The sequence below is a fragment of the Monodelphis domestica genome, chromosome X (genome assembly GCF_027887165.1).
Source record: "Monodelphis domestica isolate mMonDom1 chromosome X, mMonDom1.pri, whole genome shotgun sequence".
Taxonomy (NCBI): Eukaryota; Metazoa; Chordata; class Mammalia; order Didelphimorphia; family Didelphidae; genus Monodelphis; species Monodelphis domestica.
Window position 1 is genome coordinate 32,191,306 of NC_077235.1, and position 72,089 is coordinate 32,263,394.

Here is a 72,089-nt window from a genome sequence, read left to right on the forward strand (position 1 = left end):
AACCTTAGCAAGAGAGGCCAAGAGAAGAATAAGCCACGAGAGAGTTCATCCTCCAGCTTCCCCAGCTGGATCTCCCCTTTCTCAGCCACAGGTGATTCAGGAGGAACCTGCCCACAGCTCCTCCCCACAAGCCAATTAGGTACAGAGGTAAGAAGGTGGAGATTGAGGGACTTTGGGGTTAATCAAGCTTGACTGGGTCAATTCTCCCCATGTGTTTTGAGTCTAGCATATCCCCTTCTCACCCCTAAACACCCATTTTATTTAGGGTCACCAAGCTTGGTGTTGCCAGTAGCATCTCTTCCCAAATTTCTTCAATATAAATGGACATCCCTAAAAAATACTGAGATAACAAAGCTCCAGGGGTTTTCCATGAGTTTTCTTTATTACTATTACTGTTTTTGCTTGAAAATTTCTCTTAATGGCACATGGGCAGAGGGGAATGGGGAAATGAGTTCTGTTTTTACTCCACTCTAACCTGTGGCTCCAAAAAAGGATTTCCTTTGCATCAGCTATGCCCCCAACATGTCTCTTTTGTTCTAAGGTGGGAGGTGGTTCTGAGAGGAACTTGGGCTGTTCTTACTCTCCAGAACACACAGATGTCAATCAGGAAAGCTCTATGTTCTGGAGTCCCAGAATAACTAATGGCCGCCCCAAATTTGAAATTACAGCATTCAAAATCACAGAATTGGTCCCATAAGACAAGGTTCTTCTTTACTCACTTGGTTAGAGGAGGATTGTTAGCTTAGTGAAATTTTAAATGCAATATTAACCTCATTAATATAATTAGTTTTCTTCATACTCCTGTGGATTTTAGTGAGTCTGGGGTGTCCTTTCAGGAGGGCAGCACCTCAAAAGGACTTCAAAGCTTTGATTTGGAGTCAGCATTGATAAAGATCATGAAGTCCAACCTCCATGTTTTATCCAACGATATGCCTTGGGTTACAAAGGGAAAGGAGTAATCCATTGCCTTTTCCTAAAGAAAGAAACCTTTGCCTCTCTTATGAGCATCAGATCTCATCAGGATGAATAACTTTTTACATTTAGATCTTTACTAAAAGCCCAATTCATCTTTCCATCATTGTTCATTACTGAGATTACCCTAGACTGTGTGTGTGTTTGCGCTATATTCTATTTGGGCCATTAGGATCATATTCCTGTAATCTAAGTAGTTTAGCAGATTCCATTATCAGCAATAATTTACATAGCATTGTAATCAACTGCTCTTCAAACACTGTACAGAAGTCACTTAAACCTGTGTGGATCATGTTTTGGTTCACAGGACTTTCTGGGGTGTCACAGCGTAGACTCTGTCATTTATGAAGCCGTTCATCTCCATGTCCAGAAGCCTATGGAGGACTGTACCCTCCCCACTTCCCTGGACATCTTGACTGAAGAGGATTCTTCTAATAATGGCCCTGAGACAAAGGAGAATAAAGGAAGAGCTTGCTTTTAGCTCTTCTTTGCTTGCCATCACCATCCTCCACGTTCCTTCTCCTTCTTCATTTGGATGCCCTTCATCTATGATTCCTCATTGCCAAAAGTATGCGTTTAACCTTCTCACCTACTTTTGACCTGTTTGGGGAGATTCTCTGATGAAATACTCCTTTTTTCAATGGCCCTCAAACAAAATGACTTTAAAATTGATTCGCCTCGTACCCAGAAGCATCTTCTCTGGCAATAAGGATTTATTCACTTAAGAATAAATGCTTTTTTTATTTGAGATCTCTGGGATAATGTGGAATGTTAATTTTGTACTGATACTAATCAGGCAAATCAATGATTGAAAAATATGTAGAGACTCCTCTGGAGGCTTTCTGAAAAAGAGAGACAAACTTCCAAGGTCTGACAGACACAAGGCCTTGTTAAAAATAAATTTTAAGTTATTCTACAATTCCACATTTACTCTACTGTTTTTGAGTATCAGCTCAGTATCCACCTGTAAAGATGATTTTAGAGTTGTGACTTAAATTTGGTCGCCAGGGGAAATCCCAAATAAATTACCCAAGTCAGTCTGGAATTTTATGGTCATTTAATTAATATAGAGAGAAGAAATTTAAGGAGAAGGAGGGAAGAGAATATAGGATTTCTCCTGCCTGGCCTGGGCCAGGGGGAGTTTAAAATCCCCGCTGCTAGGTCTCTGAAGAAGATTAGAGGCTTTTAAGAGGATAAAGTTGGAATGTAAAGGAGGAAACGCAGCCAGAAACTCACCACCGAAACGGACAATAGCTTGTAGCCATGCTAAGATGCCGAAAGCTCAGCATGCTACTCTCAGCTAACTATCCACCACTAATCGGGGAAAGAGTCCCAGACAGTAGAAAAATCCAAAATATATAGACCTTTCACCCTTGTGTCTCCTCCTCTAAATTTTCACATCTACCAATCACATGAAACGCTTTCTCCAGGACTGTGCATACTTTTAGTTCTCATCTTCTTTGATTAGATTATATCTTTTGAGTTACTTAAAACTTCTTTGTTAAGTTCACCTTTTGTTAGTTACTTAACCTTTTCGTGATTAATTAACCTTTATAATTACTTAACTTTTTATAAATAATAATTACTTATTAAGATCTAAAAATAGACTTAGCTTAAAGTTCTAGTTTCACTATAAGGTGATAACTAAGTAACTTCATTGTTCAATCAGGAGATTTCAACTTTATCTAAGTGGGGTGGAATAATTTAAAGTTCACACACCATGATGAAACTTGGATGATAAAGGAAAACAGTAGAGTCAGAGAATATATCAGAGAAGAAACAAATGGACTTAGTCACCACTGCCTTGATAAATCCAAATCCAGAAACTGTAAAGAAAGGAACTCCTTGTCCCACAAAAAAGAAGAAGCATCCTAGTATAAAATACAATTCTTCTGGGAGGAAGAAGGAGAGGGAAAGGATATAAATCATGTAACCATGGAAAAATATTCTAAATTAATTAATCAATAAATAAAATTTAAAAATATAATTCTCAAATCAACTTTCACATTAGACAAAAATGTATACCAACTGCTCATGGGATTCTAAAAATTTTCAGGAAAAGAAAGTTTATATTATTCATGGATATGGAAGAATAAGAGAAACATGCAGAATTTAGCAAGGTACTGATATGAAAGTGAAAAGCAATGCAAACAATCTTAATTAGATCAAGTTCAACATTATATCGAATGCACGTAGAAAAATGATGCTAAATTGTTGTATTTGTCAGCATCTGACTTCAAGGGTTTAAACCCGGGTATTCCTGACTTCTGGCCACAGCTTCTTACCATTGAACTATGATTTCCTTTACACTAGGAATCTATTTAGATCTCTACCTAAGGTGGAACTTCAAAAATTAAGAAGAGAAATCTCAGTTATTTTAATTTGCATCTGTCTGATAAATAATGACTTTGGGCATTTTTTCATATGTCTGTATAGCATTAAAAGGATTTTCTTTATCTATCTCTCTCTGTCTCATTAAGAGTCAGGAACAGAAAGATTTCTAAATGGGAATTGACAGATGTCTGTGAGAGAAAGCTTCAGATTCTGTTACCTAAGAGACAAGGAAGCTATATAAGGAAGGAATCAGTAGACAGTGGAGCTTTTACCTTTGGACCTGGAGGGAGCAGGAGGTCAGTCTTGGTCTCTCAGTGAAGAGACACAAAAGACAGTTTTTACTACTGACAGTTGGGATAGAGAAATGGATTTAAGGAGTTCATAGATGATGAATGTTTATTAATTAGTATAGGTTGGTGAATATAGAATAGGTGAATAAATTTCTATTTAGAGTAGGTTAGATTAGGCCTGGCCTGGCCAGGCAGAAGAACCTGTCTTTGAAGACTGTTAGAGTAGGTTTTTTAGAAATTTATCTTGGATTAGGAATTTAGGTATACTCATAAGGTATTAGAGTAATAATCTCTCTTTCCTCCTTTCTATTTTCTATCTGTACTTCTTCTCAAATTAAGCTAAGTGTTTTATGAAACTGTTTGCCTCACTTTTGTCAAACTCCTTTCAATTAACCCTTACAATACCTTGATTTATTTCTCTAAAAACTGCTTCTTCATATGCTGTGACCATTTATCAACTGAAGAATGACTCCCATTCTTATAAATTGACAGTTCCCTATTATATTTGAGAGGAGACCTTTCTCTGAGAAATTGTCTAAATTTCCCCCCTAATTTTCTTCTTTCCTTCTAATCTTGGCTACATTGGTTTTATTTGTATAAAACCTTTTTAATTTTGTGGAATCAAAATTGTCCATTTCATAATTCACAATACTCTCTGTCTCTTGATTATTCATAAATTCTCCTATCCATAAATCTGATAATAATATTAGAAGACCATTGAACATCTCCCTTTGTTTTTAGTTCATGTGTCCATTTTGATCTTATCTTAGAAAATAAAGCTATTGTTATATACCAATTTTCTGCCAGACTGCTCTCCAGTTTTCCCAACAGTTTTTGCCAAATAGTAGAGATCTAAATAGATTCCTAGTGTAAATTCTTATACCCCAAATTTAAATCTTTACATTTCACAAACTCATAGTTACTATAATCATTTAGTACTCTTTATCATATATCTACTTTGTTCCAAGGATCCACCTTTTTCTTAACCAGTAACAGATAGTTACTGGTTAACAGATAATTACTGCTTTATAATACCATTAAAGATCTGATACTACTAGACCTCTTTCTTTTATATTTCCTTTCATTAATTCCCTTAATATTCTTGACTTTGCTTCATCCCAATAAATATTATTATTTCTTCTAGCTCTATGAAATTTTTTTTTGAAATTTAATTGGAATGACATTAAATAAATTGATTACTTTAAGAACCATTTTCATTTTTACTATATTGGCTTTGCCAATCTACGAACAATGAACATTTCCCCAATTATTTATAGAGGACTTTATTTGTATAAAAAGCATTTAATCATGTTCATGTAGCACCTGGGTTTGTCTTGGCTGGTATACTCCCAGGCATTTTATGCTATTTATGTTCACTTTAAATTGGATATCTCTTAGTATCTTTTCTTACATGGCTTGGCTATTTGATTTATGTGAGGTTATTTTGTATCATCTACCTATCCATCTGTCCATTCATCATTCCATCCATCAATCCATCCGTCTATTAAATTGTCTATACATCTACCAATAAATCTATAACCTATCAATCTATTATGTATCTACTTTTCCATCTATCAATCAATCTATATATAATCTGTTCTTCAGTCTGTAAACCAATTACCAGTCTATCAATCCATCCAACTGGGTGTCTGATCTGTCTTTCTATTCAACCATGAATCTATCCATCCATCTACCTGTGTATCTATCCATCACTCTGTAACCTATCAATTTAATGATCTCTCTGTCTATCCATCTATCAATCATCTATCAAACAACATCAATCTATAATCTATCAGTCATCAGTCTATCTATTCCACCCATTGGTCTGTTTATATTTCTGTCTGTCTATATCTATTAATCTATTCATCCATCCATCTATAATCTGCCAATCTATCAATCTATAATTATTCAATCAATGTAATCATCTATTATATAACTATACATCTATCTGTCAATCAGTATAAAATCTATCATTTACTATATCAATCAATACTCCACCAATCAATCACAAATCTATAAAACCATACAACCTCCAGTCCATCTGTCTATTCTTCTATCCATCTATCAATCTGTCTATAATCTATCCTTCTATCCATTTCTTTCCATCAGTCTTTCTATCTATAATCTAACAATCTCTGCAAACATCTGCCAATGAATTTATAATCTATCAGTGAATCAATCTATCCATCTATCAATATATATCTATCTGTCCATCACTCAATTGATCAATCAATGTCATCTCTTATTCAATCAATAGTCTAGTAATCAATAATCATTCCATCAATCTGTCCAACCATCTGTCAGTTCTTCTGTCCAGCCATCTATCCATCAATATTTCTATCTATATTCAATCTGTTTGGCTATCTGTCAATATATCATCGTTCCATCTATTTATACTTCCATCTATCTGTCCATCGACCTGTCAGTCAATTTATGATCAATCTCTCAATTAACCTATAATCCTATCATCCATCAATTGGTTAATCTATCAATTTATCAATCAACATGTAATCTATCAATCAATCTATAATCTGTCAATTAGTCACCCATTTATCTGTCCATCTAACTGTATGTCTATCTACCCATCATTTATCTCTCCATCCACCTATTTATCCATTCGCCTATCCATGTACCTGTCTATCCAGCTATCTACTCATCAGTCTTTCTGTAATCTACCAATCTTTCTATGCATTTATGCATCTATAATATACCAATTTATTAATATCTCTATCCATCTATCAAGCAATCTATTACCTATTAATTCTTCAATTTATCTCTGTCCCTACATCCATCATCTATTTATCCATTTCCCTATAATCTATCAATCTGTCTACTCATCTATCAATCTATAATTTATGAACCTAGCAATCTAAAATATATCTATCCAGCTATCCATCAATATTGTCTCTGTTGTCTCCCCTTTTATTCCACTCCCTGATGTTATCGTTCTTCTCCTCCCTACAACTTATTTTCTATGGTTCCTTTCTGTTTCCTCCCCTCTCCCCGCATTGGTATCTTCCTTCTCCCCCTTACTCCATTCCTGTGGCATCTTCCTTATAATTCACCTTTTTCCCTCCTCCCTAATAGCAACATCCTTTTCCAAATCATTTTCATGTTTCCTTCCAGTTGTCTCAAGTTTTTCCACTCTCCCTAATGGTATCTTACTTCTCTCCCCACTTATTTTCCATGTTATCTATCCATCTATCAATTGATCAATCTCCCCTGCCTAATGGTAACTCCCTTCTCTCCCACTGATTCTCCAAAGTGCCTTCCTGTTGCCTCCCCTTTTCCTCTGCTGAGTAAAGCTACCTTCCTTTTCCCGCCAATATTTCCCTATGCTTCTTTCTTCTTGTCTCACCTTTTCCTCTCTTCTCTAATGGTATCTTCCTTCGCCCAAACTAATTCTCCATGGTTCCTTCCGGTTGTTTCACCTTTTCCTCCTCTCCCTAATGGTAACTTCCTTCACCTTCCACTAATTTATCATGGTTCTTTCCTGTTGTTTCCCCCTTTACCTCATTCGCTAATGGTATGGTCCTTCTCACCCAACTTATTCACCATGGTTTTTTCACTTGTCTCAGCTTTTTCTCCCCTCCATATTATCTTCTTTCTTCCCCCAATTAATCTCCATGTATTCTTTTTGTTGTATCACCTTTCTCTCCCCTCCCTAATAGTAGCTTCCTTCCCTTCTCCACTTATTCCCTAGGGCTCTTTCCTGTTGTCTCAACTTTTCCCCTACTCTCTAATGATATCTTCCCTCTCCCCCCTCTTATTCCCTATGGATCCATCCAGTTGTCTCACCTTTTCCTCTCCTGAGTAATGCTATCTTCCTTCCCACCCCCATTTACTCCATATAGTTTTTTCTTGTTGTCTCACCTTTTTCTCTCTTCTCTAATGATATTTTCCTCCTCACTCCACTCATTCTCCATGGTTCCTTTCAATTGTCTCACCTTTTCCTCCTTTGAGTAATGCTATCTTTCTTCTCCTCCCCCGCACTTATTTCCTATGGTTCCTCCCCCCCCCCATTGTATATTTCTTCTCCACTCATTCAATTCCCGTTTCCTTCTTTATGACTCTCCTTTCTTCCCCTCCCTAATGGTATCTTCCTCCTCCTCTCCACTCATTTCATATGGTTCTTGCTGGTTGTCTCACCATTTCATCTCTTCTCTAATGGTATGTTCCTTCTCCCACTGTTAATTCTCCATGTCCCATGCCTGTTGTCTCACCTTTTCCTCCCCTTGATAATGGTATCTTCCTCATCCCCACACTTCTTCCTCATGGTTTCTTCCAGTTGTCTCACCTTTTTCTCACCTCCCTCTTGGTATTTTTCTTCTTCCCTCATTCATTTTCCATTGTTCCTTCTTGTTATCTCCTTTTTTACTGCACTCCCTAATGGTATCTTCCTTTTGCCCTCCCTCCTCCCATTTATTCCATATGTTTCCTTCTGATTGTTTCCTGTATCTATCCATCCAACTGTCCATCTATCAGTCTATCCATCTGTCAGTCTGTTGATCAAGCTATCCCTTTTTTCCACCAATATTTTTATCTACAATTTAACCATCTGTCCCTCCACCTACCAGTATACATATAATCTATCATTCAACCTATATCCCTCAAACTATCAACCTATCACATATCTATGTATCCATCAGTCAATTGACCAATCAATATGCAATCTGTTAATTCAGTAGACTAGCAATCAATCATCAATCCATCCATCCATCTTTCTATTATCAATGTTTGTCTATCTGTCAATGCATCATCTTTCTATCTTTCCATCCTTCCATCTATCTCGTTCCTCCTGTTGATGAATTCATAATGCATCTATCAAATGACCTGTCATTCTATAATATATCTATTGGGCAATTATCTACCCATTAATCAATATGTAATCTATCAACCAATCTATAATCTATCTGTCTTTTCATCTGTTCATATAATTTATGTCTATCTACACCCCATTTATCTATCCATCCATTTATCCATTCCACTATATGTACCTGTCTATCCATCTATCTATTCATCAATCTATCATTAATCTACCAATCTGCCTTTATATCCATTTATGAATCTATAATATATCAATTTATTGATCTCTATCAATCTATGTATAACTATCATGCAATCCATTGATCAATCAGTCTATAATCTATTAATTCATCCATTTGTCCCTCTGTCTTTCTGGCTCCATCATCTATATATAATCTATGGATCTGTCTACTCATCTATCAATCTATAATTTATCAACCAAGCATTCTATAATATGTTTATCAGTCAATCAGTAAATAATCTATCATTTACTATCTTAATATTCTATCAAGCATAAATCTATCCATCCATCTGTCCAACTTTCTCTCTATTCATCCATCCAGCTTACTATCCACTCTCAATCTATCTATAATCTCTTTTTTATTCAATCTATTAATTTATAATCAATATCTTAATGGGCCCATCATTCTGCCATGTATCAATCTTTCCATGGATTTATCAGTCAATATATAATCTGTCAATTTATAATCTATCAATCAGTTCAGTCTCTCCCAATCAATCAATATGTAATCGATCATTCAATCTATAATCCATCAAACTGTAACATATCAATCATCTATCCATCCATCCAATCATCTGTCACTATTAATCTATCTCTAATACACCAAATTATCAATTTATAATCTATAAATCAACCTATAATTCTATCATATATCTGTCTGTCTATTCTTTTGTTGATCTCTCAGTCTTTCTGTGTATAAAATAACGATCTGTCCCAGCAATCTGACAATCTTATTCATAAATCCAGTCATCAATTTATAAATATATCATATATCTCTTTATCCATCTCTCATTCAGTATATAATTTATCATTTAAAAGATTATTCAATCTATCCACCTATCCATCTATTCAGCAGTCTTAGTCTGTCTATTCATCTATCAATACATCCATCAATCAACTTCTAATCTCTCATTCTACAATCTCTCAATTGGTCTTTTAATCCATCTGTCTCACCCTCTGACTTTCTGTCAATCCATCATCTATCTATACATCTATCTATTCATCAATCCATAATCTATCTATGTCCATTAATCAATCCATAATCTATCAATCAAACTAGAAATCATATAAATAAATTTACCCATCTCTCAATCTTTAATCTATCAAACAATCGATGTCATATCTATCCATCTAGCAATCAATATATAATCTATCAATCATTTGACAACAAATTCATCTATGCATTTGTCTCTATCTTTATATCTATTGATCCACACATAAATATAGATATCCATCCATCTATACTTCTGTCTATTCATAAAGCTATATATATCAGTTATCAGTATATCCATCTTTCCATTAGTCTATCCATCATGTATCTATCCATGTATACATCAACCTATCTATAAATCTGTCTATCCTTCTGTCCATCAAAACAAAGGAGAAAAGAGAAATAAAAGAGACTAGTCAGGAAAAGGAAGAGAGAGATAAAGAGGAGAGTAGAGGCAGAGATAGGAAAAAGGAGAAGAGAAAAGACAAGCAAAGAGAAGGGAAAGATAAACAAGAAAGTGAGTAGAGGAAGAGAGAGGAGAAAGAGATTGAGAAGAGATAAGCCAGGAAATGAGAGAGATAAATGGATAAACTAGAGAGTAGAGGCTGGGAGAGGAGAAAGATGATAGGAAAAAAAGCCAGAAGGGAGACAGAGAGATAGAGGAGTGATTTCATGCAGAGAGAAGTGAGAAAAGAGGGAGATAACAAACAAAGCCAGGAGAAGGAGAGATAAGAGAGAAAAGAGGCAGATATAGAGGAGAAAGACTAGAGAAGAGACTAGAAAGGGGAGACAGATAAAAAGAAGACTGGAGGAGGGGGTAGACAAAAGAGAGATAAAAGACAAGTCAAAAGAAGGGAGAGAGAGAGAGATAAAATGGAGAGAGTCAAGGCAGGGAAAAGAGAAATATGATAGAGAAGAGAGAGCAGAGAAGGGAGAGACAAAGAGGAGTGAGTAAAGTGAAATACTTAGGCTAAAGCTAACCTAATTAGTGTATGGAGCTGAAGAAGTGGATTAGTCCTTTCTATGAACCCAGTGACTACTCAATTTGGTTGGAGTGAGGATGTAGGCCACAGGTAGTCTTAACCTGTTATTGTTGGTATAATTCAATCTGACTGTTTCAAAGGTCATTATAAAACAGTAGATTTATTGTAATAATCAAACTCACAGGGTAGAATACTGGACCAGGGTTGAGGTGTCCCTAAATCTTATAATGACAATCGTGGAAATTTTCTATCTTTAAACTACATACACCAGAATTCCTTTTGTATTTCCCAGCATCCTTTTCCCTTCATTTATTTGTGTCTTTACGTTACTGTTTATAAGTTTCTGGAACTTGGCCCTCATTTTCTCTTCACTTGTGACCATGCCTTAGTTATCTCCATTTTACTCTACTTTTAGTAATTATAAATAAATCTTATAAATATAATACTTGGAGTATTGGATATTAATTTTTAAAATCTACATAATCTAAATTCTCCACCCAAAAATCGCAACTCAAAGTCCTCGCAGACTGTCTTCATAGATGTAGAGGCTACACTCTCAGCTCTGTCATCTACCTAATGAAATCTAACTAATTATGATTTAGCTGGTCAACTAACAAGTAGGGACTAGTGAATCTCTGTTGGAGGACTTGGCCCTGTTCCAATAAAACGTAAATAATTACCTGGCTTGGAGAATTTGACTTTATTTATCTAAAATGATTATTCCGAAGAAAAATGTAAAAGACCCCAAAGCTGAAGTATAGATACACACACTGACAGATGAACCTCTTGAGAAGTTTCTTTGAAGGAGATGTCCTTAATGGGCATGGCAAGCTCTGGATTTTGCCAGGCCCATTCTGGACCTTTGGGAACCTCAGGCCAATCAATGTTTTATGGTGAGTTCTAGGGTCAAGGACCCAGATAGCTGCCCAGGAATGATTGAAAAAGCTAGGTAGTTGGACTGCCATCTTCTTTACCCACAGCTCAGCACAATAATTTGTGTTCATGAAGAGATGAACAAAGACAAATTCATGAGAATGGAGAGTCTTGAAACCTCACCTTCATTAACTATAGACTCTTTATAGGCCTCTATCTGATTTCCATCTCCTTACATTCTGGTCTCCTTATCTTTGTCATTTTTCTTTCTTCTTTAGGGCAGATGTCCTACTGTTTGGAAAAAGGAACCACCTCTCCTGTAAGTAGTGATCTCAGGGCTATCCTGGACCCTGCTACTTTCCTGGTACTGTCCCAGGAATGGCTGTGATCGGACAAGGACATTCATTCCTGGAATCCGTGGTCTGTGCCAAGAGAACATATAGGAACACAGCAAGCTGTCTGTCCAATAAATACCATTCCATGGCTGACCCAGGAGGTTACAGAGTCTCAGTGCTTCCAATCTTGCCTTCTCATTTTACCCAAATGAGGACTTTCAGAAAAGAGACATTACTGTTAGGAGATAAAATAATAACCAAGAGATCTACATTGATCTCAAAGAATTTAAGGTAATACAAAAACATGGCTTCAATCATTACAATCAGCGCTACAAGAGTTATGAGATGGGAAAAATCAGTGGATGTACTTTAGTAGTCAACAAAAGCTTAGGAGAAAGTAAAACTCCAGGTGGATCTTTGGAAAGTATTCAAGAAATATGTAAGGGCCTTCAGGTCCTCTGCATGTTGATTCCACCTCACCTGTCCATCCTCATGTTTTTCCCCCTGTGTGAACTCTACATTCAAATCAGACTGGTCAACTTCTCCCTCAACTCAATATTCCATTTCCTCCTTCCATGCATTTGCACCATGCCTGGACTGCCTTTCACCTCATTCTCTCTCTCAGAGTTTAGCTTCCTTCATGTCTTGCATCCTTGATCCTATCTGATGATTGTACTCTCTCACAGTTAGGGACCTCTTCCTCCACTGACCTTATTTGTGCACATGTACTCTCACTCCCTTATTAGAACAGAAATTCTCTGAGGGCAGTACCTGTTTGAGGTTTTCAGCTTCATATTCTCTCCCAGTGCTTGACACAAAGTAGGTGCTTAATAAGTGCTTAATAATAAAACATGCATGCCTTAGAGTTGCCAGGGATTGAAGAATTGGTCCATAATTGCAATGCTGCTAAATGTTAGAGGCAGACCTTGATCCTACGTCTTGCTGACTCCAAATCCATCCCTCTATTGAAAAGGAATACAAATCAGACAGGGAAGCCAGACACAAAAAAGAGCAGGTAAGTATGGAAAAAATGACCCTGCTGCTCATGGAGCTAACATTTTATCTAGAAAAGTAACATAAATAACATTTAAGTGTAGATGCAAAAAAAAGCCATGTAGATACAGATGGTGAAAACCATTTGAAATGGAGATGACTTCAGCCTGTAAAAATGGTACTGCTGCTGACTGAAGGAGCTGAAGACACTGGGATGGAGCACATGGCCATAACGTTATTATCAGCTATTGGAGCATGTCAGGTTAGAGGTATAGAGATGAGAAGTGATAGCAAAAGGTCATGCCAAAGGGAACTGAAGGAAAAAGAATACGGATTTGGTCGAGAGAAGTGTCTCTTTCAACTATCCCTTCAATGCCATTTTGATGAATCAATGTGAAAACATATTTACTAGATACCAATCCAGAATTGCACTTACTTGCTGAACAAAACAAATCTGAGAAAAAGCTCTGCCTTTAAAGAATTTATAATCATTTATGGAGTCTGACCCTGCTTTTTTTTTCTCTGGGATCCAGCAAAACACTTCTGACAGTAGTTTCCCTGATATTTACTATACTAGGTTAAGCTCGGTGAATTTTTTTATGCTGAATGAGACTGGAGTTTTGATGGAAGGCTTTCTCACAATCACTACATTCACTGGGTTTCTCACCAGTATGAATTCTCCAATGTTTGGTGAGATGTGAGCACCCTCTGAAGATTTTCATACTTAATACATGAATAAGACTTCTCTCCAGTGCGAGCACTCTGATGGTAATTGAGGTTTGAATGCCACGTGAAGGCTTTCTCACAGTTTTCACATGTATAGGGTTTTGTTCCACTATGGATCCTCTGATGTCCAATAAGGCTTGACCTCACTGGAAAAGCTCTCCCAAATTCTTTATATTCATATGGCTTCTCTCACCTATGAATTCTCTGATGCTGACTAAAGCCTGAGCTGTATATGAAAGCTTTCCCACATTATTTGCATTCACAGGGCTTCTCTCCACTATGGATTCTATGATGCTGACTAAAGTCTGACCTAAATGTAAAGGCTTTCCCACATTGTTTGCATTCATAGGGCTTCTCACCACTGTGGATTCTCTGATGCCTAATAAGGCCTGAACTTCCCCTGAAAGTTTTCCCACATTCTTTGCATTCATAGGGCTTATCTCCACTATGGATTCTCCGATGCTTACTAAGACTTGAACTAAATGTGAAGTCTTTCCCACATTCTTTGCATTCATAGGGCTTCACTCCAGTATGGATTCTTTGATGCTTACTAAGGTATGAGCTGTGTATGAAGGCTTTTCCACATTCTTTGCATTCATAAGGCTTCTCTCCACTATGGATTCTCTGATGACTTCTAAGGTCTGACCTAAATGTAAAGGTTTTCCCACATTCTTTGCATTCATAGGGCTTCTCTCCACTGTGGATTCTCTGATGCTTACTAAGGCCTGAACTAAATGTGAAGGCTTTCCCACATTGTTTGCATTCATAGGGCTTCTCTCCACTATGGATTCTCTGATGCTGACTAAGAACTGAGCTGTGGATGAAGGCTTTCCCACATTGTTTGCATTCATAGGGCTTCTCTCCACTATGGATTCTCTGATGCCTAATAAGGCCTGAACTTCTCCTGAAGGTTTTCCCACATTCTTTGCATTCATAGGGCTTCTCTCCACTATGGATTCTCTGATGCCTAATAAGGCCTGAACTTCCCCTGAAGGTTTTCCCACATTCTTTGCATTCATAGGGCTTCTCTCCACTATGGATTCTCTGATGCTTACTAAGGTCTGAGCTCTGTATGAAGGATTTCCCACATTGTTTGCATTCATAGGGCTTCTCTCCACTATGGATTCTCTGATGCAGAATAAGGCCTGACCTAAATGTGAAGGCTTTTCCACATTCTTTGCATTGATAGTGCTTCTCTCCACTGTGGTGTCTCTGATGCTTACTAAGGCCTGACCTAAATGTGAAGGCTTTCCCACATTCTTCGCATTCATAGGGCTTCTCTACACTATGGATTCTCTGATGATTACTGAGGTTTGAGTGATGTATGAAGGCTTTTCCACATTCTTTGAATTCATGGGTCTTCTCTCCACTTTGGATTTCCTGATGCTTACTAAAGCCTGAACATCCCTTGAAGTATTTCCCACATACTCTACTTTCGCAGGGTTTTCCTTCACTATGTGTCCTCTGATGATTAATTAGATTTCCTCTCCCCCCAAACATTTTTCCACATTCTTTACACTTATAAGGTTTCTCTCCTGTATGAACTCTCCAATGCCTGGTAAGGGATGAACTCCTTCTGAAAGCTTTTCCACATTCATAACATTCAAAGGGCTTTTCCCCCGTATGGATTCTTTGATGTTTAGCTAGTGTAGAATTCTGATTAAAGGCTTTCCCACATTCTTTGCATTCATAGGGCCTCTCTCCACTATGAATTCTTTGGTGTCTAATGAAGCAGGATTTCCTTCCAAAGGTTTTCCCACACTCATCACATTTATATACCTTGCTCTTCCTTCCTCTACAATCAAAGCCTGAAGGCCAACTGCCAGCTTCCCCACCTATAGAGGGTTTCTCTTCATTATTAGGTAGGTGATATCTTAAAGGCACTGCATTTTGTCTGTGACTATGCTTATGAGAATCACATTGCTGAGCTCTTTCTCTTGAAAGATTTCCTGAGTGTGGAACCATCTTTAAGTTCAGATCTAGGATTCCTTTGTACTCATGGCCTCTCTCCTCTGAAGTGGCATTGGTGGGAAAAAGTGTCACATGCCAGAAAGATTTCTCCTGGGGAGATTTAGTGACTCTGTGGCCTGATGTGCTTCCTTGCTGCAGTTCTAACCTGCCTTCACAGTCATAACTTTCTTGAAACTCTGGGTCCTGGACAATAGCCCCCAAGATCCCTGTTGATAACATCCTCTGTGATCCTATATCTTCATTTTCATTTGGATAATGGTCCTTAGTTTTTGTCTTTTCCACATCACCTGAAATGACAGAGAAAATAATAGCTATTCCCTAGAATATATCACTTCTTCTTTCCACAATATTGTCTGTATTCAGAGTTTTTAGATAAGGGGAATCAGAGACCCTTTTCCTTGTGGGTTTCATCCCCTATTCAAGGTAAAAGTCTTAACTAAACTCTGCTAAAGCATGGTACCACCTCAGGTACCACTCCGCCCTCAGACAGGCGGAGTCAAGATGGCAGCTTAGGAGCAGCAATAGTTCACACCTCTGGAAATCCTTCCTTGCCGTAGACAGACTGGATGCTTCTAGGGGACTGAAGATAGGGCCTAGCAACAGGAAAAAGCTGGGGAAACCTCCTGCTGGACTCAATTCAGGAGTTATGCCCCCCAAAGCCTAGAACACTTGGGTTTGGGGAGAAGGCAGAGGAAAGGTCCCAGTACCCCTCCCTCCTTCACCTAGAGTGCTGGGCCTCCAGCGGCAGCCTGGTCGTAATGGCTGAGATCCTCCCTATTGCTCCAGTCCTCCAGGAGGTTTTGGCCTCAGAGCACATCCAGCCCAAGCCAGCTGAACTTAATCCCATCAACAGTCTTCAGACCTCAGAGAAGCCCAAAGTCCAACACCCCTCCCTCACTAACTGCTGGACTTTAATCCAATCAAAAGCCTTCAGAGGACAGGGAAGCTCAAACTCCAACACTCCTCCCCCAGAGACTGCATTGAGAGATCTTCTGTCAAAGCACCAAGAGGGAATTCTGAGAGAAAGTCCCAACACCAAAAAAATGAGAGAAGCAAGAGCACAGACAAATATGGGGAGCAAAGAAGGGGTAAATATGAGCAAAAAACAGAAAAAGAAGAAAGAACTTACAATTGACAGTTTCTGTACAGGCAACGAACCAAGAACAAACTGAACACAGGAGAAGGCAAGCAATGAAACAGAAATCCCAGCGAATTTGATACAGGCTTTGTAAGAACTCAAAATGCAATTCAAAACACGATTAAGAGAGACTGAAGACAATTGGGAAAAGAATTTTAAAACTAAGATACGTCATCCGGAAACAGAAAATAGTGTCTTGAAAGCCAAAATCAACCAGCTTGAAAATGAGGCAAAAGAGATGAAAGATGAGGCAAAGAAGATGAGAGATAAGGTAAATTGAATAAAAGATGACCTCCAAAGAAAATCAAATCAGAAGGGGATGACCAAAAAGCCAGGGATGAAATCCAGTCTTTAAGAACCAGAATACAACATCTAGAATTAAGTGACCTCACAAGGCAGCAGGACACTAAAAAACAAAACCAAAAGAATGAAAAAATTGAGTAAAATATGAAGCATCTCATTCACAAAACAGAAGATTTAGAAAATCGTTCTAGGAGAGACAATTTAAGAATCACTGGTCTACCAGAAGACCATGACAAAAGAAAAATCCTGGACATAAATACTACAGGAAATTATTCAAGAAAACTGCCCCAATATTCTAGAACAAGAGGGAAAAGTGGTGATTGAAAGAATCCACAGATCACCTCCTGTATTTAATCCCCAACTGACAACACCCAGGAATGTTATAGCCAAATTCGAGAACTATCAGACCAAAGAGAAGATATTACAAGCTGCCAAGAAGAAGCCATTCAGGTACCTCGGAAAGACAGTGAGGATAATGCAGGATCTGGCAGCATCCACACTGAAGGACCAAAAGGCATGGAATATGATATTCCGGAAAGCAAGGGAACTAGGTCTCCAACCAAGAATCAAATACCCAGCAAAACTGACTATATTCTTATGGGGGAAAGTATGGTAATTCAACAAAACAGAAGAATTCAAAGAATTTGTAAATAAAAGACCAGACCTGAACAGAAAATTTGATACCCAAGCACAGAAATCAAGAGAATCATCAAAAGGTAATTTAAAAAGAGGGGGAAAAAACAAAGAAAAACAAAACAAAATTAAAAAAAACACTTTTTAAGAGACTCAATAAGTTAAAATGATATGTATCCCTATAAGAAAAGAGGTCATTGGTAACTCTTAAAAATTGTTATTTTCAACTGGGCAGCTAGAAGAATTATACTGAGAGGGAACAGTGACAAACTGTATAGGATGAAATGACAAGATATAAATAGGTATATACATATATGTATGCATAAATGCATATACATGTATATATATATGTATATATAACTAGAGCTAAAAATAAGAGGTTAATACTAAAAGAAATGGGAAAAGAAACAAAAGGGGGTAAATTTATGTCACAAAGAAGCTCATGCCAGGAGGGGGGAGAACATCAATACACTGGAAGGGTAAAGATTTTGGAGATAGGAAATACTCAACTCTTACGTGCATTGAAATTGAACCAAAAAGGGAAGAACAATCCAATCCATTGGGGCAGAGAATAGATTTGCACCTTATAGGGGAGTAGAAGGGTTACAAATGGACTGGTGCAGAGGGAAGCAGTACAAGGGAGAGAGAGGATGGGGGGCAGTTTTAGAAAGACTGCAAGGCAAATAAGGGGGGAATAAGAAGGGAGGGGGGTAGAAAGGGAAGTAAAATAAGGGTGGGAACTAGAGGGGTTGACTAAAAACAAACATTGGTGTAGAAGGAAATTGTAATAGAAGAAAAGTCAGGACCAGGAGTAGAAATCAAAATGCTGGGAAATACACAGCTAGTAATCATAACTCTGAATGTGAATGGAATGAACTCACCCATAAAACGCAAGCGAATAGCAGAGTGGATTAGAATCCAAAACCCTACCATAGAAACATACATGAGGAACTTAGATATGCATAGGGTGAAAGCAAGAGTATGGAACGAAATCTATTCGGCATCAACTGATAAAAAGAAGGCAGGAGTCACAATCATGATATCTGACAAAGCCAAAGTAAAAATAAATCTAGTTAAAAGAGATAGAGAAGGTAATTGCATCCTGATAAAAGGCAGTATAGACAATTAGGAAATATCAGTACTCAACATGTATGCACTAAATGGCATAGCATCTAAATATCTAAAGGAGAAACTAGGGGACCTCAAGGATGAAAAAGACAGAAAAACTATACTAGTGGGAGACCTCAACCTTCCTCTATCTGAACTAGATAAATCAAACCAAAAAATAAATAAGAAACAGATAAGAGAAAAACAGTGGTCATCAAAACAATTTGGTACTGGCTAAGAGACAGAAAGGAGGATCAGTGGAATAGTCTTGGGGTGAATGACCTTAGCAAGACAGTCTATGATAAGCCCAAAGATTCCAGTTTTGGGGACCCAAACCTACTATTTGATAAAAAAAAAAACTGCTGGGAAAATTGGAAGACAGTATGGGAGAGATTAGGTTTGGATCAATATCTCATACTCTAACACCAAGATAAACTCAGAATGGGTGAATGACCTGAATATAAAGAAGGAAACTCTACGCAAATTAGGCGAACACAGAATAGTATACTTGTCAGATCTATGGCAAAGGAACGACTTTAAAACCAAGTAAGAGCTAGAAAAAATCACAAAATGTAAAATCAATAATTTTGTTAACATCAAATTAAAAGATTTTCTACAAACAAGACTAATGTATCCAAAATTAAAAGGGAAGCAACAAATTGGGAAACAATCTTCATTACAAAAAACTCTGACAAAGATCTAATTACTCAAATTTGTAAAGAGCTAAACCAATTTTACCAAAAAATCAAGCCATTCTCCAGTTAATAAATGGGCAAGGGACATGAAAAAGCAATTTTCAGCTAAAGAAACCAAAACTATTAAAAAGCACATGTAAAAGTGTTCTAAATCTCTTATAATCAGAAAGATGCAAATCAAAACAACTCTGAAATACCACCTCACACCTAGTAGATTGGCTAACATGACAGCAAAGGAAAGAAATGAATGCTGGAGGGGATGTGGCAATGTTGGGACATCAGCATTGCTGGTGGAGTTGTGAATTGATCCAAACATTCTGGAGGGCAATTTGGAACTATGCCCAAAGGGTGATAAAAGACTGTCTGCCCTTTGATCCAGCCATATCACTGCTGGGTTTGTAACCCAAAGAGATAATAAGGAAAAAGACTTGTACAAGAATATTCATACCTTCGCTCTTTGTGGTGGCAAAAAAATTGGAAAATGAGGGGATGCCCTTCAATTGGGGAATGGCTCAACAAATTGTGGTATATGTTGGTGATAGAATACTATTGTGCTCAAAGGAATAATAAAGTGGAGGAATTCCATGGAGACTGGAACAACCTCCAGGAATTAAGTGAGTGAAGCAGAGTGAGAGGAGCAGAACCAGGAAAACATTATACACAGAGACTGATACACTGTGGTACAATCAAATGTAATGGACTTTTTCACTAGTGGCAATGCAGTGATCCTGAACAACTAGGAGGAATCTATGAGAAAAACCAGTATCCACATTCAGAGGAAACACTGTGCGAGTAAAAACACTGAAGAAAAACAACTGCTTGATTACATGGGTCAAAGGGATATGGTTGAGGATGTAGACTCTGAATGAACATCCTAGTACAAACAACAACATGGAAATATGTTGTGATCAAGGACACAAGGAATACCCAAAGAAATTGTGGGTGGGCTGTGGGAAGGGTGGGTGGAGGCGAGAGAGGGAAATAATGTGATTATTGTAACCAAGGAATAATGTTCTAAATTGACTAAATAAACTAATTCAAATGAAAAAACATATGATAGAAAAAGAAATATAAATCCTGATGGGGATATAGAAAAATAAAGACATTAATATTCTGGTGAAAAAAAAAAAAAGAATGACCCTCAGATAGAAAAGATTTTAAATGTGAACGATTTGAGGGAAAGGATTTCTCCTTGGTAAAAAGGTGAGGTTACTTTGGATTCAATTCCTCTTCTTAGTTTATTCACTCCTTTAGTCATTGGTCTGGAACTGTGCTAAACTAGGAGGGAAACTGCCTCCACCCATGTAGATCACCAATGCATTCATGCCTTAACACTGGGACACTGAGAAATTAAGTGACTTGTCCATGGTGTTAGAGGCAGGCCTTCATCCCAGGTCTCTTGACTCCAACACTAGCCCTCTACCCAGGATGCCATCCCACACCCAGTATTTATTTTGTGAGTGATGAAATGGAGACACTGCTGCAAAAATTAAAGAATTCATCTCCCTGAGTGATAAAAAAAACTGCACAGTGAGAAGTCATAAGCTGTGTGACCCTGGGCAAGTTCCTTAGCTATGTTTGCCTCAGTTTCCTCATTTATAAAATGATCTGGAAATTACACTCTAGTGTCTTTGCCAAGAAAACCCCAAATAGCATCACACCACTAAAAATGACTGATAGTAACAACAGGAGAAGACTATGCTACAGAGGAGCTCCAGGGACAAATTCCAATCTAAAGTCCTAATGTTGTGCTACCAAGAACCAGTCATTTGCACCACATTACTCACTTGGAAAATGGACATAATAATACTTGTAGCACTTCCCTTGGTATTGTTATAGACAAGCATTTTGTAAACTTGAAGGTGCTATAGAGTTGAAATCCTTTTTTTATCTTCCTCCATTTGAAGGGGGTCTTTTTGAGGAAAAAGGACTACATTTTCCTGTGTTCAAAGCTGGGGAGTTTCTTAGTGTGCATATTAGGATGAACCTCGTACCTTACAAAATGTTTATTGAGCTTAACAGCCTCTGCTTCATCCTCCCCATTCACTCCATTCATATAACCACCACTCTAGTCCAAGCAAGAGAACCCTAAGCCCAAATCCTTCAACTCTACTCCTAAATTGGTTTCTCTTCATCCAGGGATCCCTCTCCAATCCATCCTCCATTGAACTGCCAATATTATATTCCTAACGCACAGTTGGGATCACCTCACTCTCTCGTTCAAGAAGCTCCAGTGGCTCCCTTCTGCCTGGAGAATAAAATGCAAATTACTCTGTACAACATTTAAAGCCCTTTGCAGACTGGGTCTATCTTCTCTTTCCACATAATTTGCCCGTTCCTCCAGCCTCAGGTATTCAGTATCAGTCGAACATTAATCTTTTACGAAGCACCTACTATGTGACACAAGTATAAGCATATGGATCAAAAGACTGAAACAATACCAACTCCATAAGAGTTCATATTCCACCCAAACTGGCCTCCAGACTGTGGTTCCTTTGGATATTGTTAGATTAATCATTTTCTTTTTAAAAGGAATGTGATAAAAAGTAGATATTTGAAAAGTTAAATATTTAATAGGAGTACGAAATCAGTCACACAAACATTTTCAGTAAAAAATGGGCAACACTATATGTTTTGTTTTAAAATAAAAAATCATAAGTTTAATATAATAATGAGTTTTCATTGGGAAATTTTTGCTATACTCATAAAAATTATGAAAATGTATAGGGTGGTTCAAATATATAACTTATTTCTTTTTATTTAGTCTTTAAATATTAATATTTAGTAATAATATTAACATATATAATATCATAATTAAATAAGTGTATTTATATTATAATCAACTATTGATATTTGTGTTTAAGTTATAAATAAAAGATAAATGATATTTACCTGTTAGGGAAATGTGAGAAAGTCAATAACATTCTTTACCTCGTGGTTAGTAAAACTTTGCTATTTGAGGTAAAACATCTTGGGACTGGCATGTCCTCTGGCTTTGTTTTGATTACAAGGAGGTCTGAATTTTCACAAAAGCAATAGTAGAGAATAGTATGTTTTGCAACCTGAGAAATGTTACTGCTGGATGGCTGTGCCTGGGAAGTTGGGACGGGGATCTTGGCTTGGCCTAAGGTAGGAGTCTCTTGACTCAGTTTCCCCATTGTACTATTTCTTTTCTAATCAGGAAATGAATAGGCAATTTTCAGATAAAGAAACAAAACTATCAATAACAACATGAAAAAGTGCTCTAAATCTCTCATAACTACAGAAATACAAATCAAAACAACTCTGAGATACCACATCACACAGAGCAGATTGGCTAACATGATAGCAAAGGAAAGTAAGGAATGCTGGAGGGGATGTGGTAAAATTGGGACACTAATGTATTGCTGGTGGAGTTGTGAATTGATACAACCTTTCTGGAAGGCAATTTGAAATTGTGCTAAAGGGCTTTATAATGATGCCTTCCCTTTGATCCACCCATTCCCCTGATAGGTTTGTATCCTAAGGAGATCATAAGGATAAAACCCTGTTCAAAAATATGTATAGCCTCCCTCTTTGTGGTGGCAAAAAATTGGAAAATGAGGGGCTGCCATTCAATTAGGGAATGATTGAACAAACTGTGGTCTATGTTGGTGATGGAATACTATTGTGCTCAAAGGAGGAATAAATTGGAGGAATTCCACAAGAACTGGAATGACCTCCAGGAATGGATGCAGAGGAAAAGGAGCATAACCAGGAGCACACTGTACACAGAGAAGGATACACTGTGGCACAATTGAACGTAATGGTCTTCTATACTAGCAGGAATGCAATGACCGAGGACAATCAAGAGGAACTTATGAGAAAGGACACTATCCACACCCAGAGGAAGAACTGTGGGAGCAGAAACTCAGAAGAAAAGCGACTGCTTGGTCACATGGTTCGAAGGGGATATGATTATGGATGTAGACTCTAAATGATCACCGTAGTGCAAAGATTAATAATATGGAAATAAGTCTTCATAAATAATACATGTAAAACCCAGTGGAATCGCTCATTAACTACAGGAGGGGGGAGGGAAAGGGGAGGGAAATCAGGTAATCATGGGAAAATGGGCTAAATTAAGTAATTTAACTAATTAATAGAAAAAAGGAGACTTGATCGTAGCTAATATTGATGACCATTATTCTATTGGCTACCTTGGTGTCGCCCTTCTCAAAGTTAGTCCTTTGTAAGCCCTCTAAGGAGTTTGATCTGTAACATAACACTTAGGTAACTGGTTAAGAATATATGGAAAAGCCTGATTGATGTGGCGTATAGATAAGTGATCCATGGGGGAGTGGGCACCCTGCCCCCCCAAATAAAAAGGGGGAAAATTGAGATTTGGACAGCAAACGGCTAATTGTGGGAATTGAGTGAACCACACTGACTCCATCTTGCTACTCAGTTCTGCAGCCAGCTCATTTTCTTTTCTCTTCAATCATGGGCCCAGTCCAAATTCTGTCTTGTGATAAAGGTTTATTCAGTTATGGGAACTGGGAAAAACCTTACTGCATCATTTGAACTCAGCCCCGTGTGGCTGGGAAACTGGACCACGTATACCTTCTGTTTAGACCCTGCCCCAAGAACCTAGGTTATAGTAACCAGAAACAGATCCTCAGACTGAGACTCTTGGCAAGTTCCTTAACCATTGAGTGCCCTTCACTTAGTGCCTCTTCTCAGTAGTGAGGACCTCGTGGTATCCTGCCCAGGCCAGCTATTTAGTGATGAAATTGCTGGTAGCATAGAAGTTAAAGGGCTCATGAGGGGGGTAGAGGAGGCAAATCCTCAGGAAAATGGGCAAAGGCCAAACCAGTTCCAGGGATGCATCAAACGGATGGCTGAAATGGGCACACCCTTGGGCACCCGGGTCGGGCACAAATTGGGACCCAGAGGCACTTGTGCTTCCTTCCAAACAGGACCAACTGGCACGGTCTCTTTGTGAGGACAAAAAGGGAAATCAAGGACCTCTAAGTAAGTAGATGGGAGAGCACTGCTGTCTACATGTCAGCAGGGAGAGATGGATCCTGTCTCTCGCCTTTCTAAAAACAGAATAAAAGCCTGCTTCTTCCAGAGCTGGCCCCACCCCGGGTTTACCCACACATTCTCATGATCCTGTTTCTCCTGTCTTCACTGCTTTCTGATCAGTCCCCCCCTTCCTCCCTCCACACTTTCCCGATCCGCTATGGAAGGCCAGCACTTGGGAATTCACATCCACAAATCTGTTCCATTACACAAGACCCAGAAAGCATCCCCTGCTCGGCAAAAAGGGCTCCCTGGACACACTGTGCAAGAGGCCTGCTTCTCACGAGAGCCCCCCAGTCACCACAGGCAAGTATTTGCCATTTACCATCCCACTAAGCCTGTGACTTCTTCCCCTGCCTCTCACCTTGCTCACCCAGGCGGTGGCCGTGGAGCCTTCCCTTTTCCTTCCCAGGTCTCTGCAGAGCTGGGCTCCATGCCGTTTCCCCTTGTTCCAGATGCACAATCATTGCTGGCTTGTCATGAGGAGTTCCTGTTCAGAGGGAAGCAAACAGCACAGCCTGGGTTATGCCAAGGATAGAGAGCTGCCATCCCAGAGATGGGCAGATGCCTGCCCAGGATCCTCCCAGGCCGGAGACTGTCCAGGGGGGTTCTGACAGGAAAGTCCAAGGGATTCAGGAGCTGAGGGAAAAGGGGTGGCATTCCCCTCCCCTAGAAGCTAAGCAAGCACTCCACTGGAGAAATCTCAAGGCAAAGATGTCAGCTCCTGAAATACAAGGCTCTTATGGCCCTTCAGCAAAGAACAAGCCTCCAGGACACTTCTCTGGACTCTGGTCAAGCTTTTTATAAACAATCAAGTAGCCCTCAATTCAAAGGGCACAGATATGGAGCTAGAAGGAACTCTTCACTTTACAGAGGAGGAAACTGAGGCACAGAGACATCAAGTGACTTGCCAAAGGCCAAACGGGCCTAAGTGGCAGGATCTGAACCCAAGCCCTTTTTTCTGAAGCTGCGGCTCTTTCTGCCATATCTGCTACCTCTCTGTTAGGATTTCATGCTAATGGTTTCTTCTCCTCAGCAGCTAACTCATCAAATTGCTGCTTGCCACTGTTTTGCCTTATACTCCCCAAATGCTGAGATGTCCTTTTCCTAGAATGGAGTTCATGGAAGAATCGCTCTTCTCAAATTCAATTACCACTAAACTTGGGAAATCACATTCCCTTTTTCTGTGCAAGGATGAAGGTCCCATTTTCAAGCTATATAAGAAATCACTTAAAATGTGTTAGCTTAAAAATGGCTTTTCTAGCCAGTATAGAGAGTGATTTGGAACAATGGCTAAAAGGTCATTAAACGGTACATACCATTGGACCCATCTATACCACTACTGAGTCTGCACCCTAAGGAGATAAGACAAGAGTAAACAAAGTCCTATGTGTAGGAATGTAGGGCAGCTTTTTTCATGGCAAAGTCCTGGAAACTCAATGGGCTCCCATGTACTGGGAAATGGCTGAACCAATGAGGCTCTATAAAAGTAATGGGATGCTATTGTTTACACAGTGCCTGGCACCTGGTAGGTCCTTAACACAAATGCTTATTGACCCACTGCTGTGCTAAAAGAAATGACTGAAGAAATGGTTTCAAAGAAACCTGGGAAGGCTTCTATGAAATGATGCACAGTAAATGACAAGAACAAGAAGAACAATTTAGATAATATCAACCTTTTTGAAAACTTAAGAGCTCTATTTAATACAATACCAATCATGATTTCAGAGGACTCATTATGAAGCCTGATGACCACACTACCCACAAAAAGATGAGGAAAAAATTGGTAGCACACTGGACACACGTTTCTGGATAATGGCCACCATGTGAATTTATTTTGTCTGACTGTACATATCTCTTACAAGGAATATGTTTTTCTTTCTTTTTCTAAAAAAACAAATGTGGGTAAATAGGTGAGAGGGAAGAAAAAAGGCCCTACTTGTTCATAAAAATTTTTTTTTTAGTAACATGAAATCATAATTGTAATTCTCCAATAATTTCTTTTAATTTGTAGGATTTTCATTTTAAAAATTTCCACAGGAAAAATTACTTTGTAAAGTTTATTATTAAAGACACATCCCTAACCTTTTGAGACAAATGAATGAGAGCAGCTGCTCCTGTAAGAGCCAGACCACTGAGATAAGAGCCTTTATGCCAGTGTCAAACTACTGGATAACACGATGTATAGAAATGGTGGCTTTGAGTTAGGAAGGCTCAAGTTTAGATCATGGCTCAGAAAATTACTAGCTGTGTGAAACTCTTTTGCCAGTCTTTTAATCTCTATGCCTCAGTTTCCAAATCTGTAAAATGAAAAATAAAAGCACCTACCTCTCAAGGCTCTAGATAATTGTGAAGTACTTTACAAACATCCAAGCACTATCTAAATGTTGCTAGTACTATTAGTTGCCATCATAAACAAATGAAACCAAGGACAGGTTAAGGGGAAGGCTAGGAGGCAGAAAATGGAGCACAATGGCATGCTTACCCACTGAGAGGACATTCTCGTAAGTCTCCAGCATCACCTGCCTGTACAGTCTCTTCTGAGTGGAGTCCATTAGTTCCCATTCCTCCTTCCAGAGGTATATTGCCACATCCTCAAACTTCACAGGACCCTGAAACAAAAGGTTGTCGGCTTAATGAGTGTAGCAGGATGACAGGAAGAGTTGATTTGCACCACAGACTGGAGAAGTGCTACAAGCTCAGTAGTGACTGTGAAGGTTCAGAATGCAATAGAACTGAGAGTAGAGAATTTGGGAAACCTGTTTAGGTGGCCTCTCAGTCAGGTCTCATAACTCAGATACAGAGTCTTGTCAGATTTATAGGAATATGAGTCATTCCCCATTGAGAAATGGTCACATTGCTGTAATCCCCCCCCCCAACTCGGTGATTTTCCTTCTGATCTTGGTTACTTTAGTTTGGTTTGTTCAAAACCTTTTATTTGAAATTAAACAAAATCATCCATTTTATTTTATTTTTTCCATTTGAATAAGTTTAATTAGTCAATTTAGAACATTATTCCTTGGTCACTTTATGTCCCTCCCTCCCCTCTACCTACCCTTCCCACAGCTGACGCACAATTTCATTGGGTATTACATGTGTGCCTTGATCAGAACCCATTTCCAAGTTGTTGGTGTTTGCACTAGGATGTTCATTTAGAGTCCATATCCCCAATCATATCCCCCTGGACCCATGTGATCAAGCAGTTGTTTTTCTTCGGTGTTTCTACTCCCAGTTTCCCCTCTGAATGTGGATAGTGTTCTTTCTCATAGATCCCTCCAAGTTGTTCAGGATCACTGCATTTCCACTAATGGAGAAGTCCATTGCATTCAGTTTTAGCACACTGTATCAGTCTCTGTGTACAACGTTCTCCTGGTTCTGCTCCTCTCGCTCTGCATCACTACTTGGAGGTTGTTCCAGCTCACATGGAATTCCTCCACTTTATTGCTCCTTTGAGCACAATAGTATTCCACACCAACAGATACCACAATTTGTTCAGCCATTCCCCAATTGAAGGGCATCCCCTCATTTTACAATTTTTTGCCACCACAAAGAGCGCAGCTATGAATATTCTTGTACATGTATTTTTCCTCATCTCTTTGGGGTACAAGCCCAGCAGTGCTATGGCTGGATCAAAGGGCAGGCAGTCTTTTATCGCCCTTTGGGTGTGGTTCCAAATTTCCCTCCAGGATGGTTGGATCAATTCACAACTCCACCAGCAATAAATTAATGTCCCTACTTTGCCACATCCCCTCCAGCATTCACTGCTTTCCTCTGCTGTTATGTTAGCCAATCTGCTAGGTGTGAGGTGATACCTCAGAGTTGTTTTGATTTGCATCTCTCTGATTATAAGAGATTTAGAACACTTTTTCATGTGCCTATTAATGGTTTTGATTTCTTTGGCTGAGAACTGCCTGTTCATGTCCGTTGCCCATTTATCAATTGGAGAATGGCTTGATTTTTTTGTACAATTGATTTAGCTCTTTGTAAATTTGAGTAATTAGACCTTTGTCAGAGGTTTTTGTTATGAAGATTGTTTCCCAATTTGTTACTTCCCTTCTAATTTTGGTTACATTGGGTTTTTTTGTACAAAAACTTTTAATTTGATGTATTCCAAATTATTTATTTTACATTTTGTGACTTTTCCTAACTCTTGCTTGGTTTTAAAATCTTTCCCTTCCCAAAGGTCTGACATGTATACTATTCTGTGTTCACCTAATTTGCTTATAGTTTCCTTCTTTATGTTCAGGTCATTCACCCATTCTGAATTTATCTTGGTGTAGGGTGTGAGATGTTGATCCATTTCATAAGGTTCTCCTATCTCTTATTTGGTCCTAAGTTCTTCTCTTCCCCATAGATCTGACAGATAAACTATTCGTCATGCTATCACCCTTTATGTCTAAATCACACACTTACTTTGACCTCATCTTGATATAGGGTGTGCGATGCTGCTCTATAGCTAATTTCTGCCAAACTGTTTCCCAATGAGTTCTTATCCCAGAAGATCAGGGAGGTTAATTTGTTTTAATTTGGAAAGGCATACAAGCAATTATGAAGAGCAAAAAGAGTAGAACCAAGAGAAAAATACACACAGATACAGAACTAGCATTTACACTTCCAAAGAAAAACCTGGTAGACATAATTCATGTGCATATTCTTATACACCAGAGGAACTGACAGCTAAGAAGCTAGTCCTGCTACTTACAGCCTCAGGAGGTGACCTCAGGCAAACCAATGACCTCCTCATACCCATCTCTCTATTACCAAATGGGACTAGGAAAATGTCAAATAATTGCTCTGAAAATGGGAAAAGACAGATTTTAAACTAAGGCATTTTTCATATTATTAGGTAAACGCTTGGGAGAAAGCAAACAGACTGGAGGGAAGAAGCCAGGATTCCAGGACACAGAGCAGTAATTCTTAGGGAAAGGGATGTGACCACATTTAATCAACAGAGATGAGGATCTTCCTCAGGAAGGACAAAGTCAACTCTAACTCACCTGAGACCTGACCCTCAGGTCTGCAGCTGCCATCAGTTCTTCTTCCTTGTTTCCTCTGAGAGAGGAGGAGAGAAGCAACCTTAGCAAGAGAGGCCAAGAGAAGAATAAGCCACGAGAGAGTTCATCCTCCAGCTTCCCCAGTTGGATCTCCCCTTTCTCAGCCACAGGTGATTCAGGAGGAACCTGCCCACAGCTCCTCCCCACAAGCCAATTAGGTACAGAGGTGAGAAGGTGGAGATTGAGGGACTTTGGGGTTAATCAAGCTTGACTGGGTCAATTCTCCCCATGTGTTTTGAGTCTAGCATATCCCCTTCTCACCCCTAAATACCCATTTTATTTAGGGTCACCAAGCTTGGTGTTGCCAGTAGCATCTCTTCCCAAATTTCTTCAATATAAATGGACATCCCTAAAAAATACTGAGATAACAAAGCTCCAGGGGTTTTCCATGAGTTTTCTTTATTACTATTACTGTTTTTGCTTGAAAATTTCTCTTAATGGCACATGGGCAGAGGGGAATGGGGAAATGAGTTCTGTTTTTACTCCACTCTAACCTGTGGCTCCAAAAAAGGATTTCCTTTGCATCAGCTATGCCCCCAACATGTCTCTTTTGTTCTAAGGTGGGAGGTGGTTCTGAGAGGAACTTGGGCTGTTCTTACTCTCCAGAACACACAGATGTCAATCAGGAAAGCTCTATGTTCTGGAGTCCCAGAATAACTAATGGCCGCCCCAAATTTGAAATTACAGCATTCAAAATCACAGAATTGGTCCCATAAGACAAGGTTCTTCTTTACTCACTTGGTTAGAGGAGGATTGTTAGCTTAGTGAAATTTTAAATGCAATATTAACCTCATTAATATAATTAGTTTTCTTCATACTCCTGTGGATTTTAGTGATTCTGAGGTGTCCTTTCAGCTCCCCAGACTAGCCAAAGGAGGGCAGCATCTCAAAAGGACTTTGATTTGGAGTCAGCATTGATAAAGATCATGAAGTCCAACCTCCCCTCCCTATTGGTATCATCCACTCATCTATCTATAATCTAGCTATCTATCTACCAATAAACCTATAAATCTATCAAATATGTCTAACGTACTGTCTATATGTCTATTCATGAATTTATTACCAACCTATTGATAGACCTATCATTCTGACATATGTCTAGCTATTTGTTTATCCAGTTATATATCAATATATAATCTATCAATCAGTCTATAATCTATCAATCATTAATTTATTCATCCTTCCGTCCATCCATTCATCTATGTCTATGCATCTATCCATTAATCTATCTAAAAACTCTCAGTCTATCCATTTATCAATCATTCAATAATTTATCAGTCAGCCTATCAATCTATCATATCTATCCATCAATGTATAATCTATCAATCTATAATATATCAATCATAAATTAATGCATCAGTCCATCTTTCCAACTATCTGTCTATCCATCATTTATCTATCCATAAATATATCTGTAATCTACCAGACTTTCTATACACCTTTCAGTCAATTGATAATCTCTCAATAAACCTATTACTATATATCAATCCATATATATAATCTATAAATCCATATATTACATCCCATTCATCAGTGCATCTATTAACCCAACCAACTATCCATCTGTCTGTCAATCTCTGTATCCATCATGTACTGATCTGTCCATCCATCTATATGTCCTTCTATCTATCCATCCATCTAAAATCTATCAATCTATCCATCCATCAATCTATTATCTATCAACCTAACAATTAATTATATATCTATCCATCTTTCAATTTATTAGCTCTTAATGAAACATCTATTGATCTATCTGTCCATCCATCCTTTCACCCATCAATCCATCCATCTATCCAATTATTTATCTACCTACCAATAAATCTATAATCTATGAATCTACCTACCCATGAACCTGTCAATCTGTCATATATCTTTTTACCCATCTATCAATCAACATATAATCCGTTGTTCAATCTATCAACCAATCACCAATTTATCGCTCAATTCATCCAACTATGTGTCTGGTCTATCTCTCTATTCATCAATGCATCTATCCATTCATCTACCTGTGTATCTTTCTATCCATCAGAGTATAACCTTTCAATTTAATGATCTATCTGTTTATCCTTCTATCAATAATCTATCAAACAACATCAATCTATAATCTACCAATCTGTCATCAGTCTATCTATTCCAACTATTGGTCCATCTGTTTATCTTTCTGTCCATCTCTCTATCATCTATTGATCTATCCATCCATCTATCTATAATCTGTCAATCTGTCCATCTATCTATAATTTATCCATCAACCTCTCAATCTATTATATAACTATACATCTGCCAATCAATATCAAATCCATCATTTACTATATCAATCAATACTCCATCAATCATGAATCTATAAATCTATACAAACTTTCCATCTATCTGTCTATTCCTCTATCCACCTAACTATCCATCTATTGGCATGTCTATAATCTATCATTCTGCTTATCCATTTCTTTCCATCAGTCTATCTATAATTTAACAATCTCTGCAAACATTTACCAATAAATGTATAATCTATCAATGAACCAATCTATCCTTCAAACTATCAATATATACCTATCCATTACTCAAATGATCAATCAATATGTCATCTCTTATTCAATAAATACTCTAGTAATCAATCATCAATCCATCCAACCATCTGTCAGTTCTTCTGTCCATCCATCTATCCATCAATCTTTCTATCTATATTCAATGTTTGTCTGTCAATGCATCATCTATCTATCCATACTTCCATCTATTTGTCTATCCACCTGTCAATCAATTTATAATCAATATCTCAATTGACCTATCATACATCTATTGGTCAATCTATCTACTTATCAATCAATATGTAATCTATCAAAGAATCTATAATCTGTCAATTAGTCATCGATTTATCCATCTATTCGTTCAGCTGTATTTCTATCTACCCTTCATTTATATATACATCCATCTATTTATCCATTCACCTATCCATGTACCTGTCTCTCCATCTATCTATTCATCAATCTATCTGTAATCTACCAAACTTTCAATCCATTTATCAATGTATAATCTATTTTATTGATCTGTCTATCCATCTATGAATCAATCTATTTATCAATCAAGCTATAGTCAATTAATCCACCCACTAGTCCATCTGTCTTTCTGTTTCTCTATCCATCATCTATCCATCTATTTCTTATATATGATCTATCAATCAGTCGACTCATCTATCAATCTAGCAAACTATCCATCCATCTATGAATCAATATATAATCTGTCATTTAATATATCAATCAATACTCATCAGTCATGTATCAATCTATCCATCCAATTGTCCACCTATCTCTCTCTTCATCCATCCATCCATCCATCTAGCTATACATCTATCCATCTGTCTATAATCTATCAATGAATCTCCCGCCCAATGCTATGTTCCTTTTCCTCCCCACTGATTCTATATTGTTCCTTCCTGTTGTTTCACCTGTTACTCCTGGCCCTAATGGCATCTTCCTTCTCTACCCCACTTATTCCCAATGGTTTCTTTCTATTGTCTCACCTTTTCCTCACTTCTGTAATGGTATCTTCCTACTCCCCCCCACTCATTCTCCATGGTTTCTTTCAGGTTTCTCACCTTTTTCTCACTTCCCTCAAGGTATCTTTTTTCCACCCCACTCAATCTACATGTTTTTTTTTCCTTGTCTCACCTTTGTCTCACCTTTGTCTCCCCTACTCATTCCTTAGGGTTCCTTCCACTTGTCTCAACTTTTTCTACCATCTGTAATGGTATCTTCCTTCTTCCCCCATTCATTTTCCATTGTTCATTCCTATTGTCTTCTCTTTTATTCCACTCGCTAATGATATCTTCCCTCCCCCCCCATTTATTCTCTATGGTTCCTTCCCATTGTCTCTCCTATCTATCCATCAATCTGTCTATAATCTCTCAATTTTTCTATACATTTCTTTCCATCAATATTTCTATATTTTAATCATCAACCAATAAATGTATAATCTATCAATCAACCAGTCTATCCATTAAACTATCAGTCTGTCATATAGCTATCTATCCATCAGTCAACTGATCAATCAATCTGTAATCTGTTAAGCAATCTATAGTCTAGTAATCATTATTCGCAAGAGTTCCTACCAGTTGTCATCACTTTTCTTCACCTCCCTAATAGTAACTTCCTTCTCCTCCCACTAATTTATCATGGTTCCTTCCTGTTGTCTCCCCTTTTACTCCCTTCCTAATGGTATCTTCATTCTCCACCTCCCCACTTGATTCTTATGGTTCCTTCTCATTGTCTGACTCCCCCCCCCATAGTATCTTTTTTCTCCCCTCACTCAATTCCCATGGTGTCTTCCTTATGACTCACCTTTCTCCCCCCTCCCTAATAATATCTACCTTCTCCACCCACTCATTTACCATGGTTCCTTCCAGTTGTCTTACCTTTTCCACTCCTCTTTAATTGTATCATCTTCTCCCCCCACTTATTCCCTATGGATCCTTTCTGTTGTCTCACCTTTTCTTTCCCTCCCTAATGGTATCTTCCTTTTCTCCATTCATTCCCTATAGTTATTTCTTGTTGTCTCACCTTTTCCTCTCATCTCTAATGGTATCTTCCTTCTCCTTCCACTAATTCTACATGGTTCCTTCCTATTGTTTCACCTTTTCCTCCACTCCATAATGGTTTCTTCCCCCCACCACTAATTTCCTATGCTTCTTTCCTATTGTCTGACCTTCCTGCCTCCCCAATGGTATATTCCTTCCTGTCTATCTACCTATTCATCAATTTATAATCTAATCTATCAATTGACCTATCATTCTATATCTATTGGTCAACCTATCTACTTATCAATAAATAGGTAATCTATCATCCAATCTATAATCCCTCAATAAGCCATCAATTTATCCATCTGTTGATCCAGCTGTAGTCTATCTACCCATTATTTATATATACATCACATCTATTTATCCATTCACCTACCCATGTACCTGTCTATCCATCTATCTATTCATCAATCTATCTCTAATTTACCAATCAATCTTCTTATCCATTGATTAAGCAATAAACTATCAAGTTATGGATGTCAATCAATCTAGCAATAATCTATCAACCAATTTATTCATAAAACTATAATCTATTAATTCTTCCATTCATTCATCAGTCTTTCTGTCTGTCTATCCATCATCTATGGATCTATCCATCTATGTGTAATCTATCGTTCACTCTATTCATCTATCTACCTATAATTTATCAACCCAGTAATTTATCATATATCCATCCTTCTATCCATCAATATATAATGTCATTTTATATATCCATCAATACTCTATCAATCACAAGTCTGCCTATCCATCCACCTGACCCTCTATCTCTCTATTCATCTATCCATCTATTTCTATAGCTATCCATCTATAATCTAGCAATCAATCTCCCTTCCCTATTGGTATCGTCCTTCCCCCCCCCACTTTTTCCTAATGGATGCTTCTTGTTGGCTCACCTTTTCTTCCCCTCTCTTTTGCTATCTTCCTTCCTCCCCCCCCTCCACTTATTCCCTAATGCTTCCTTGCTGTTTTTTCACCTTTTGTTAGCCTCCAAAATGGTATCTTCCTTCCCTACTCCACTTATTCTTCCTATCTTCTAGTTGTCACATCTTTTACTGTTCTCTTTACTGTTATCTTCCTTCTCCCCACTCATTCTACCTTGTTCCTTCCTATTGTTTCACTTCTTTCTCCTGTCCCTAATAGTATTCTCCTCACTACTGTTATTCGCTATGGTTACTTTCTATAGTCTCACCTTTTCCTCCCTTCCCTAGTATTTTCTTACTCCCACCACGTATTCTCCATTTTGTGATGTTCTTTTTATACCCTTTCTGCCATAGACGTAATTATATTTGTGTTGTATTATATTGTTTATTTTTATTTGAAGGTTATTTATATATTTATTGTATATTTATTATATAGTTATATATTATAATATATAATTGTGTAATGAATATATAATGTATTTTAATAGAAAATGAATAACATAACATAACATAACATAATATAATATAATATAATATAATATAATATAATATAATATAATATAATATAATATAATATAATATAATATAATATAATATAATATATATTATTGTGTTGTGTGGTGCGTCCCAAGGAAAAAAATGCAAATTATAAAATTCTTTCTTGTCATCTTACCTTTCCCTCCCTCTATAATGGTATCTTCCTTCTCCCCCCCCACTTATTACAGATGTTTCCTTTTGGTAGCATCACCTTTTATTACCTTTCCTAATCTTAACTTACTTCATTCAACTGATTCCCAATGGTTTCTTCCAGTTGTCTCACCTTTTCCTTCACTCCCTAATGGTATCTTCCTTCCCTCCTTTACTTATTCCCTATATTTCTTTCCTGTTGTCTCAACTTTCTCCCACTGCCTTATCTTAACTTCCTTCTCCCCCAAATAACTTTCCATGATTCCTTCCTATTGTCTCCCCTTTTTGCTCCCCTCCTCGATGTTATCTTTCTTCTCCCCCCCCCCAACTTATTTCCTATGGTTCCTTTTGGTTTCCTCACCTTCCCTACTCCCATAGGTATCTTTCTTCCACCCTCCCTCAATTCCCATGGTGTCTTCCTTATCACTGACCTTCATGATTCTCCCTAATCCTTCTCCTCTGACTCATTTTCATGTTTTCTTTCTGTGGTGTCACCTTTTCCTCCTCTCCCTAATAGTATCTTCCTTCCCTCCTCCACTTATTCCCTAGGGTTATTAACTGTTGTCTCCACTTTCCCCCACTCCCTAATTCTAACTTCCTTCGCCCCCCACTAATTGATCGTGATTCCTTCCTGTTGTCTCCCCTTTTATTCCATTCCATAATGGTACCTTCCCTCTCTCCCCACTTATTCCCTATGGTTCCTTCTTGTTATTTTACCTTTTCCTCTCCAGAATAATGGTATCTTCCTTCTCACCCCCACTCATTCCCTATGTTCTTTCTTGTTGTCTTACATTTTCCTCCCCTCTCTTATGGTATTTTCCTCCTCCCCCAGTCATTCTCCATGGTTCCTTCCAATTGCTTCACCTTTTCCTCACCTCCCTAATGGTATAATCCTTCCACTCTCCTGCACTTATTTCCTATATATCCTTCCTATTGTCTGACCCCCTCCAATGGTATATTCCTTCTCCCTTCACTGAATTCCCCTTCTGCCTTCTTTATGACTCTCCTTTCTCCCCCTCCCTAATGGTATCTTCCTTCTCCCACTACTAATTCTCCATGCCTGTTGTCTCACCTTTTCCTCCCCTGCATAATGGTATCTTCCTTCTACCCCCACTTAGTTCCCATGGTTTCTTCCAGTTGGCTTACCTTTTTCTCACCTCCCTCATGGTATTTTCCTTTTTCCCTCATTCATTTTCCATGGATCCTTCCTGTTGTCTCCTCTTTTCCTACACTCCATAATGGTATCCTTTTACCCTCTCTCCCCCCACTTCTTCCCTATGATTCCTTCTGGTTGTCTCCCCTATCTATCCATCCAACCGTCCATCTATCTGTCTATTCATCCATCCATCTATCCATCTGTCAGTCTGTCTATAGTCTATTGATCAATCTGTCTATCCCTTTCCTTCCATCAATCTTTTTATTTATAATTTAACCATCTGTCCCTCCACTTACCAATATATCTATAATCGAACAATCAACCAATCTATCAAAACATCAATTTATCATATATCTATCCATCAATCAATCAATTGATCAATCAATATGCAATCTGTTATTCAGTCAGTAATCTAGTAACCAATCCTCAATCCGTAAATCCATCCAAACATCTATCCATCTTTCTATCTATAATCTGTCTATCTGTCAATACATCATCATCCTTCCTATTGTATCCCCTTTTGCTCCCCTCCTCGATGTTATCTTTCTTCTCCCCCCCCCAACTTATTTCCTATAGTTCCTTTTGGTTTCCTCACCTTCCCTACTCCCATAGGTATCTTTCTTCCACCCTCCCTCAATTCCCATGGTGCCTTCCTTATCACTGACCTTTATGATTCTTCCCTAATCCTTCTCCTCTGACTCATTTTCATGTTTTCTTTCTGTGGTGTCACCTTTTCCTCCTCTCCCTAATATTATCTTCCTTCCCTCCTCCACTTATTCCCTAGGGTTATTAACTGTTGTCTCCACTTTCCCCCACTCCCTAATTCTAACTTCCTTCGCCCCCCACTAATTGATCATGATTCCTTCCTGTTGTCTCCCCTTTTATTCCATTCCATAATGGTACCTTCCCTCTCTCCCCACTTATTCCCTATGGTTCCTTCTTGTTATTTTACCTTTTCCTCTCCAGAATAATGGTATCTTCCTTCTCACCCCCACTCATTCCCTATGTTCTTTCTTGTTGTCTTACATTTTCCTCCCCTCTCTTATGGTATTTTCCTCCTCCCCCAGTCATTCTCCATGGTTCCTTCCAATTGCTTCACCTTTTCCTCACCTCCCTAATGGTATAATCCTTCCACTCTACTGCACTTATTTCCTATATATCCTTCCTATTGTCTGACCCCCTCCAATGGTATATTCCTTCTCCCCTCACTGAATTCCCCTTCTGTCTTCTTTATGACTCTCCTTTCTCCCCCTCCCTAATGGTATCTTCCTTCTCCCACTACTAATTCTCCATGCCTGTTGTCTCACCTTTTCCTCCCCTGCATAATGGTATCTTCCTTCTACCCCCACTTAGTTCCCATGGTTTCTTCCAGTTGGCTTACCTTTTTCTCACCTCCCTCATGGTATTTTCCTTTTCCCCTCATTCATTTTCCATGGATCCTTCCTGTTGTCTCCTCTTTTCCTACACTCCATAATGGTATCCTTTTACCCTCTCTCCCCCCACTTCTTCCCTATGATTCCTTCTGGTTGTCTCCCCTATCTATCCATCCAACCGTCCATCTATCTGTCTATTCATCCATCCATCTATCCATCTGTCAGTCTGTCTATAGTCTATTGATCAATCTGTCTATCCCTTTCCTTCCATCAATCTTTTTATTTATAATTTAACCATCTGTCCCTCCACTTACCAATATATCTATAATCAAACAATCAACCAATCTAACAAAATATCAATTCATCATATATCTATCCATCAATCAATCAATTGATCAATCAATATGCAATCTGTTATTCAGTCAGTAATTTAGTAACCAATCCTCATTCCGTAAATCCATCCAAACATCTATCCATCTTTCTATCTATAATCTGTCTATCTGTCAATACATCATCTTCCTTCCTATTGTCTCCCCTTTTGCTCCCCTCCTCGATGTTATCTTTCTTCTCCCCCCCCAACTTATTTCCTATGGTTCCTATTGGTTTCCTCACCTTCCCCACCCCCATAGGTATCTTTCTTCCACCCTCCCTCAATTCCCATGGTGTCTTCCTTATCACTGACCTTCATGATTCTTCCCTAATCCTTCTCCTCTGACTCATTTTCATGTTTTCTTTCTGTGGTGTCACCTTTTCCTCCTCTCCCTAATAGTATCTTCCTTCCCTCCTCCACTTATTCCCTAGGGTTATTAACTGTTGTCTCCACTTTCCCCCACTCCCTAATTCTAACTTCCTTCGCCCCCCACTAATTGATCATGATTCCTTCCTGTTGTCTCCCCTTTTATTCCATTCCATAATGGTAGCTTCCCTCTCTCCCCACTTATTCCCTATGGTTCCTTCTTGTTATTTTACCTTTTCCTCTCCAGAATAATGGTATCTTCCTTCTCACCCCCACTCATTCCCTATGTTCTTTCTTGTTGTCTTACCTTTTCCTCCCCTCTCTTATGGTATTTTCCTCCTCCCCCAGTCATTCTCCATGGTTCCTTCCAATTGCTTCACCTTTTCCTCACCTCCCTAATGGTATAATCCTTCCACTCTCCTGCACTTATTTCCTATATATCCTTCCTATTGTCTGACCCCCTCCAATGGTATATTCCTTCTCCCTTCACTGAATTCCCCTTCTGCCTTCTTTATGACTCTCCTTTCTCCCCCTCCCTAATGGTATCTTCCTTCTCCCACTACTAATTCTCCATGCCTGTTGTCTCACCTTTTCCTCCCCTGCATAATGGTATCTTCCTTCTACCCCCACTTAGTTCCCATGGTTTCTTCCAGTTGGCTTACCTTTTTCTCACCTCCCTCATGGTATTTTCCTTTTCCCCTCATTCATTTTCCATGGATCCTTCCTGTTGTCTCCTCTTTTCCTACACTCCATAATGGTATCCTTTTACCCTCTCTCCCCCCACTTCTTCCCTATGATTCCTTCTGGTTGTCTCCCCTATCTATCCATCCAACCGTCCATCTATCTGTCTATTCATCCATCCATCTATCCATCTGTCAGTCTGTCTATAGTCTATTGATCAATCTGTCTATCCCTTTCCTTCCATCAATCTTTTTATTTATAATTTAACCATCTGTCCCTCCACTTACCAATATATCTATAATCAAACAATCAACCAATCTAACAAAACATCAATTTATCATATATCTATCCATCAATCAATCAATTGATCAATCAATATGCAATCTGTTATTCAGTCAGTAATCTAGTAACCAATCCTCATTCCGTAAATCCATCCAAACATCTATCCATCTTTCTATCTATAATCTGTCTATCTGTCAATACATCATCTTCCTTCCTATTGTCTCCCCTTTTGCTCCCCTCCTCGATGTTATCTTTCTTCTCCCCCCCCAACTTATTTCCTATGGTTCCTATTGGTTTCCTCACCTTCCCCACCCCCATAGGTATCTTTCTTCCACCCTCCCTCAATTCCCATGGTGTCTTCCTTATCACTGACCTTCATGATTCTTCCCTAATCCTTCTCCTCTGACTCATTTTCATGTTTTCTTTCTGTGGTGTCACCTTTTCCTCCTCTCCCTAATAGTATCTTCCTTCCCTCCTCCACTTATTCCCTAGGGTTATTAACTGTTGTCTCCACTTTCCCCCACTCCCTAATTCTAACTTCCTTCGCCCCCCACTAATTGATCATGATTCCTTCCTGTTGTCTCCCCTTTTATTCCATTCCATAATGGTACCTTCCCTCTCTCCCCACTTATTCCCTATGGTTCCTTCTTGTTATTTTACCTTTTCCTCTCCAGAATAATGGTATCTTCCTTCTCACCCCCACTCATTCCCTATGTTCTTTCTTGTTGTCTTACCTTTTCCTCCCCTCTCTTATGGTATTTTCCTCCTCCCCCAGTCATTCTCCATGGTTCCTTCCAATTGCTTCACCTTTTCCTCACCTCCCTAATGGTATAATCCTTCCACTCTCCTGCACTTATTTCCTATATATCCTTCCTATTGTCTGACCCCCTCCAATGGTATATTCCTTCTCCCTTCACTGAATTCCCCTTCTGCCTTCTTTATGACTCTCCTTTCTCCCCCTCCCTAATGGTATCTTCCTTCTCCCACTACTAATTCTCCATGCCTGTTGTCTCACCTTTTCCTCCCCTGCATAATGGTATCTTCCTTCTACCCCCACTTAGTTCCCATGGTTTCTTCCAGTTGGCTTACCTTTTTCTCACCTCCCTCATGGTATTTTCCTTTTTCCCTCATTCATTTTCCATGGATCCTTCCTGTTGTCTCCTCTTTTCCTACACTCCATAATGGTATCCTTTTACCCTCTCTCCCCCCACTTCTTCCCTATGATTCCTTCTGGTTATCTCCCCTATCTATCCATCCAACCGTCCATCTATCTGTCTATTCATCCATCCATCTATCCATCTGTCAGTCTGTCTATAGTCTATTGATCAATCTGTCTATCCCTTTCCTTCCATCAATCTTTTTATTTATAATTTAACCATCTGTCCCTCCACTTACCAATATATCTATAATCAAACAATCAACCAATCTATCAAAACATCAATTTATCATATATCTATCCATCAATCAATCAATTGATCAATCAATATGCAATCTGTTATTCAGTCAGTAATCTAGTAACCAATCCTCAATCCGTAAATCCATCCAAACATCTATCCATCTTTCTATCTATAATCTGTCTATCTGTCAATACATCATCTTCCTTCCTATTGTCTCCCCTTTTGCTCCCCTCCTCGATGTTATCTTTCTTCTCCCCCCCCAACTTATTTCCTATGGTTCCTATTGGTTTCCTCACCTTCCCCACCCCCATAGGTATCTTTCTTCCACCCTCCCTCAATTCCCATGGTGTCTTCCTTATCACTGACCTTCATGATTCTTCCCTAATCCTTCTCCTCTGACTCATTTTCATGTTTTCTTTCTGTGGTGTCACCTTTTCCTCCTCTCCCTAATAGTATCTTCCTTCCCTCCTCCACTTATTCCCTAGGGTTATTAACTGTTGTCTCCACTTTCCCCCACTCCCTAATTCTAACTTCCTTCGCCCCCCACTAATTGATCGTGATTCCTTCCTGTTGTCTCCCCTTTTATTCCATTCCATAATGGTACCTTCCCTCTCTCCCCACTTATTCCCTATGGTTCCTTCTTGTTATTTTACCTTTTCCTCTCCAGAATAATGGTATCTTCCTTCTCACCCCCACTCATTCCCTATGTTCTTTCTTGTTGTCTTACCTTTTCCTCCCCTCTCTTATGGTATTTTCCTCCTCCCCCAGTCATTCTCCATGGTTCCTTCCAATTGCTTCACCTTTTCCTCACCTCCCTAATGGTATAATCCTTCCACTCTCCTGCACTTATTTCCTATATATCCTTCCTATTGTCTGACCCCCTCCAATGGTATATTCCTTCTCCCTTCACTGAATTCCCCTTCTGCCTTCTTTATGACTCTCCTTTCTCCCCCTCCCTAATGGTATCTTCCTTCTCCCACTACTAATTCTCCATGCCTGTTGTCTCACCTTTTCCTCCCCTGCATAATGGTATCTTCCTTCTACCCCCACTTAGTTCCCATGGTTTCTTCCAGTTGGCTTACCTTTTTCTCACCTCCCTCATGGTATTTTCCTTTTTCCCTCATTCATTTTCCATGGATCCTTCCTGTTGTCTCCTCTTTTCCTACACTCCATAATGGTATCCTTTTACCCTCTCTCCCCCCACTTCTTCCCTATGATTCCTTCTGGTTATCTCCCCTATCTATCCATCCAACCGTCCATCTATCTGTCTATTCATCCATCCATCTATCCATCTGTCAGTCTGTCTATAGTCTATTGATCAATCTGTCTATCCCTTTCCTTCCATCAATCTTTTTATTTATAATTTAACCATCTGTCCCTCCACTTACCAATATATCTATAATCGAACAATCAACCAATCTATCAAAACATCAATTTATCATATATCTATCCATCAATCAATCAATTGATCAATCAATATGCAATCTGTTATTCAGTCAGTAATCTAGTAACCAATCCTAATTCCGTAAATCCATCCAAACATCTATCCATCTTTCTATCTATAATCTGTCTATCTGTCAATACATCATCTTTCTTCCTATTGTCTCCCCTTTTGCTCCCCTCCTCGATGTTATCTTTCTTCTCCCCCCCCAACTTATTTCCTATGGTTCCTATTGGTTTCCTCACCTTCCCCACCCCCATAGGTATCTTTCTTCCACCCTCCCTCAATTCCCATGGTGTCTTCCTTATCACTGACCTTCATGATTCTTCCCTAATCCTTCTCCTCTGACTCATTTTCATGTTTTCTTTCTGTGGTGTCACCTTTTCCTCCTCTCCCTAATAGTATCTTCCTTCCCTCCTCCACTTATTCCCTAGGGTTATTAACTGTTGTCTCCACTTTCCCCCACTCCCTAATTCTAACTTCCTTCGCCCCCACTAATTGATCATGATTCCTTCCTGTTGTCTCCCCTTTTATTCCATTCCATAATGGTACCTTCCCTCTCTCCCCACTTATTCCCTATGGTTCCTTCTTGTTATTTTACCTTTTCCTCTCCAGAATAATGGTATCTTCCTTCTCACCCCCACTCATTCCCTATGTTCTTTCTTGTTGTCTTACCTTTTCCTCCCCTCTCTTATGGTATTTTCCTCCTCCCCCAGTCATTCTCCATGGTTCCTTCCAATTGCTTCACCTTTTCCTCACCTCCCTAATGGTATAATCCTTCCACTCTCCTGCACTTATTTCCTATATATCCTTCCTATTGTCTGACCCCCTCCAATGGTATATTCCTTCTCCCTTCACTGAATTCCCCTTCTGCCTTCTTTATGACTCTCCTTTCTCCCCCTCCCTAATGGTATCTTCCTTCTCCCACTACTAATTCTCCATGCCTGTTGTCTCACCTTTTCCTCCCCTGCATAATGGTATCTTCCTTCTACCCCCACTTAGTTCCCATGGTTTCTTCCAGTTGGCTTACCTTTTTCTCACCTCCCTCATGGTATTTTCCTTTTTCCCTCATTCATTTTCCATGGATCCTTCCTGTTGTCTCCTCTTTTCCTACACTCCATAATGGTATCCTTTTACCCTCTCTCCCCCCACTTCTTCCCTATGATTCCTTCTGGTTATCTCCCCTATCTATCCATCCAACCGTCCATCTATCTGTCTATTCATCCATCCATCTATCCATCTGTCAGTCTGTCTATAGTCTATTGATCAATCTGTCTATCCCTTTCCTTCCATCAATCTTTTTATTTATAATTTAACCATCTGTCCCTCCACTTACCAATATATGTATAATCAAACAATCAACCAATCTATCAAAACACCAATTTATCATATATCTATCCATCAATCAATCAATTGATCAATCAATATGCAATCTGTTATTCAGTCAGTAATCTAGTAACCAATCCTCAATCCGTAAATCCATCCAAACATCTATCCATCTTTCTATCTATAATCTGTCTATCTGTCAATACATCATCATCCTTCCTATTGTCTCCCCTTTTGCTCCCCTCCTCGATGTTATCTTTCTTCTCCCCCCCCCAACTTATTTCCTATAGTTCCTTTTGGTTTCCTCACCTTCCCTACTCCCATAGGTATCTTTCTTCCACCCTCCCTCAATTCCCATGGTGCCTTCCTTATCACTGACCTTCATGATTCTTCCCTAATCCTTCTCCTCTGACTCATTTTCATGTTTTCTTTCTGTGGTGTCACCTTTTCCTCCTCTCCCTAATAGTATCTTCCTTCCCTCCTCCACTTATTCCCTAGGGTTATTAACTGTTGTCTCCACTTTCCCCCACTCCCTAATTCTAACTTCCTTCGCCCCCCACTAATTGATCGTGATTCCTTCCTGTTGTCTCCCCTTTTATTCCATTCCATAATGGTACCTTCCCTCTCTCCCCACTTATTCCCTATGGTTCCTTCTTGTTATTTTACCTTTTCCTCTCCAGAATAATGGTATCTTCCTTCTCACCCCCACTCATTCCCTATGTTCTTTCTTGTTGTCTTACCTTTTCCTCCCCTCTCTTATGGTATTTTCCTCCTCCCCCAGTCATTCTCCATGGTTCCTTCCAATTGCTTCACCTTTTCCTCACCTCCCTAATGGTATAATCCTTCCACTCTCCTGCACTTATTTCCTATATATCCTTCCTATTGTCTGACCCCCTCCAATGGTATATTCCTTCTCCCCTCACTGAATTCCCCTTCTGTCTTCTTTATGACTCTCCTTTCTCCCCCTCCCTAATGGTATCTTCCTTCTCCCACTACTAATTCTCCATGCCTGTTGTCTCACCTTTTCCTCCCCTGCATAATGGTATCTTCCTTCTACCCCCACTTAGTTCCCATGGTTTCTTCCAGTTGGCTTACCTTTTTCTCACCTCCCTCATGGTATTTTCCTTTTTCCCTCATTCATTTTCCATGGATCCTTCCTGTTGTCTCCTCTTTTCCTACACTCCATAATGGTATCCTTTTACCCTCTCTCCCCCCACTTCTTCCCTATGATTCCTTCTGGTTGTCTCCCCTATCTATCCATCCAACCGTCCATCTATCTGTCTATTCATCCATCCATCTATCCATCTGTCAGTCTGTCTATAGTCTATTGATCAATCTGTCTATCCCTTTCCTTCCATCAATCTTTTTATTTATAATTTAACCATCTGTCCCTCCACTTACCAATATATCTATAATCAAACAATCAACCAATCTAACAAAACATCAATTTATCATATATCTATCCATCAATCAATCAATTGATCAATCAATATGCAATCTGTTATTCAGTCAGTAATCTAGTAACCAATCCTCATTCCGTAAATCCATCCAAACATCTATCCATCTTTCTATCTATAATCTGTCTATCTGTCAATACATCATCTTCCTTCCTATTGTCTCCCCTTTTGCTCCCCTCCTCGATGTTATCTTTCTTCTCCCCCCCCAACTTATTTCCTATGGTTCCTATTGGTTTCCTCACCTTCCCCACCCCCATAGGTATCTTTCTTCCACCCTCCCTCAATTCCCATGGTGTCTTCCTTATCACTGACCTTCATGATTCTTCCCTAATCCTTCTCCTCTGACTCATTTTCATGTTTTCTTTCTGTGGTGTCACCTTTTCCTCCTCTCCCTAATAGTATCTTCCTTCCCTCCTCCACTTATTCCCTAGGGTTATTAACTGTTGTCTCCACTTTCCCCCACTCCCTAATTCTAACTTCCTTTGCCCCCCACTAATTGATCATGATTCCTTCCTGTTGTCTCCCCTTTTATTCCATTCCATAATGGTACCTTCCCTCTCTCCCCACTTATTCCCTATGGTTCCTTCTTGTTATTTTACCTTTTCCTCTCCAGAATAATGGTATCTTCCTTCTCACCCCCACTCATTCCCTATGTTCTTTCTTGTTGTCTTACCTTTTCCTCCCCTCTCTTATGGTATTTTCCTCCTCCCCCAGTCATTCTCCATGGTTCCTTCCAATTGCTTCACCTTTTCCTCACCTCCCTAATGGTATAATCCTTCCACTCTCCTGCACTTATTTCCTATATATCCTTCCTATTGTCTGACCCCCTCCAATGGTATATTCCTTCTCCCTTCACTGAATTCCCCTTCTGCCTTCTTTATGACTCTCCTTTCTCCCCCTCCCTAATGGTATCTTCCTTCTCCCACTACTAATTCTCCATGCCTGTTGTCTCACCTTTTCCTCCCCTGCATAATGGTATCTTCCTTCTACCCCCACTTAGTTCCCATGGTTTCTTCCAGTTGGCTTACCTTTTTCTCACCTCCCTCATGGTATTTTCCTTTTTCCCTCATTCATTTTCCATGGATCCTTCCTGTTGTCTCCTCTTTTCCTACACTCCATAATGGTATCCTTTTACCCTCTCTCCCCCCACTTCTTCCCTATGATTCCTTCTGGTTATCTCCCCTATCTATCCATCCAACCGTCCATCTATCTGTCTATTCATCCATCCATCTATCCATCTGTCAGTCTGTCTATAGTCTATTGATCAATCTGTCTATCCCTTTCCTTCCATCAATCTTTTTATTTATAATTTAACCATCTGTCCCTCCACTTACCAATATATCTATAATCGAACAATCAACCAATCTATCAAAACATCAATTTATCATATATCTATCCATCAATCAATCAATTGATCAATCAATATGCAATCTGTTATTCAGTCAGTAATCTAGTAACCAATCCTCAATCCGTAAATCCATCCAAACATCTATCCATCTTTCTATCTATAATCTGTCTATCTGTCAATACATCATCATCCTTCCTATTGTATCCCCTTTTGCTCCCCTCCTCGATGTTATCTTTCTTCTCCCCCCCCCCAACTTATTTCCTATAGTTCCTTTTGGTTTCCTCACCTTCCCTACTCCCATAGGTATCTTTCTTCCACCCTCCCTCAATTCCCATGGTGCCTTCCTTATCACTGACCTTTATGATTCTTCCCTAATCCTTCTCCTCTGACTCATTTTCATGTTTTCTTTCTGTGGTGTCACCTTTTCCTCCTCTCCCTAATAGTATCTTCCTTCCCTCCTCCACTTATTCCCTAGGGTTATTAACTGTTGTCTCCACTTTCCCCCACTCCCTAATTCTAACTTCCTTCGCCCCCCACTAATTGATCGTGATTCCTTCCTGTTGTCTCCCCTTTTATTCCATTCCATAATGGTACCTTCCCTCTCTCCCCACTTATTCCCTATGGTTCCTTCTTGTTATTTTACCTTTTCCTCTCCAGAATAATGGTATCTTCCTTCTCACCCCCACTCATTCCCTATGTTCTTTCTTGTTGTCTTACCTTTTCCTCCCCTCTCTTATGGTATTTTCCTCCTCCCCCAGTCATTCTCCATGGTTCCTTCCAATTGCTTCACCTTTTCCTCACCTCCCTAATGGTATAATCCTTCCACTCTCCTGCACTTATTTCCTATATATCCTTCCTATTGTCTGACCCCCTCCAATGGTATATTCCTTCTCCCCTCACTGAATTCCCCTTCTGTCTTCTTTATGACTCTCCTTTCTCCCCCTCCCTAATGGTATCTTCCTTCTCCCACTACTAATTCTCCATGCCTGTTGTCTCACCTTTTCCTCCCCTGCATAATGGTATCTTCCTTCTACCCCCACTTAGTTCCCATGGTTTCTTCCAGTTGGCTTACCTTTTTCTCACCTCCCTCATGGTATTTTCCTTTTCCCCTCATTCATTTTCCATGGATCCTTCCTGTTGTCTCCTCTTTTCCTACACTCCATAATGGTATCCTTTTACCCTCTCTCCCCCCACTTCTTCCCTATGATTCCTTCTGGTTGTCTCCCCTATCTATCCATCCAACCGTCCATCTATCTGTCTATTCATCCATCCATCTATCCATCTGTCAGTCTGTCTATAGTCTATTGATCAATCTGTCTATCCCTTTCCTTCCATCAATCTTTTTATTTATAATTTAACCATCTGTCCCTCCACTTACCAATATATCTATAATCGAACAATCAACCAATCTATCAAAATATCAATTCATCATATATCTATCCATCAATCAATCAATTGATCAATCAATATGCAATCTGTTATTCAGTCAGTAATCTAGTAACCAATCCCCAATCCGTAAATCCATCCAAACATCTATCCATCTTTCTATCTATAATCTGTCTATCTGTCAATACATCATCTTCCTTCCTATTGTCTCCCCTTTTGCTCCCCTCTTCAATTTTATCTTTCTTCTCCCCCCCCAACTTATTTCCTATGGTTCCTATTGGTTTCCTCACCTTCCCCACCCCCATAGGTATCTTTCTTCCACCCTCCCTCAATTCCCATGGTGTCTTCCTTATCACTGACCTTCATGATTCTTCCCTAATCCTTCTCCTCTGACTCATTTTCATGTTTTCTTTCTGTGGTGTCACCTTTTCCTCCTCTCCCTAATAGTATCTTCCTTCCCTCCTCCACTTATTCCCTAGGGTTATTAACTGTTGTCTCCACTTTCCCCCACTCCCTAATTCTAACTTCCTTCGCCCCCCACTAATTGATCGTGATTCCTTCCTGTTGTCTCCCCTTTTATTCCATTCCATAATGGTACCTTCCCTCTCTCCCCACTTATTCCCTATGGTTCCTTCTTGTTATTTTACCTTTTCCTCTCCAGAATAATGGTATCTTCCTTCTCACCCCCACTCATTCCCTATGTTCTTTCTTGTTGTCTTACCTTTTCCTCCCCTCTCTTATGGTATTTTCCTCCTCCCCCAGTCATTCTCCATTGTTCCTTCCAATTGCTTCACCTTTTCCTCACCTCCCTAATGGTATAATCCTTCCACTCTCCTGCACTTATTTCCTATATATCCTTCCTATTGTCTGACCCCCTCCAATGGTATATTCCTTCTCCCTTCACTGAATTCCCCTTCTGCCTTCTTTATGACTCTCCTTTCTCCCCCTCCCTAATGGTATCTTCCTTCTCCCACTACTAATTCTCCATGCCTGTTGTCTCACCTTTTCCTCCCCTGCATAATGGTATCTTCCTTCTACCCCCACTTAGTTCCCATGGTTTCTTCCAGTTGGCTTACCTTTTTCTCACCTCCCTCATGGTATTTTCCTTTTTCCCTCATTCATTTTCCATGGATCCTTCCTGTTGTCTCCTCTTTTCCTACACTCCATAATGGTATCCTTTTACCCTCTCTCCCCCCACTTCTTCCCTATGATTCCTTCTGGTTATCTCCCCTATCTATCCATCCAACCGTCCATCTATCTGTCTATTCATCCATCCATCTATCCATCTGTCAGTCTGTCTATAGTCTATTGATCAATCTGTCTATCCCTTTCCTTCCATCAATCTTTTTATTTATAATTTAACCATCTGTCCCTCCACTTACCAATATATCTATAATCAAACAATCAACCAATCTATCAAAACACCAATTTATCATATATCTATCCATCAATCAATCAATTGATCAATCAATATGCAATCTGTTATTCAGTCAGTAATCTAGTAACCAATCCTCAATCCGTAAATCCATCCAAACATCTATCCATCTTTCTATCTATAATCTGTCTATCTGTCAATACATCATCATCCTTCCTATTGTCTCCCCTTTTGCTCCCCTCCTCGATGTTATCTTTCTTCTCCCCCCCCCCAACTTATTTCCTATAGTTCCTTTTGGTTTCCTCACCTTCCCTACTCCCATAGGTATCTTTCTTCCACCCTCCCTCAATTCCCATGGTGCCTTCCTTATCACTGACCTTTATGATTCTTCCCTAATCCTTCTCCTCTGACTCATTTTCATGTTTTCTTTCTGTGGTGTCACCTTTTCCTCCTCTCCCTAATAGTATCTTCCTTCCCTCCTCCACTTATTCCCTAGGGTTATTAACTGTTGTCTCCACTTTCCCCCACTCCCTAATTCTAACTTCCTTCGCCCCCCACTAATTGATCGTGATTCCTTCCTGTTGTCTCCCCTTTTATTCCATTCCATAATGGTACCTTCCCTCTCTCCCCACTTATTCCCTATGGTTCCTTCTTGTTATTTTACCTTTTCCTCTCCAGAATAATGGTATCTTCCTTCTCACCCCCACTCATTCCCTATGTTCTTTCTTGTTGTCTTACCTTTTCTTCCCCTCTCTTATGGTATTTTCCTCCTCCCCCAGTCATTCTCCATGGTTCCTTCCAATTGCTTCACCTTTTCCTCACCTCCCTAATGGTATAATCCTTCCACTCTCCTGCACTTATTTCCTATATATCCTTCCGATTGTCTGACCTCCTCCAATGGTATATTCCTTCTCCCTTCACTGAATTCCCCTTCTGCCTTCTTTATGACTCTCCTTTCTCCCCCTCCCTAATGGTATCTTCCTTCTCCCACTACTAATTCTCCATGCCTGTTGTCTCACCTTTTCCTCCCCTGCATAATGGTATCTTCCTTCTACCCCCACTTAGTTCCCATGGTTTCTTCCAGTTGGCTTACCTTTTTCTCACCTCCCTCATGGTATTTTCCTTTTTCCCTCATTCATTTTCCATGGATCCTTCCTGTTGTCTCCTCTTTTCCTACACTCCATAATGGTATCCTTTTACCCTCTCTCCCCCCACTTCTTCCCTATGATTCCTTCTGGTTATCTCCCCTATCTATCCATCCAACCGTCCATCTATCTGTCTATTCATCCATCCATCTATCCATCTGTCAGTCTGTCTATAGTCTATTGATCAATCTGTCTATCCCTTTCCTTCCATCAATCTTTTTATTTATAATTTAACCATCTGTCCCTCCACTTACCAATATATCTATAATCAAACAATCAACAAATCTATCAAAACATCAATTTATCATATATCTATCCATCAATCAATCAATTGATCAATCAATATGCAATCTGTTATTCAGTCAGTAATCTAGTAACCAATCCTCATTCCGTAAATCCATCCAAACATCTATCCATCTTTCTATCTATAATCTGTCTATCTGTCAATACATCATCTTCCTTCCTATTGTCTCCCCTTTTGCTCCCCTCCTCGATGTTATCTTTCTTCTCCCCCCCCAACTTATTTCCTATGGTTCCTATTGGTTTCCTCACCTTCCCCACCCCCATAGGTATCTTTCTTCCACCCTCCCTCAATTCCCATGGTGTCTTCCTTATCACTGACCTTCATGATTCTTCCCTAATCCTTCTCCTCTGACTCATTTTCATGTTTTCTTTCTGTGGTGTCACATTTTCCTCCTCTCCCTAATAGTATCTTCCTTCCCTCCTCCACTTATTCCCTAGGGTTATTAACTGTTGTCTCCACTTTCCCCCACTCCCTAATTCTAACTTCCTTCGCCCCCCACTAATTGATCATGATTCCTTCCTGTTGTCTCCCCTTTTATTCCATTCCATAATGGTACCTTCCCTCTCTCCCCACTTATTCCCTATGGTTCCTTCTTGTTATTTTACCTTTTCCTCTCCAGAATAATGGTATCTTCCTTCTCACCCCCACTCATTCCCTATGTTCTTTCTTGTTGTCTTACCTTTTCCTCCCCTCTCTTATGGTATTTTCCTCCTCCCCCAGTCAATCTCCATGGTTCCTTCCAATTGCTTCACCTTTTCCTCACCTCCCTAATGGTATAATCCTTCCACTCTCCTGCACTTATTTCCTATATATCCTTCCTATTGTCTGACCCCCTCCAATGGTATATTCCTTCTCCCCTCACTGAATTCCCCTTCTGTCTTCTTTATGACTCTCCTTTCTCCCCCTCCCTAATGGTATCTTCCTTCTCCCACTACTAATTCTCCATGCCTGTTGTCTCACCATTTCCTCCCCTGCATAATGGTATCTTCCTTCTACCCCCACTTAGTTCCCATGGTTTCTTCCAGTTGGCTTACCTTTTTCTCACCTCCCTCATGGTATTTTCCTTTTTCCCTCATTCATTTTCCATGGATCCTTCCTGTTGTCTCCTCTTTTCCTACACTCCATAATGGTATCCTTTTACCCTCTCTCCCCCCACTTCTTCCCTATGATTCCTTCTGGTTGTCTCCCCTATCTATCCATCCAACCGTCCATCTATCTGTCTATTCATCCATCCATCTATCCATCTGTCAGTCTGTCTATAGTCTATTGATCAATCTGTCTATCCCTTTCCTTCCATCAATCTTTTTATTTATAATTTAACCATCTGTCCCTCCACTTACCAATATAACTATAATCGAACAATCAACCAATCTATCAAAATATCAATTTATCATATATCTATCCATCAATCAATCAATTGATTAATCAATATGCAATCTGTTATTCAGTCAGTAATCTAGTAACCAATCCTCAATCCGTAAATCCATCCAAACATCTATCCATCTTTCTATCTATAATCTGTCTATCTGTCAATACATCATCTTCCTTCCTATTGTCTCCCCTTTTGCTCCCCTCCTCGATGTTATCTTTCTTCTCCCCCCCCAACTTATTTCCTATGGTTCCTATTGGTTTCCTCACCTTCCCCACCCCCATAGGTATCTTTCTTCCACCCTCCCTCAATTCCCATGGTGTCTTCCTTATCACTGACCTTCATGATTCTTCCCTAATCCTTCTCCTCTGACTCATTTTCATGTTTTCTTTCTGTGGTGTCACCTTTTCCTCCTCTCCCTAATAGTATCTTCCTTCCCTCCTCCACTTATTCCCTAGGGTTATTAACTGTTGTCTCCACTTTCCCCCACTCCCTAATTCTAACTTCCTTCGCCCCCCACTAATTGATCATGATTCCTTCCTGTTGTCTCCCCTTTTATTCCATTCCATAATGGTACCTTCCCTCTCTCCCCACTTATTCCCTATGGTTCCTTCTTGTTATTTTACCTTTTCCTCTCCAGAATAATGGTATCTTCCTTCTCACCCCCACTCATTCCCTATGTTCTTTCTTGTTGTCTTACCTTTTCCTCCCCTCTCTTATGGTATTTTCCTCCTCCCCCAGTCATTCTCCATGGTTCCTTCCAATTGCTTCACCTTTTCCTCACCTCCCTAATGGTATAATCCTTCCACTCTCCTGCACTTATTTCCTATATATCCTTCCTATTGTCTGACCCCCTCCAATGGTATATTCCTTCTCCCTTCACTGAATTCCCCTTCTGCCTTCTTTATGACTCTCCTTTCTCCCCCTCCCTAATGGTATCTTCCTTCTCCCACTACTAATTCTCCATGCCTGTTGTCTCACCTTTTCCTCCCCTGCATAATGGTATCTTCCTTCTACCCCCACTTAGTTCCCATGGTTTCTTCCAGTTGGCTTACCTTTTTCTCACCTCCCTCATGGTATTTTCCTTTTTCCCTCATTCATTTTCCATGGATCCTTCCTGTTGTCTCCTCTTTTCCTACACTCCATAATGGTATCCTTTTACCCTCTCTCCCCCCACTTCTTCCCTATGATTCCTTCTGGTTATCTCCCCTATCTATCCATCCAACCGTCCATCTATCTGTCTATTCATCCATCCATCTATCCATCTGTCAGTCTGTCTATAGTCTATTGATCAATCTGTCTATCCCTTTCCTTCCATCAATCTTTTTATTTATAATTTAACCATCTGTCCCTCCACTTACCAATATATCTATAATCGAACAATCAACCAATCTATCAAAACATCAATTTATCATATATCTATCCATCAATCAATCAATTGATCAATCAATATGCAATCTGTTATTCAGTCAGTAATCTAGTAACCAATCCTCATTCCGTAAATCCATCCAAACATCTATCCATCTTTCTATCTATAATCTGTCTATCTGTCAATACATCATCTTTCTTCCTATTGTCTCCCCTTTTGCTCCCCTCCTCGATGTTATCTTTCTTCTCCCCCCCCAACTTATTTCCTATGGTTCCTATTGGTTTCCTCACCTTCCCCACCCCCATAGGTATCTTTCTTCCACCCTCCCTCAATTCCCATGGTGTCTTCCTTATCACTGACCTTCATGATTCTTCCCTAATCCTTCTCCTCTGACTCATTTTCATGTTTTCTTTCTGTGGTGTCACCTTTTCCTCCTCTCCCTAATAGTATCTTCCTTCCCTCCTCCACTTATTCCCTAGGGTTATTAACTGTTGTCTCCACTTTCCCCCACTCCCTAATTCTAACTTCCTTCGCCCCCCACTAATTGATCATGATTCCTTCCTGTTGTCTCCCCTTTTATTCCATTCCATAATGGTACCTTCCCTCTCTCCCCACTTATTCCCTATGGTTCCTTCTTGTTATTTTACCTTTTCCTCTCCAGAATAATGGTATCTTCCTTCTCACCCCCACTCATTCCCTATGTTCTTTCTTGTTGTCTTACCTTTTCCTCCCCTCTCTTATGGTATTTTCCTCCTCCCCCAGTCATTCTCCATGGTTCCTTCCAATTGCTTCACCTTTTCCTCACCTCCCTAATGGTATAATCCTTCCACTCTCCTGCACTTATTTCCTATATATCCTTCCTATTGTCTGACCCCCTCCAATGGTATATTCCTTCTCCCTTCACTGAATTCCCCTTCTGCCTTCTTTATGACTCTCCTTTCTCCCCCTCCCTAATGGTATCTTCCTTCTCCCACTACTAATTCTCCATGCCTGTTGTCTCACCTTTTCCTCCCCTGCATAATGGTATCTTCCTTCTACCCCCACTTAGTTCCCATGGTTTCTTCCAGTTGGCTTACCTTTTTCTCACCTCCCTCATGGTATTTTCCTTTTTCCCTCATTCATTTTCCATGGATCCTTCCTGTTGTCTCCTCTTTTCCTACACTCCATAATGGTATCCTTTTACCCTCTCTCCCCCCACTTCTTCCCTATGATTCCTTCTGGTTATCTCCCCTATCTATCCATCCAACCGTCCATCTATCTGTCTATTCATCCATCCATCTATCCATCTGTCAGTCTGTCTATAGTCTATTGATCAATCTGTCTATCCCTTTCCTTCCATCAATCTTTTTATTTATAATTTAACCATCTGTCCCTCCACTTACCAATATATCTATAATCAAACAATCAACCAATCTATCAAAACACCAATTTATCATATATCTATCCATCAATCAATCAATTGATCAATCAATATGCAATCTGTTATTCAGTCAGTAATCTAGTAACCAATCCTCAATCCGTAAATCCATCCAAACATCTATCCATCTTTCTATCTATAATCTGTCTATCTGTCAATACATCATCATCCTTCCTATTGTCTCCCCTTTTGCTCCCCTCCTCGATGTTATCTTTCTTCTCCCCCCCCCCAACTTATTTCCTATAGTTCCTTTTGGTTTCCTCACCTTCCCTACTCCCATAGGTATCTTTCTTCCACCCTCCCTCAATTCCCATGGTGCCTTCCTTATCACTGACCTTTATGATTCTTCCCTAATCCTTCTCCTCTGACTCATTTTCATGTTTTCTTTCTGTGGTGTCACCTTTTCCTCCTCTCCCTAATAGTATCTTCCTTCCCTCCTCCACTTATTCCCTAGGGTTATTAACTGTTGTCTCCACTTTCCCCCACTCCCTAATTCTAACTTCCTTCGCCCCCCACTAATTGATCGTGATTCCTTCCTGTTGTCTCCCCTTTTATTCCATTCCATAATGGTACCTTCCCTCTCTCCCCACTTATTCCCTATGGTTCCTTCTTGTTATTTTACCTTTTCCTCTCCAGAATAATGGTATCTTCCTTCTCACCCCCACTCATTCCCTATGTTCTTTCTTGTTGTCTTACCTTTTCCTCCCCTCTCTTATGGTATTTTCCTCCTCCCCCAGTCATTCTCCATGGTTCCTTCCAATTGCTTCACCTTTTCCTCACCTCCCTAATGGTATAATCCTTCCACTCTCCTGCACTTATTTCCTATATATCCTTCCTATTGTCTGACCCCCTCCAATGGTATATTCCTTCTCCCCTCACTGAATTCCCCTTCTGTCTTCTTTATGACTCTCCTTTCACCCCCTCCCTAATGGTATCTTCCTTCTCCCACTACTAATTCTCCATGCCTGTTTTCTCACCTTTTCCTCCCCTGCATAATGGTATCTTCCTTCTAACCCCACTTAGTTCCCATGGTTTCTTCCAGTTGGCTTATCTTTTTCTCACCTCCCTCATGGTATTTTCCTTTTTCCCTCATTCATTTTCCATGGATCCTTCCTGTTGTCTCCTCTTTTCCTACACTCCATAATGGTATCCTTTTACCCTCTCTCCCCCCACTTCTTCCCTATGATTCCTTCTGGTTGTCTCCCCTATCTATCCATCCAACCGTCCATCTATCTGTCTATTCATCCATCCATCTATCCATCTGTCAGTCTGTCTATAGTCTATTGATCAATCTGTCTATCCCTTTCCTTCCATCAATCTTTTTATTTATAATTTAACCATCTGTCCCTCCACTTACCAATATATCTATAATCGAACAATCAACCAATCTATCAAAATATCAATTTATCATATATCTATCCATCAATCAATCAATTGATTAATCAATATGCAATCTGTTATTCAGTCAGTAATCTAGTAACCAATCCTCAATCCGTAAATCCATCCAAACATCTATCCATCTTTCTATCTATAATCTGTCTATCTGTCAATACATCATCTTCCTTCCTATTGTCTCCCCTTTTGCTCCCCTCCTCGATGTTATCTTTCTTCTCCCCCCCCAACTTATTTCCTATGGTTCCTATTGGTTTCCTCACCTTCCCCACCCCCATAGGTATCTTTCTTCCACCCTCCCTCAATTCCTATGGTGTCTTCCTTATCACTGACCTTCATGATTCTTCCCTAATCCTTCTCCTCTGACTCATTTTCATGTTTTCTTTCTGTGGTGTCACCTTTTCCTCCTCTCCCTAATAGTATCTTCCTTCCCTCCTCCACTTATTCCCTAGGGTTATTAACTGTTGTCTCCACTTTCCCCCACTCCCTAATTCTAACTTCCTTCGCCCCCCACTAATTGATCATGATTCCTTCCTGTTGTCTCCCCTTTTATTCCATTCCATAATGGTACCTTCCCTCTCTCCCCACTTATTCCCTATGGTTCCTTCTTGTTATTTTACCTTTTCCTCTCCAGAATAATGGTATCTTCCTTCTCACCCCCACTCATTCCCTATGTTCTTTCTTGTTGTCTTACCTTTTCCTCCCCTCTCTTATGGTATTTTCCTCCTCCCCCAGTCATTCTCCATGGTTCCTTCCAATTGCTTCACCTTTTCCTCACCTCCCTAATGGTATAATCCTTCCACTCTCCTGCACTTATTTCCTATATATCCTTCCTATTGTCTGACCCCCTCCAATGGTATATTCCTTCTCCCTTCACTGAATTCCCCTTCTGCCTTCTTTATGACTCTCCTTTCTCCCCCTCCCTAATGGTATCTTCCTTCTCCCACTACTAATTCTCCATGCCTGTTGTCTCACCTTTTCCTCCCCTGCATAATGGTATCTTCCTTCTACCCCCACTTAGTTCCCATGGTTTCTTCCAGTTGGCTTACCTTTTTCTCACCTCCCTCATGGTATTTTCCTTTTTCCCTCATTCATTTTCCATGGATCCTTCCTGTTGTCTTCTCTTTTCCTACACTCCATAATGGTATCCTTTTACCCTCTCTCCCCCCACTTCTTCCCTATGATTCCTTCTGGTTATCTCCCCTATCTATCCATCCAACCGTCCATCTATCTGTCTATTCATCCATCCATCTATCCATCTGTCAGTCTGTCTATAGTCTATTGATCAATCTGTCTATCCCTTTCCTTCCATCAATCTTTTTATTTATAATTTAACCATCTGTCCCTCCACTTACCAATATATCTATAATCGAACAATCAACCAATCTATCAAAATATCAATTTATCATATATCTATCCATCAATCAATCAATTGATTAATCAATATGCAATCTGTTATTCAGTCAGTAATCTAGTAACCAATCCTCAATCCGTAAATCCATCCAAACATCTATCCATCTTTCTATCTATAATCTGTCTATCTGTCAATACATCATCTTCCTTCCTATTGTCTCCCCTTTTGCTCCCCTCCTCGATGTTATCTTTCTTCTCCCCCCCCCAACTTATTTCCTATAGTTCCTTTTCGTTTCCTCACCTTCCCTACTCCCATAGGTATCTTTCTTCCACCCTCCCTCAATTCCCATGGTGCCTTCCTTATCACTGACCTTTATGATTCTTCCCAAATCCTTCTCCTCTGACTCATTTTCATGTTTTCTTTCTGTGGTGTCACCTTTTCCTCCTCTCCCTAATAGTATCTTCCTTCCCTCCTCCACTTATTCCCTAGTGTTATTAACTGTTGTCTCCACTTTCCCCCACTCCCTAATTCTAACTTCCTTCGCCCCCCACTAATTGATCATGATTCCTTCCTGTTGTCTCCCCTTTTATTCAATTCCATAATGGTACCTTCCCTCTCTCCCCACTTATTCCCTATGGTTCCTTCTTGTTATTTTACCTTTTCCTCTCCAGAATAATGGTATCTTCCTTCTCACCCCCACTCATTCCCTATGTTCTTTCTTGTTGTCTTACCTTTTCCTCCCCTCTCTTATGGTATTTTCCTCCTCCCCCAGTCATTCTCCATGGTTCCTTCCAATTGCTTCACCTTTTCCTCACCTCCCTAATGGTATAATCCTTCCACTCTCCTGCACTTATTTCCTATATATCCTTCCTATTGTCTGACCCCCTCCAATGGTATATTCCTTCTCCCTTCACTGAATTCCCCTTCTGCCTTCTTTATGACTCTCCTTTCTCCCCCTCCCTAATGGTATCTTCCTTCTCCCACTACTAATTCTCCATGCCTGTTGTCTCACCTTTTCCTCCCCTGCATAATGGTATCTTCCTTCTACCCCCACTTAGTTCCCATGGTTTCTTCCAGTTGGCTTACCTTTTTCTCACCTCCCTCATGGTATTTTCCTTTTTCCCTCATTCATTTTCCATGGATCCTTCCTGTTGTCTCCTCTTTTCCTACACTCCATAATGGTATCCTTTTACCCTCTCTCCCCCCACTTCTTCCCTATGATTCCTTCTGGTTATCTCCCCTATCTATCCATCCAACCGTCCATCTATCTGTCTATTCATCCATCCATCTATCCATCTGTCAGTCTGTCTATAGTCTATTGATCAATCTGTCTATCCCTTTCCTTCCATCAATCTTTTTATTTATAATTTAACCATCTGTCCCTCCACTTACCAATATATCTATAATCAAACAATCAACCAATCTATCAAAACATCAATTTATCATATATCTATCCATCAATCAATCAATTGATCAATCAATATGCAATCTGTTATTCAGTCAGTAATCTAGTAACCAATCCTCAATCCGTAAATCTATCCAAACATCTATCCATCTTTCTATCTATAATCTGTCTATCTGTCAATACATCATCTTCCTTCCTATTGTCTCCCCTTTTGCTCCCCTCCTCGATGTTATCTTTCTTCTCCCCCCCCCAACTTATTTCCTATGGTTCCTTTTGGTTTCCTCACCTTCCCCACACCCATAGGTATCTTTCTTCCACCCTCCCTCAATTCCCATGGTGTCTTCCTTATCACTGACCTTCATGATTCTTCCCTAATCCTTCTCCTCTGACTCATTTTCATGTTTTCTTTCTGTGGTGTCACCTTTTCCTCCTCTCCCTAATAGTATCTTCCTTCCCTCCTCCACTTATTCCCTAGGGTTATTAACTGTTGTCTCCACTTTCCCCCACTCCCTAATTCTAACTTCCTTCGCCCCCCACTAATTGATCATGATTCCTTCCTGTTGTCTCCCCTTTTATTCCATTCCATAATGGTACCTTCCCTCTCTCCCCACTTATTTTCTATGGTTCCTTCTTGTTATTTTACCTTTTCCTCTCCAGAATAATGGTATCTTCCTTCTCACCCCCACTCATTCCCTATGTTCTTTCTTGTTGTCTTACCTTTTCCTCCCCTCTCTTATGGTATTTTCCTCCTCCCCCAGTCATTCTCCATGGTTCCTTCCAATTGCTTCACCTTTTCCTCACCTCCCTAATGGTATAATCCTTCCACTCTCCTGCACTTATTTCCTATATATCCTTCCTATTGTCTGACCCCCTCCAATAGTATATTCCTTCTCCCCCCACTGAATTCCCCTCCTGTCTTCTTTATGACTCTCCTTTCTCCCCCTCCCTAATGGTATCTTCCTTCTCCCACTACTAATTCTCCATGCCTGTTGTCTCACCTTTTCCTCCCCTGCATAATGGTATCTTCCTTCTACCCCCACTTAGTTCCCATGGTTTCTTCCAGTTGGCTTACCTTTTTCTCACCTCCCTCATGGTATTTTCCTTTTTCCCTCATTCATTTTCCATGGATCCTTCCTGTTGTCTCCTCTTTTCCTACACTCCATAATGGTATCCTTTTACCCTCTCTCCCCCCACTTCTTCCCTATGAATCCTTCTGGTTGTCTCCCTATCTATCCATCCAACCGTCCATCTATCTGTCTATTCATCCATCCATCTATCCATCTGTCAGTCTGTCTATAGTCTATTGATCAATCTGTCTATCCCTTTCTTTCCATCAATCTTTTTATTTATAATTTAACCATCTGTCCCTCCACTTACCAATATATCTATAATCGAACAATCAACCAATCTATCAAAACATCAATTTATCATATATCTATCCATCAATCAATCATTTGATCAATCAATATGCAATCTGTTATTCAGTCAGTAATCTAGTAACCAATCCTCAATCCGTAAATCCATCCAAACATCTATCCATCTTTCTATCTATAATCTGTCTATCTGTCAATACATCATCTTCCTTCCTATTGTCTCCCCTTTTGCTCCCCTCCTCGATGTTATCTTTCTTCTCCCCCCCCCCAACTTATTTCCTATAGTTCCTTTTGGTTTCCTCACCTTCCCTACTCCCATAGGTATCTTTCTTCCACCCTCCCTCAATTCCCATGGTGCCTTCCTTATCACTGACCTTTATGATTCTTCCCAAATCCTTGTCCTCTGACTCATTTTCATGTTTTCTTTCTGTGGTGTCACCTTTTCCTCCTCTCCCTAATAGTATCTTCCTTCCCTCCTCCACTTATTCCCTAGGGTTATTAACTGTTGTCTCCACTTTCCCCCACTCCCTAATTCTAACTTCCTTCAACCCCGACTAATTGATCATGATTCCTTCCTGTTGTCTCCCCTTTTATTCCATTCCATAATGGTACCTTCCCTCTCTCCCCACTTATTCCCTATGGTTCCTTCTTGTTATTTTACCTTTTCCTCTCCAGAATAATGGTATCTTCCTTCTCACCCCCACTCATTCCCTATGTTCTTTCTTGTTGTCTTACCTTTTCCTCCCCTCTCTTATGGTATTTTCCTCCTCCCCCAGTCATTGTCCATGGTTCCTTCCAATTGCTTCACCTTTTCCTCACCTCCCTAATGGTATAATCCTTCCACTCTCCTGCACTTATTTCCTATATATCCTTCCTATTGTCTGACCCCCTCCAATGGTATATTCCTTCTCCCCTCACTGAATTCCCCATCTGTCTTCTTTATGACTCTCCTTTCTCCCCCTCCCTAATGGTATCTTCCTTCTCCCACTACTAATTCTCCATGCCTGTTGTCTCACCTTTTCCTCCCCTGCATAATGGTATCTTCCTTCTACCCACACTTAGTTCCCATGGTTTCTTCCAGTTGGCTTACCTTTTTCTCACCTCCCTCATGGTATTTTCCTTTTTCCCTCATTCATTTTCCATGGATCCTTCCTGTTGTCTCCTCTTTTCCTACACTCCATAATGGTATCCTTTTACCCTCTCTCCCCCCACTTCTTCCCTATGATTCCTTCTGGTTGTCTCCCCTATCTATCCATCCAACCGTCCATCTATCTGTCTATTCATCCATCCATCTATCCATCTGTCAGTCTGTCTATAGTCTATTGATCAATCTGTCTATCCCTTTCTTTCCATCAATCTTTTTATTTATAATTTAACCATCTGTCCCTCCACTTACCAATATATCTATAATCGAACAATCAACCAATCTATCAAAATATCAATTTATCATATATCTATCCATCAATCAATCAATTGATCAATCAATATGCAATCTGTTATTCAGTCAGTAATCTAGTAACCAATCCTCAATCCGTAAATCCATCCAAACATCTATCCATCTTTCTATCTATAATCTGTTTGTCTATCTGTCAATACATCATCTTCTCTCCATCTATCCATTCTTCCATTTATCTGTCTATTCACCTGTCGATCCTTGCATAATCCATCTATCAATAGACCTATCATTATTTATCTATTGGGCAATCAATCTACTAATCAATAAATATGTAATCAATAATCCAATCTATAAACTATCAATCTTTTCATCCATCTGTTCATCCAACTCTATTTGTATCTACCCCTCATTTATCTATCCAGCCATCTATTTATCCATTTGCCGATCTATGTACTGAAGTTTTGCATTTCATTATGTGAGTCTGGACACCCAGAATTTCAATTAATGGAACCGATATTATTTATTAGTTATACATGCCTAACTGGCCTGGGCAACCTTCCTAGTTGAAGTTGCACCAGAATGAAGTTACAATACAGCTTGTATAGGGTACAAGATAGAAAACAGTGTTCATTATGAGACATAACCTTGATGGAGCAAGCAGCCTTATCATCTAGAAGCTAAATTGGTCAGTGGTGTGGGGTACAAGGCATTCCTTGTATCTTATCCCAGTTGCCAGCACTAAGGGAGTTCTTTTCTCATGGATTCTAACTATTCTGAACTGACTGACCTTCACAGGAAAGCTCATTTCTGAATTCTACTTTCCCAGAGAAAAACTGATTTTTCTGGTCAATGACTTAGTTTACCTCACTTCAGTACCTGTATATAATCTCTCTATCCATCTATCTATAACTATCTATCTATAAAGCAATCTATTGATCAATCACTCTATAATCAATTAATCCATCTGTCTTTCTGTCTCTCTATCCATAATCTATCGATCTATCCATCTATGTATAATCGATCGATCTGTCTACTCATCTATCAATCTATAATTTATCAACCTAGCATTCTGTCATATATCTATCAATCTATCAATCACTCTATAATATATCAATAAATATTCTATCAATCATAAATCTATCCATCCATCCGCCATCTTTCTCTCTATTCATCTATCCAGCTAACTATCCATCTCTCAATCTACCTATCATCTATCAATTTTTCTAAATATCATATCAATTTATAATCAATCTCTTAATGGATCCATAATTCTGTCATGTCAGTCTATCCATGCAATTATCAATCAATATCAATACATCAATCTCTCCCCTATCAATAAGTGAATATATAATCTATAATTCAATCTATAATCTATCAATCTCTGATGTATTAATCATCTATCCATCCATCTCACCACCTGCCTCTATCAATCTGTCTTTAATCTACCAATCTATCAATCAATTTATACACTAAAAATCAACCTATAAATCTATCATATATCTGTCTGTGTATTCATCTGTATATCCCTGAGTCTATGTATAATCTAAAAATCTGTCTCAGCAATCTAACATTCTTACCAATGTATATATCTATAATCAATCTGTCCATTAACTTATCAGTATATAATCTATAATAGATCTATCCATTTATCTATTCATCCATCCATCTGTCCAACAGGCCTATTCTGTCTCTTCATCTAAAAATCCATCCATTTTTCAAATTCTGATCCCTCAATCTAAAATCTATTAATCAGTCAATCCAACTGTCTCTCTCTGTCTGTCAATCCATCACCTATTTTAACTTAGTCAATTTTTAAAATATAATAACCTCATTAATATAATTAGTTTTCTTCATACTCCTGTGGATTTTAGTGAGTCTGGGGTGTCCTTTCAGGAGGGCAGCACCTCAAAAGGACTTCAAAGCTTTGATTTGGAGTCAGCATTGATAAAGATCATGAAGTCCAACCTCCATGTTTTATCCATTTAAAAACTCAGGTGAGGTGACACGATATGCCTTGGGTTACAAAGGGAAAGGAGTAATCCATGGCCTTTTCCTAAAGAAAGAAACCTTTGCCTCTCTTATGAGCATCAGATCTCATCAGGATGAATAAATTTTTACATTTAGATTTTTACTAAAAGCCCAATTCATCTTTCCATCATTGTTCATTAATGAGATTACCCTAGACTGTGTGTGTGTTTGCGCTATATTCTATTTGGGCCATTAGGATCATATTCCTGTAATCTAAGTAGTTTAGCAGATTCCATTATCAGCAATAATTTACATAGCATTGTAATCAACTGCTCTTCAAACACTGTACAGAAGTCACTTAAACTTGTGTGGATCATGTTTTGGTTCACGGGACTTTCTGGGGTGTCACAGCGTAGACTCTGTCATTTATGAAGCCGTTCATCTCCATGTCCAGAAGCCTATGGAGGACTGTACCCTCCCCACTTCCCTGGACATCTTGACTGAAGAGGATTCTTCTAATAATGGCCCTGAGACAAAGGAGAATAAAGGAAGAGCTTGCTTTTAGCTCTTCTTTGCTTGCCATCACCATCCTCCACGTTCCTTCTCCTTCTTCATTTGGATGCCCTTCATCTATGATTCCTCATTGCCAAAAGTATGCGTTTAACCTTCTCACCTACTTTTGACCTGCTTGGGGAGATTCTCTGATGAAATACTTCTTTTTTCAATGGCCCTCAAACAAAATGACTTTAAAATTGATTCGCCTCATACCCAGAAGCATGAAATGTTTTCAATGACTCCTAAATCTTCTCTGGCAATAAGGATTTATTCACTTAAGAATAAATGCTTTTTTATTTGAGATCTCTGGGATAATGTGGAACGTTAATTTTGTAGTGATACTAATCAGGCAAATCAATGATTGAAAAATATGTAGAGACTCCTCTGGAGGCTTTCCAAAAAAGAGAGACAAACTGCCAAGGTCTGACAGACACAAGGCCTTGTTAAAAATAAAGTTATTCTACAATTCCACATTTACTCTACTGTTTTTGAGTATCAGCTCAGTATCCACCATGATGAAACTTGGCTGATAAAGGAAAACAGTAGTCAAAGAATATATCAGAGAAGAAACAAATGGACTTAGTCACCACTGCCTTGATAAATCCAAATCCAGAAACTGCAAAGAAAGGAGCTCCTTGTCCCACAAAAAAAAGAGAAGCATCCTAGTATAAAATACAATTCGTCCAGGAGGAGACGGAGAGGGAAAGGACATGAATCATATAACCATGGAAAAATATGGCCACAGCTTTTTCCATTGAACTACGATTTCCTTTACACTAGGAATCTATTTAGATGTCTACCTAAGGTGGAACTTCAAAAATTAAGAAGAAAAATCTGTTATTTTAATTTGCATTTGTCTGATAAATAATGACTTTGGGCATTGTTTCATATAACTGTATAGCATTAAAAGGACTTTCTTAATTCTCTCTCTGTCTCTTTAAGGGTCAGGAAAACAAAGATTTCTAAATGGGAATTGACAGATGTCTGTGAGAGAAAGCTTCAGATTCTGTTACCTAAGAGACAAGGAAGCTATTTAAGGAAGGAATCAGTAGACAGTGAAGCTTTTACCTCTGGACCTGGAGGGAGCAGGAGGTCAGTCTTGGCCTCTCAGTGAAGAGTCACAAATGACAGTTTTTACTACTGACAGTTGGGATAGAGAAATGGATTTAAAGAGGTCATAGGTGATGAATGTGTATTTATTAGTCTAGGTAGGTAGTTAGTGAATAAATTTCTAAGTAGAGTAGATTAAATTAGGCCTGGCCAGGCCAGACAGAAGAACCTGTCTTTAAAGACTGTTAGAGTAAAGGTTTTAGAAATTTTAGCTCGGATTAAGAATTTAGGTATACTCATAAGGTATTAGAGTAATAATCTCTCTTTCCTCCTTTCTATTTTCTATCTGTACTTCTTCTCAAATTAAGCTAAGTGTTTTATCAAACTGTTCACCTCACTTTTGTCAAACTCCTTTCAATTAACCCTTACAATAGCTTTGATTTATTTCTCTAAAAATTGCTTCTTCATACCCTGTGACCATTTATCAACTGAGGAATGACTCCCATTCTTATAAATTGACAGAGTTCCCTATTATATTTGAGATAGGAGACCTTTCTCTGAGAAACTGTCTAAATATTTTCCCCTAATTTTCTTCTTTCCTTCTAATCTTGGCTACATTGGTTTTATTTGTATAAAACCTTTAATTTTGTGGAATCAAAATTATCCATTTCATAACTGACAATACTCTCTGTCTCTCATTTATTCATAAATTCTCCTATCCATAAATCTGATAGTAATGTTCCATGTTCTTCTACTATCTCCCTTTGTATTTAGATCATGTATCCATTTTGACCTTATCTTAGAAAATATTGTAAGCTATTGGTATATACGTATTTTCTGCTAGACTGTTCTCCAGTTTTCCCAAAAGTTTTTGCCAAATAGTGAATTCTTATCCCAAAAATTTAAATCTTTACATTTCACAAATTCATAGTTACTATAATCATTTACTACTCTATATTATATATCTACTATGTGAAAAGAATCCACCTTTTTCTTAACCAGTAAGAGATAGTTTTGAAAATTACTGCTTTACAATACAGTTAAAGATCTGGTACTTCTAGATCTCTTTCTTTTATATTTCCTTTCATTAATTCCCTTAATATTCTTGACCTTTGTTTCATCCCAATGAATTTTATTATTATTTCCAGCTCTAAGAAAAAATTTTGGGGAAATTTAATTGGAATGACATTGAATAAATTGATTACTTTAAGAAGCATTGTCATTATTACTATATTGGCTCTACCCATCCATGAACAATGAACATTTCCCCAATTATTTAAATAGGACTTTATTTGTATAAAAAGCATTTAATCATGTTCGTGTAGCACCTGTGTTTGTCTTGGCTGGTATACTACCAGGCATTTTATGCTATTTATGGTTATTTTAAATTGGGTATCTCTTAATATCTCTACTTATATTGCTTGCTTGTATATGGAAATTCTGGTGATTTATGTGACGTTATTTTGTATCCTGCTACTTTGCTAAAATTATTCATTGCTTCAACTAGCTTTTTAATTAAATCTATGTAATTTTCTAAGTAGACCATCATATCATCTGCAGAAAGATAGTTTTAATTACTTTATTAACCTTTCTAACTCCTTCAATTTCCTTTTCTTATTGCTATTGCTACCATTTTCTATTGCTAGCAGATAATTTTTTAAACATGGTTTTATTTGGTTATTTTCAAACATTATTCATTGGAAACAAAGATCATTTTCTTTTCCTCCCTCCCCCTCTCACCACCCCTCCCATAGCCGCTACACAATTCCACTGGGTATCACATGTATCTTAGATTCGAACCCATTTCCATGTTGTTGGTATTTGCATTAGGGTGTTCATTTAGAGTCTCTCCTCAATCATATCCCCTCAACCCCTGTAGTCAAGCAGTTGCTTTTCCTCGGTGTTTTTACTCCCACAGTTTGTCCTCTGCTTGTGGATAGTATTTTTTCTCCTAGATCTCTGCAGATTGTTCAGGGACATTGCATTGACACTAATGGAGAAGTCCATTATGTTCAATTGTACCACACAGTATTTCAGTCTCTGTGTACAATGTTTTCCTGGTTCTGCTCCTTTCACTCTGCATCACTTCCTGGAGGTTGTTCCAGTCCCCATGGAATTCCTCCACTTTATTATTCCTTTTAGCATAATAGTATTCCATCACCAACATATACCACAATTTGTTCAGCCATTCCCCAATTGATGGGCATCCCCTAGTTTCCAATTTTTTGCCACCACAAAGAGCGCAGCTATGAATATTCTTGTACAAGTCTTTTTCCTTATTATCTCTTTGGGGTACAAACCCAGCAGTGCAATGGCTGGATCAAAGGACAGTCTTTTATCGCCCTTTGGGCATAGTTCCAAATTGCCCTCCAGAATGGTTGGATCAATTCACAACTTCACCAGCAGTGAATTAATGTCCCGCTAGCAGATAATTTTGAATAGTAGTTGTGGTAATGGGTATTGTTGTTCCACTCCTGATTTTAATGGGAAGATTTTTTACCTCATCACCATTACAAATAATGCTATCTTTTGGTTATACATAGATGCTTCTTATCATTTTTAGTAATAAACCATTTATAACTGTGCTTTCAAGTGTTCTCTATGGGAATAAATGTTGTATTTTGTCAAAAGCTTTTTCTGCACCCATTCATATAATCATATGATTTTTTTGTTATTGATATAATCAATTATGTCAATGGCTTGCCTTATATTAAGCCATCCCTAAATTCCTGATATATTCATTCTTTTAGAGATTTGTTTTTCTTCTGTTTTTCTAAGTAATATTAACAAATAATTAAGCTATTTCATTGGTTTTTCCATAAAATCAACAGAAGTTTTATTTTTTATTTTTTAATTCAATAATTTTTTTATGTTTAATTTTTTTAATGTCAGTCTTTAAGAGCCAAGCCAGAGGTCTCCCAGAGGGTAGGGCCACTCTCTCTAGGTGTAGCGGTTAGGTTGCATAATGCTTCATGCTTAATCCTATCTGTGTAGGCATCACACAGCACTCTGCCATGGCAAGAGGTTCCTTTATTATACAGATTCAGTGAGTACATCCTTTTCAATCACACAATCAATTTTCTATGTATATGGTTCCATAGAACTGAACAACAGACACAAAGCCTGAGGAGATAGTCAACAAAACATTGTTGCTACAACAGAGATCAAGATAAATGACGTGAGTAGGATAATCTGGGGGTTAGTGAGGAGTTTCAGTGTTTCAGTCAACAGTTTATTTTTGTCATAATAAATAACTACTTAAAAAATATTTAGAAGAATCATTGTTACTTTTGGTCACCTTTCACAATCTATCACAATTAGTTAGGAGATGGGTAACAAAACATTTCATAGCCAGGTACAGGGTTAGAGGATAATTGAATGACAAACCAGATTTGGGGTTTTCTTCCATTTACAAGGTCTATTTTTCTTATGTTACTTTAAAGCACCTGGCAATGTTATCTGGTTTCTGTCTACAAACAGATTCAGTGGATTGAGACCTGAGTTTTAAGGTGATTAATGTTCTTGACTTGCCTGGCTTGTAATGGGAATAAATGTAACTCTGTGGAAAGGAAAAGGAGGGAGGTAATGGGTAATGATCTTTAGCTTTTAATTCTGTGAATATAATCTGTTAAGGTAATAATCTGGGCGGATTAAGGTGGGATAAATATTTATTCTATAAATCTTTGCTCTTATATCATTTCTTTTGCAATGGAGAGAGAACAATAATTATCCATTAGTGAAGGGAGTTAAAGAGAGAGAAGTCACAGAAGGGGATCAGTGGGGGACTCATTTTCTGGGGGCTGCCTTGTAGTTCCCATTTTCCAAACTGTGACTTTGTCAGCCAGTGGGGGGTTTGAGGGTTCCCAACAGTCACCTTTAATTTTCAGGATGTCCAATTTGTATCTAATTGGGGATTAAATTTTTAAAATTCTTAAATTTTTCAAAATTTAGTTTAAAAAATGTTTGTATCCAACTCATTGAACACATCTTCCTCTATTTTACTGATATGAGTTTTTAAAAGAAATAAATTTTCCTCTACTGCTTTTGCTGCATCCCATGGGTATTAGTATGTTGTTGCTTTATTATTATTCTCTTTAAGAATATTATTTATTGTTTCTGTGATTTGTTTTTTAACCTACTTATTCTTTAAGATTAGGTCATCTTAAACGATTCCAATTAATTTTTAATCTGTTTCCATGGTTCCTAATATAATTTTTATTTCATTATGATCTAAAAATACATTATTTCTACTTCTCTACATTTAACTCTCAATTGTTTATGCTCTGATATATGGTCAATTTTTATAAAGGTAGTGTGAACTGTTAAGGAAAAGGCCCATTCCTCTTTATTTCCATGCAGGTCTTTCCAGGTATCAGGCATATTTAAGATTTTATTCATTTCCTTGACTTATTTATTTTTCAGTTAGATTTTGTCAAGTTTTGAGAGAGGAAGCTTGAAGTCCCCCATTACTGTAGTTTAGTTTTACTACCTATTTCGACCTCATCATTCACTGATCTCTTCCTTCAAAATGTGAATGCTTTAGCATTTTTGTTGCATATACATTTAATCACTGATGTTACTTCATTATCTCTGGCACCTTTTAACATAATATCCCTTCTCCATTCATCTCTTTTAATTAAATCTGTCTTGGCTTGAACTTTTAGATTATGATTGCTTACCCCTACTCTTTTTACACAAATTCAGGCCGTGATAAATTCTGCTCCAGCCCTTTATTTTTATGTGTCTCTCGTCTTTAAATGTCTTTCTTATAAACAACATATTGTTGGATTCTGATTTTTGATGCATTCTTCCCTCTTCCATCATTCTTCTCTCCTTTATCTTATGTGAATGTGGACTGAAATGTATTCCCCCACACACAGGTTTTTCATTGTAAAATATCACTACTTCTTTCCTTTTGAAAGTACAAGAGCTCCAAAAAGACCATCCACAGTTTCCATGTTTTTCATATGCCATTTCCACTTCATTCATTTTGAAGAGGTTAACACAGATAACAAAATCCCACTTAATTTTGACACCATCTTTGCAATTTGCAGATTTAGTCAGTGAAGAGAAAAGGCTTCTTCAGCTAGTTTCTTTACTCTGTCTAACCATCTCTCTATCAATCTATAATCTATTAATACATCTTTCTATCCATCTATCAATCTATAATTTATGAATCAACCTATCCATCTATAATCCATTTATCAATCAATAGTATTTGATGTATTAATCAATACTCTATCAATCAGTCATCAATCTGTGAGTCCATACAACCATCTATCTATAATCTATGTATCCAAATATAAACCTATAAGCCTATAAATCTATCAGATTTTATAATCTGTCTAACCATCCATCAATCCATCTATTCATCAATTTATGACCAACCTATTTACCAATACATCTATAATCCCAACATATATCTAGCTATTGGTCTATCCAGATATTTATCATTCAATATATAATCTACCAATCAGGTTATAATCTATCAATCATCAATTTATCCATCCATCTGTCCATCCATCCAACTATCTATTCATCAATCTATCTAAAATCGATCAATCTATTCATCTATCAATCATTCAATAACTTATCAGTCCACCTATCAATCTATAATATCTATCCATTAATGTATAATCTATCAATCATAAATTAATCCATTAGTCCATCTTTCCAACTGTCTATCCATCATTTATCTATCCATAAATATATCTATAATCTCCCAGTCTTTCTTTCTATCCATCAGTCAATTGATAATCTATCAACCAACATATCAATATATATAAATCAATATATATAATCTATAAATCCACATATAACCTATCAATCATCAGTATACCTATTAACCCAGCCAACTATCCATCTGTCTGTCAATCTCTGTATCTATCATGTATTGATCTATCCATCCATCCATCCATTTGTCTATAATCTATTAATTTGTATATTCATCTATCAATCTGTTATCTATCAATCAACCAAACTTTCAAGATATCATATGTATCAATCTATAATCTATCAATCTACAATCAATTGTATATCTAGCCATCTTTCAATCTATAATCTCTGAATCAATCATCTACCTATCCATCTGTCCTTCCATCGATCCATCTATCAATAAATCTATAATCTATCAATCAACTTATCCATTAACCTGTCAGTCTATCATATATGTATTATCCATTTATCAATCAATCTGTATAATCTGTTATTTAGTCTATCAACAAATCACCAATCTATCTCTCAATCTATCCAACTGTGTGTCTGGTCTGTCTCTCTATTCATCCATGAATAACCTATCAATTTAATGATGTCTCTCCATCTATCAATCATCTATCAAACAACATCAATCTCTAATCTATCAATCAGTCATCAGTC

General features: G+C 38.8%; 2 protein-coding genes across 2 annotated transcripts; both read right to left on the minus strand.

Moving 5' to 3' along the window:
* Positions 1-11,301: 11,301 nt before the first annotated feature.
* Positions 11,302-15,798, minus strand: LOC130456088 (zinc finger protein 345-like). Its single transcript, XM_056808753.1, has one exon. It carries the CDS (start codon positions 15,732-15,734, stop codon positions 13,794-13,796), a length of 1,941 nt encoding a protein of 646 aa, XP_056664731.1. The 5' UTR covers positions 15,735-15,798; the 3' UTR covers positions 11,302-13,793.
* Positions 15,799-24,766: 8,968 nt separating this feature from the next.
* Positions 24,767-29,750, minus strand: LOC100619925 (zinc finger protein 688-like). Its single transcript, XM_056809843.1, has 3 exons — positions 29,432-29,750; positions 26,920-27,046; positions 24,767-24,924 (listed from the first exon to the last, which is right to left on the minus strand). The coding sequence occupies exons 1-3, from the start codon at positions 29,462-29,464 to the stop codon at positions 24,767-24,769; spliced, it is 318 nt and encodes a 105-aa protein (XP_056665821.1). The 5' UTR covers positions 29,465-29,750.
* Positions 29,751-72,089: the final 42,339 nt, after the last annotated feature.

Bases quoted from the DNA above. Each gene is read 5' to 3' on its own strand.
- LOC130456088 (XM_056808753.1), bottom strand. From the start codon at position 15,734: ATGTTATCAACAGGGATCTTGGGGGCTATTGTCCAGGACCCAGAGTTT.
- LOC100619925 (XM_056809843.1), bottom strand. From the start codon at position 29,464: ATGGCAGCTGCAGACCTGAGGGTCAGGTCTCAG. The intron at 27,047-29,431 runs GTGAGTTAGAGT...CTTTTGTTTCAG, and splicing joins ACCTGAGGGTCAGGTCTCAG to GGTCCTGTGAAGTTTGAGGA. The intron at 24,925-26,919 runs GTAAGCATGCCA...CCCTCTGAACAG, and splicing joins CGAGAATGTCCTCTCAGTGG to GAACTCCTCATGACAAGCCA.